Below are 71,599 nucleotides of genomic sequence, written 5' to 3'. Positions count from 1 at the left end.
ATGATCAAGTGGGATTCATGCCAGAGATGCAAGGATGGTTCAACATCAAAATTTGTGGTTTGTATCACAAATCAACAAATGTGATACATCACACTGACAGAAAAAGGATAAAAACCGTATGATATCAACAGATGCTAAAAAAAATATTCAATAGAGTTTAACACCCCTTTATGATGAAAACCTTCAACATACTGGGTATGGAAGAAACATACCTCAAAATAATAAAGGCCATATATGACAAACCCGCAGTCAAAGTCATATTGAATGGGGAAAAATTGAAAACCTTTTCTCTAAGATCTGGAACATGACAAAAATGCCCACTTTTATCCAACACAATACTGGAAATTCTGACCAGAGCAATTAGACAAGAGAAAGAAATAAAGGGCATTCAGAATTGTAAAGGAAGAAGTCAAATTAGCTTCATACATAGACAACATGGTCTTATACTTAGGAAAACATAAAGACTCCACCAAAAAACTCTTAGAACTGATAAATGAATTCAGTAAAATGCAGGATACAAAATCAACAAATAAAAGTGGTAGCATTTATACACACCAACAGTGAACAATCTGAAAAAGAAATCAAGAAAGCAATCCCATACAAGAGCTACAAAGAATATAAAATACCTAGGAATCAGTTTAACAAAAGATGTGAAAGATCAATATAAGAAAAACTGTAAAACACTGATGAAAGAAGTTAAACAGGATATCAAAAATTGGCAGAATATTCCATGCTCATGGATTAGAAGAATTAATCATGTTAAAATGACAATTCTATCCAAAGAAATGTATGAATTTAGTGCAATCCCTATCAAGATAACAATTACATTTTTCATAGAAATAAAAATCAAATCCTAAAATTTATATGGGACCACAATAGACACCAAATAGCCAAAGCAATCCTGAGCAAAAAGAACAAAGCTAGAGGCATCATACTACCTGACTTCAAAATATACAACAAAGCTACAGTATCCAAATCAGCATGGTACTGGCATTAAAAACAGATACATAGACCAACCAATGAAATAGAATAGAGAACCAAGAAACAAATTCGCACGTTTGCAGCCAACTAATTTTTGACAAAGTCACCAAGAACATATAGTAGGGATAGGACACTTTCCTCAATAAATAGTGCTGAGAAAACTGGATATTCACATGCAGAAGACTAAAACTAGACCCCTATCTCTCACTATACACAAAACTCAAGTCAAAATGGATTAAACACTTAACTCTAAGACCAGAAACTTTAAAACTATTAGAAGAAGACATTGGGTAAATACTCCAGGACATTGGTCTGGTCAAACATTTTTTGTGTAAGACCTCAAAAGTACAAGCAAAATAAAGGGAAAATAGGCAAATGGGATTACGTCAAGCTAAAAACTTCTGCACAGCAAAGGAAACCATCAACAAAGTGAACAGACAATCCATAAAATGTGAGAAAATATTTACAAACTATTCATCTGACAAGGGATTAATAACCAGAATATACAAGGAGCTCAAACCATTTAATAACAAAAAAATGAAATAATCCAACTTAAAAATGGGCAAAATATCTGAACAGATATTTCCTAAAATATGGCCAATAGGTAAATGAAAACATATTCAACATCGCTAATCATCAGATAAATACAAATCAAAACCACAATGAGATATCAACTTACCCAGTTAGAATGACTTTTATCAAAAAGACAGGGAATAGCAGATCCTTGTGAGGATGTGGATAAAGGGGGACCCTTGAACAATGTTGGTGGAAATACAAACTAGTACAGCCACTATGGAAAATAGTATGGAGGTGCCTAAGAAAAAAAAAAACCAAACAACAAAAAAAACCCACTAAACTAAAAATAGAACTACCACATGATCCAGCAAATCCGCTACTGGGTATACATATGAAAGAAAGGAGATCAATATATCAGAGAAACAGCTGCACTCCCATGTTCATTTGCAGCACTATTCACAATAGCCAAGACAGAGAACCAATGTAAGTGTCCATCAATGGATGAATGGATAAAGAAAATGTACTATATATACAAAATGAAATATTATTCATCCATAAAAAAGAATGAAGTCCTGCTGTTTGCAGCAACAGGGGTAGAACTGAAGGTTATATTGGTAAGTGAAATAAGCCAAGCACAGAAAGACAAATATTGCATGTTCTCCCTCATATGTGGGAGCTAAAAAAAAAAGTAGATCTTATTTTTTTTTTTTTCTGCACAGGCTCATGTAATAGAGGGGACTTTTATTTTTTCAGAGAATTCAGACAGCCATTGATTATACAGAGCCATTTCTCAGCACTCTTTTCTTTCTACTTAAGAAATTAGAATACAACATGATGAGGATGATGATGCCAGAACAAGACTGCTGGTTCACATCACCTAGGATACAAATACACACTTAATCACTTGACACTTTATTGAATGCAAAGCAAGATTTAGCATCTTTGCCTTTGTTGTACATAGTTGAAGCAGGAGCCCAGGGAGGGGAGGACTGTATGATTTTTCTTGGCAGGGGAGGTGTGCACCCTGCAGTCCTTTGGTGTTGTGGGAAAATCAGCCCATGTCCTGTCGGTTGCCATAGCCCCTAGGATGGGTGTCCTTCCAGTCATCCCACTCCCGAGCTCTGTACAATGTTTGTTCATCATCGTCTTCCTCCTTTTTTTCTTGATTTTCCTGTTGCTGAGCTGCTTTTCTGAATTCTTCTGGTGTTTCCTTGGCTATTCCCTGATCTGGTAATGCTCCATATTTCCGATGTTGCTCATACCAGTCACTCACCGTCATAGTTGCCAGACTTGGATAACCAGCTCCAAATACTTTGGCTTGGGCCATGTTCCGAGTGAGAATGAAGGGTTTCATTGGAGGCCTCTCCAGGTGAGATGCCTTAGAAGTTGATGCCTCTCTTGAAGAGTCTCTTTCTCTCAGGATCGTTATTTCCTGGTCAATGCTCTCAATCTCTTCTAAGCTGATATCAATCCACCTCTGAAGGTGAAGAAGATAATATTCACGAACACGCTCATCATCTGCTTGACCACTTTCCACAGCAGATTTCATTGTAGACAACCTATGCTCCAACTCCTTCTTCTGCTTGTATCTCTCTATTTTAGCCTGTCTTTGAGATGCCATAGCAACGAGGCTAGGATAAGCCATGGAGGAATCAGCAGTGTGATTTTCAGCTGAGTTGTCCTTAGTTTTGGGCAGCTCAAACTCTGCCACATGATGGCAACGGCACTCAGTTAAGTAGTTTATAAAGTGTTCTCGAGCCCGCTGCAAATGATCTAGACGCTTGCTGGGGTTGACTTGTTTCATGGTGAGGGCTCCTTGAAATGCTGGCACCAACAGATACTTCAGGTCAGTGGAAGCAATCTCTTCCAAATCTTCATTTCGGCTGAACAAGTCGAGCTGCTTTAACATTTCGGCAGCCTTCTCAAGGAGGTCCAGGCCCTGGAACACCTTCTCCTGGACTATCCGGGAACCAGCGGGTTCAGTCGCTACTTCTACTTCATCTAGCAGCTGTTTGCTGGTTTTGAATAGCTCTGGGAGCCGCGGCAGCAGTAACTCGTCTTCAGCGGCCATCTTGAGGAGGGAGCAAAAGTAGATCTTATAAAGCTAGAGTAGCCTGGTGGTTACCAGAGGCTGGAAAGAGTACTGGGGGGAGGAGGATGAAGAGAGGTTGATTAATGGATACAAATATACACTTAGAAGAAATATAACTTGGCATTCTGTAAGTCAGTAAGATGACTATATTAACAATAACATTAATTGTTCATACATTTCAAAATAGCTAGAGGAGAATAAAAAAGTGTAAAGAAAAGATAAAGATATAAGGTGATGGATGTAAGGCTGGTTGCGTAGCGGAGACCTCGGACACACCCCCTTCCCTCACAGAGACCTCCGACGCACCCCCTTCCCTCTCGGGAGCTCAGACACTCCCCACTTCCTTTCGGAGAGCTGGGACACACCTCCTTCCCTTGCCGGGAGCTTGGACACACACCCCTCCACCCCCCCAGGAGCCCGGGGAAAAAAAGCCCCGCCAGGACTTACCTGATAGCATTTTGTCCGATCCAGGCCCCACTCCCCACCATTTGGTCCTATCTGGGCCCCACTCCCTGCCATTTTGTTCCATCCAGGCCCCACTCCCCGCCATTTTGCCCCACTCACCTTGGGCACAGCCAATCAAATGCCTCCACTTCCTATAAAACCCCACGTCTGCGAGGAGTCCGCGCGACTTCTCCGCCCCCTCCTGTCGGACCGCAGAAACTCGTCCGGGAGCCTGAATAAATTCCTTCGCATCAGATCTTCTTGTGCTGGCTTCAGTTTCTTCACTTTAAACTCGGCGAGTACAGACCTTACAATGGATATCCCAATTAAACAAAAAGAGAAGTCTAGCATATTTTTTCCTAAAACTCTGTGTACATGCCTTCTTATGGTTTAGACTTTCTCCCCTTGAAACCTGGAAGCATAAGTCTTTCCTGGAATGCTGAGTGGCTACTTTCTGGAAGTGTTTGAAAAGCTGCTACCAGTTTCTAGTATGTGTGCTGCTGAAGTGAGCACAATGCTACCAACTTCTAATTAAGTTGGATTTTTACATTTTGTGCAGATCCTGAGCAGGCATCGCATTGCAGCAAACATGACCCCGGCAAAAGGAGAGTGTGGGGCTTCATCAGAGGCCTCTGGAAGGAAGGCATGGGTGTCACCTAACAGTCACCAGCACCCTGTGACTCTAGTAGGTTTGGACATTATCCTTTGAACGCAATCCACTGAGTTACTTTCCTATTTTCCTCTATGTTTGAACCATTGCATCCACCCCGGAAAGAATGGGAAATAAGAGGGAAAAAAATGACTCAGGTGACACATGGACATAAGCAGCTTTCTCCTACATAGTGAGATGTGAGGGTTTTCAGGAGGCATTCCTGTGTCCACAACCATCACTGCAAACCAGAATTCCAGCAGCCAAGACTGTGGGAATATGTGCTCCTCCAATTAAAAATTTGTCTATGTAGGCTGGGCACGGTGGCTCATGCCTATAATCCCAGCACTTTGGGAAGCTGAGGTGGGAGGATCGCCTGAGGTTCAGGAGTTCAAGACCAGCCTGGCCATCATGGTGAAACCCTGTCTCTACTAAAAATACAAAAATTAGCCAGGTGTGGTGGCATGTGCCTGTAGTCCCAGCTGCTCAGGAGGCGGAGGCAGGAAAATTGCTTGAACCCAGGAAGGAGAGGTTGCAGTGAGCCAAGATCACACCACTGCACTCCAGCCTGGGCAACACGGTGAGACTCTATCTCAAAAAAATATTTTTTTCTCTATCTAGCGTGCACTAAAATGTAAGCTCCCCGAGTTTCATAAGTTTTGTGAGGGTGAGGGCTTTGTCTTAAACCTCCACGCTTACAACACTGTCTGGAACAAGTACATGTTAAATATTGAATGAATGATGCATGTCTTAAGAGTAAATCATTTCAAAAGTCTCTGTCAACAATCCTTACCACTAGGAAAAATAATGCACCCATCACTGAATCTCAGCATTAATAAGTTCATTCAAATGAAAATCTTTTTGTCCTAGTTTTGAGAAATACTTGGAGGAACATATAGTCAAGGCATCTGCCTCAAGGGACCTTACAACCTAGTACATCTATGTGGTGTCTGTTGGCTTCCTGCGTGAGCTGGCTGACAGCAGGGAAGAAAGGTGACAGAACACAAGCAGATTGGTTCAGTAAATATATGTTACTTAACATATTATATATATTAAGCAGCAGAGACATCTTGGCACCTGTCTCAACATAAAATACAAAGAAACAAACCCAATTCCTGCATTACCAACCATTGATAAACTTTATAGCTTCTTTCAATCCTTCTGTTCCATAGATATGATTGAAACACACCACCCCAAACCCTCCTGTTCCCATTTCTGTTGCTTTGTATGATCCTTTCCACAGTTGGAAGTAAGTATCTTCCTTGTCCCTGTTCATGGGACATGACCTGCATACTCAGCTCACTCTGAGAGTCAGGTGCAATCTGATGGGGGGAAGCTGTCCTATGCAGAGCTTGCCTGGCTGTCTTAAAAAGACAGCACCCGCCAGGTGTGGTGGCTCACGCCTGTAATCCCAGCACTTTGGGAGGCCAAGGTGGGCGGATCATCTGAGGTCAGGAGTTCAAGACCAGACTGGCCAACATGGTAAAACCTCGTCTCTACTAAAAATACAAAATTAGCTGGGTGTGGTGGTGCATGCCTGTAATCTCAGCTACTTGGGAGGCTGAGGCAGGAGCATCACTTGAACCCGGGAGGTGGAGATTGCAGTGAGCCAATACCACACCATTGCACTCCAGCCTGGGTGACGAGCGAAACTCCATCTCAAAAAAAAAAAAAAGGACAGTTCCTGGGACATACATGCAGTGGGGCCCTGGTGGCATGGGGTAGATGAAAGAAAGTGTTAAAAGACATGACGTGTGAAGGCCGGGTGCAGTGGCTCACACCTGTAATCCCAGCACTTTGGGAGGCCGAGGCAAGTAAATTGTTTGAGCCCAAAAGTTTGAGACCAATCTGGGCAACATGGTGAAATCCTGTCTCTAAAAAAAATGCATAAATTAGCCAGGCGTGGTGGTGCATGCCTGTAGTCCCAGCTACTCAGGAAGCTGAGGTAGGAGAATCACCTGAGTCCAGCGAGGTTGAGGCTGCAGTGAGCCATGATTGCACCACTGTACTTCAGCCTGGGTTTCAGAATGAGACCCATTCTGTCTGTCTGTCTGTCTATCTCTCTCTCTCTCTCTCTCTCTCTGTGTGTGTGTGTTGGGGGGGAGGCGGGCGCTGAATTTCACCAACTTAACTATGTGCCTGGAGGCAGTCCCATTTGCATAGAAAATGAAAATGTTCCTGCTCGCCAGCAGGGATATCCCCCTCCACAGGCTGCTTTCCTCCTAACAGAAATGGTATTTTTAGTCACTTATATAAGTGCAGCATCTAAACTTGGTAACTTCTTATTTATAAGGGGTGTATTTATAATATGCCAGGCGTGTACTAGGCATTTTATATGTCATTTCATCCTCACAATTGTCACATTATTCTTCCATTCTTGAAAGATAGAATTTGAGGTTCAGAGTGGTCAAGAAACCTGATTCAAGTCACACAGAGAGTAACTACAGATATGGGATGTTAGTCCAGGCCTGGTTGGCCCCAGAATGCCAGAGTCTTCATCTTTCTGTCACATGGCCTGTGCAGAATTACAAGGCCAGACATGGTCACTTTCCAAAGAAAGTGGCAACAAGCTCCATCATCCCCAGGGAAACCTCAGTTCTCATGATTTCTGAATGACACCATCCCAAAACCCATGTCCTGGTTCTGGAGTTCAAAGCCTCTTTCTATGTCTGGAGCTCTGGGTGGCCTGAAACACACTCTTGAGAAATTCCAGCCCCTCTTTGGAGAATTTTAAATGGTAAGAGAGCAAAGAGGCTAGGTGCGGTGTCTCATGCCTGTAGTCCCAGCACTTTGGGAGGCTCAAGCGGGCGGATCACCGGGTCAAGAGATGGAGACCACCCTGGCCAACATGGTGAAACCCCATCTCTACTAAAAATACAAAAATTAGCTGGCGTGGTGGCACGCACATGTAATCCCCGCTACTCAGGAGGCTGAGGCAGGAAAATTGCTTGAACCCGGGAGGCGGAGGTTTCAGTGAGCCAAGATTGTGCCACTGCACTCCAGCCTGGGCAACAGAGCAAGACTCCATCTCAAAAAAAAAAAAAGAGAGAGAGAGCAAAGAGGGGAGGGAACTGGTTGCTTGAGCTGATGAAACTGTCTCCAGAGAGGCTGAAATCTTTGGTAGAGGTGCATGTGGCTGTTTGTGGAGGGGTGGGGGGCTCCCTCATTCTTCCTCTGGGATGTCCATATTCAGGTGTACTCCCATTCCACAGTCCATTGATAACCTGGCTGTGTCTCTTCCCTGACACTTCACTGGAAGAAGTGTGTTCCAGGAACTGCATACAGAACCACCCTCCCTTCCAGTGCCTTTCCCTGCTGGACAAGCTCAAGCTGTCATTAAAAGGCTCAAATCTACTCTTCGGGCATAGCTGGGATATACAAGGTGAATAGGGAGAGCTCATGCAGAATCCTTGTATTAAAAAGACAACCATTGTCCATAAACATTTGTGCAGCAAGATATGCAAGGGGGCTGGGCGTGATGGCTCACTCCTGTAATCCCAGCACTTTGGGAGGCCAAGGCGGGCGGATCACTTCAGGTCAGGAATTTTGAAACCAGCCTGGCCAACCGGGTGAGACCTGTCTCTACTAAAAATACAAAAATTCACTGGGCATGGTGGTATGCGTCTGTAATCCCAGCTACTCAAGAGGCTGAGGCAGGAGAATCGCTTGAACCCAGGAGGCAGAGGTTGCAGTGAGCCAAGATTGTGACACTGCACTCCAACCTGCAAGACAGAGTGAAACTCCATCTAAAAAAAAAAAAAAAAAACATATGCATGGGGAGTTTGCTGACATCAACCCACCAAAGAAAGGCTGAAAAGACATCTTCCTTTAAACTCTTCCTTTCATGAGAGCTTGTAATTGTCTTGCTTACTTCCTGGTTGTAAAAATTCATTTTACCAAATGTTTACAGTTAGAACTTTTCTTTCTCTCCTTCAAAAGATCTTTAAGTATCTTCGGTGGGACAGGCCCTTTGGGAGATGCTGAAGTGTAGAGCTGAGCCAACATGGTCCTTGACCTCATGAGTGAGTGAATGTAACAACATGAGCTTAGCACTGTGAGGCTAGCACACAAATGAGCTCTCCGAGGACAGAAGAGTGGCCCAGGGCATCCTCGGGGTGTGGATTGAAAGGTTCCAGCAAAGGGTGAGGCAGTTCTATCTCCAAAGTGCTTAAGAGGGCCAAGCACGGTGGCTCACACCTATAATCCCAGCACTTTGAGTGGCCGAGGTGGGCTGATCACCTGAGGCCAGGAGTTTGAGACCCTCTCTACTAGAAGTACAAAAAATTAGCCGGGCGTAGTGGTGGGTGCCTGTAATCCCAACTACTCAGGACGTTGAGGCAGAAGAATTGCTTAAACCTGGTAGGTAGAGGTTGCAGTGAGATGAGACCGTGCCATTGCACTCTAGCCTGGGCGACAGAGCGAGGGGCAACCAAGCTCTCAAGCTGAAGAAATAATAAATATTTTATTCAGTGTTACTGTGAGATAGAAAATGCTGGTTAATTAGAGGTTTTGATGAATAGAGATTTTTATGATCCATCTAGTACGTGGTTTATCCATTTTGGAAGGGTTAATACACACTCAACATTAAAACTCCATCTGACACACCATTATTTGACCTTGGTAATGATCAGGGCATTTCAGTTTGGTTGAGGGAATGTGGTAGATGTGGCAGGAAAGATACAGTGGAAAGCCCTAATGAAAAGCCATGAATTTAGACAGGCACAGCAGCTCACACCTGTAATTCCAGCACTTCCAGAGGCTGAGGTGGGTGGATCACCTGAGGTCAGGAGTTCAAGCCCAGCCTGGCCAACATGGTGAAACCCCACCTCTACAAAAATTAGGTGTGGTGGTACATGCCTGTAATCCCAGCTACTTGGGAGACTGAGGCAGGAGAATTGCTCAAACCCAAGAGGCGGAGGTTGCAGTGAGCCGAGATCTCTCTACTGCACTCCAGCCTGGGTGACAAAGTGAGACTCCATCTCAAAAAAAAAAAAAGAAAGAAAGAAAAGAAAAGCCATGAATTTGAAACAGGGCTCTGGCTTCAATGAGCCTCTACAGTGTTCATGTGTGGACATACGGGATGAATGCTGTGCTGAAAGATTAATTCGGTGGTAGTGTTCAGGGAAGTTGGGAGAGGTGGAGGGGCTAGACAAGAAGAGAAGCTACAAGGTAATTACAGTAACCAAGGCATGGAGTGATTGTGGTGGTGGCAGGGGTGAGGGAAAACCCATTTTAAGTTGTTTTGGGGTCTAAGTATAGGATACAAAGAAAAGACATGGGGGGAGCAGTAGTTCAGGAGTTTGAGGCTTGCTTCCTAGGAGCACCACTCTTAGGCCCAGGTGAAAAAGCTTTAGAGGTTCTCACTCCAGCCCTGCTCTAGCCATGCTCTTTCCTACAGGTAAGACGTTCTTGAGTTCAAGGAGCTATGGCCACCTGGAGACTGTCACCCTCCCACTTTCTAGGCTATGCTAGAGGGAGCCAGAATTCACTGTCCAAAGATCAAAGCCTATTTCCTGGCCCTGTGCAAGATTCCTCCCTGGGCCCACGTCCCAAGGGTCAATGGTGCTGCTGGTGTGTGCACCCCTAGGCCTGGGCAGTGTCCAAAGGGCAACTGTTTGTGGGGGGTGATGGATGGTTGTAGCTTGGACTTCCTGGCTGTGGTGACCCCATGCATGCATGCACAACCGCTGTGGTGCAGGCTGGAGTCAGGGATGGGAAGAAATAGGGGTGAACTATGGTCAGGGGCCAGGGTCATCTCTTCCAGTATTACCAGACTTTGGCATGGAACGCCTATGAGTCTGAGGATTCTAAAAATCCTGGCCTTGCAGGTCAGCCTTATACAAGTATGATTGTAAAACAGGAAGAGAGACAATTTTATTTAGCAGCTTATTGGCTTGGTCTATAACTTTTAAATACTCAGACATATGGTAGACACTAAGACATGTGGCTTCCACGTGTATACAACTATTAGACGTGGGCCTGATTTTTAGCCAAACATATCCCTTATTGACTTTCTCAGTATGACTTCTCCAAATCTCTTTGCACAAGGCTTACCTCTTAGGTTGTCCCTTATGAATATTAAACTCAGTTCTTTTGTTCATTGGCTTGCTAGTTTTTAATTATTAATTTGTTATCCCTTTTAAATCCCAGGTATGAGTCCTTTGTCATACATATATGTACATATATACACACACACATATATACTATTCTATGGCTTTCCTGTTCATTCTCTTGATGGTGTCTTTCGATGAATGAAAGTTATTAATTTTAAGGCTGATAATTCATAATTTTTTCCTTTATTCATAGAGATTTTTGTGTCCTCTTTAAGAAATATTTACCTAGTGTAAGATTATAAAGATTTTTCTCCTGTTTTCTTCTAAAAGTCCTTTCTTTTTTTTAAGATAGGGTCTTGCTCTGTTGCCCAGGCTGGAGTGCAGTGGCGCGATCAGAGCTCATTGCAGCCTTGAATTCTTGGGTTTAAGCGATCTAACACCTCACCTCCCAAAGAGCTGGGATTACAGGCATGAGTCACTGTGCTCACCCAACAAGCTTTATTGCTTTACTTTTCATATTTACACGTATTTGATCATAACACATTTGCAACTGATTTTTGAGTATAGCATGTGATAGAGGTCAAGGTTAATTTCGTTTTCCATATGGATATCCTCGACTCAGCAACATGTGTAAGCCCATCTCTGCCCCCACTAATCTGCAACGTCACCTTTGTTATAAACCAAGTTGTTTATAACATACATAAATGCAATTGTGGGTCCCAGGGGCACCTTTTTGGGGAACTCAAGCCAGGACACTGTGTCTGTTGCTCTTCACAGCTGACATCCATTCCTCCCCAACCACAAACAGCTGCCCCTTGGCCACTGCCCAGGCCTATGGGCACGCACACCAGCAGTGCCACTGACCCTTGGTACGTAGGCCCAGGGAGGAACTCTGCATATGGCCAAGAAATAGGCTTTGTTCTTTGGACAGTGAATTCTAGTTCCCTGGTATGTGGCATAGCCTAGAAAGTGAAGGGGTGACAGTCTCCAGGTAGCCATAGCTCCTTGACCTCAAGAACATCTCATCTGTAGGGAAGAACGTGGCTAGAGCCTGGCCAGAGTGAGAGCCTCTAAAGCTTTCTTACATGGGCCTAAGAGTGGTGCTTCTAGGAAACAAGCCTCAAAATCCTGAACTACTGCTCTCCCCATGTCTTTTCTTTGTGTCCTATACTTAGACCCCAAAACAACTTAAAATGAATTTTCCCTACATAGGTTACGTTGATCTGTTTGTTACATTGGTTAATTTGTCTATTCTTAGGCCAAAATCATGCTTCCTTAAGCTTTGTACTTACATACTATACAGCATTGTGCTTACATACTATAACTTTGATAGTCAGGTTTTGATACCTGGCAGTATTAAGTCGCTCCAACTTTCTTCAAGATCACCTTTGCTATTCTTGGTCCTTTGCGTTTCTATATAAATTTTAGAATTACCTTATCAATTTCCACAAATAGCTCTGCAGAGATTTTGTTTGGGATTATATTGAATCTACAGATCAATTTGACACCTTAACAATTTTGAGTCTCAATCATGAACATGGTACATTCTTTCATTATTTTGTGCTTTTAAAATTTCTCTCAATTTTGCTATGTAGTTTTCAGTGCAGAGGTTATGCACAGCTTTCATTAGATAGTCCTACTTATTTCACATTTACATTGATGCTACTGTAAATTGTATCTTTCTAAAATTTCTTTTCCTATTTTTTTGTTGTTGACATATAGAAATACAATTTATATCTGTACATTTATCTTGTATCTAGTGACTTTCCTGTGTTGAGTTATTCATTCAAATTGTTTATAAATTCTTCAGGATCCACTATATATTATACAAGCATGCTATATGTGAAAATGACAGTTTTTAAAAAATCTTTCCCTTACTAAATAAGTTATTTGATAGTACTATAAATGGAATTGTTTTCTTAATTTTTTTCTTGGATTGTTTTGGACTGTTCCAAAAGTTTGCTGAATTTGTTTATTAATTCTAACATTTTGTGTGTATGTATGTGTCGTAGTCCTTGGGGTTTTTTTTGGTAGGATTTTCTACTTACATGTTATCTGTGAATAGACTGAATCTCTTTAATAGGTGTGAAATTATTCAAATTTTGTATTTCCGTGTCACTTTTGGTAAACTGAATTTTTCAAGGAAGTAGTCTACTTTGTCCACATGTCCAATTCATTTGCGAAAATTGTTTATATGATCTTATTATTTTAAAATCTTCAGGATCTCTAGTGATGTTTCTTTTTTCATTCAAAAATTTGTTTAAAATATTTTTAAATCTTCTTGCATCTGACTTTTTCATTTTAATTTTGATTGTTCTTCCTTTCGTTTGTTGGTCTTGAATGCTTAACAATTTAAAATGTTTTTCTTAATATACCTCCCTTGCCTTTGTTGATTTCTTTATTGTACATTTATTTTTTACTTCCTTGATTTCTTCCCTTATGATTTATTTCCTTCTACTTATTTTGGGTTTTACTTATTATTCTTTTTCTAGTTTCATGAGATGGAAACTTAGATAATTGATTTCCAGTCTTTTTTTTTTTTTTTGAGACGGAATTTCGCTCGTTACCCAGGCTGGAGTGCAATGGCACGATCTCGGCTCACCGCAACCTCCGCCTCCTGGGTTCAAGCAATTCTCCTGCCTCAGCCTCCTGAGTAGCTGGGACTACAGGCACGCACCACCATGTCCAGCTAATTTTTGTATTTTTTAGTAGAGACGGGGTTTCACCTTGTTGACCAGGATGGTCTCGATCTCTTGACCTCATGATCCACCCGCCTTGGCCTCCCAAAGTGCTGAGACTATAGGCGTGAGCCACCGCACCCGGCCCAGTCTTTTTTAAAACACATACGCACTTTAGACTGTAAATTTTTATTAAAAACAGCTTTAGCTTTATCCTACCAGTTTTGGGATGCCATATCTTCATTGTCATTCAGTTAAAAAATATTTCCTCATACTGTTGTGCTTTCTTCACTGACTCATGGGTTATTTAGCATTGTACAATATCACTTAATCTCCATGCAACTTAATTCCACTATTGTCAGAAAAGTGTTTAGAATTATTTCAATCTTTTGAAATTGCTGGAATCTACTTTATAATCCAGGATATAGCCAGTTGTTAAGATGCACACTCTGAATGAAGAGGGCCCTAAACAGGCTTTGTATGAGCAACATGACTGTTTATTTACCTGCGTGCAGGCAGGCTGAGGCTGAAAAGGGCGTCAGCGGAGGGCATTGGGATAGGAGTTGGTTTTATAGGTTTGGAATGGGCAGTGGAAAGTTACAGAAGTTACAGTTGGTGGTTTCTTGCAAGCTGGGAGGGGGTCATAGGTTTGCAAGCTGGGAGGGGGTCGTAGGGTGCAGAGTCATGAGGTTGGCTAAAGTCCAATGGCCTTGTCAATTGAGGCCGGAATAAGAAACAATAGAAGAATGTCTCAGGTTAGTTAGGCCCCACAGGGGCTGATCTTTCTTCCAGAATCTCATCTGGGGTGTACATGCAGGTCACCGAAATTACCGTGCCATTCATGGAGCAATCAGACCTTACACCAGTTTGGGCAAATTCCTTACATTCTTTTTTCAGTATTGCTGCTGACTGTATGTCCTGTCTCCAGGACACACCCAATTCTAAGAAGAAGGCACACCCATACTCTAAGGTCTAAACTAGAAAGTGATACATATCACTCGCTCACATTCTATTGGCAAGAATACATTCACATATCCACGTGGCTTAATGCTAGGAGCTTAATGCTTAATACTAGGGACTTAATGCTAGGGTAGAGGGAAAGCTGAAATTTTGGAACAGATTCTCTCCCTATAAGACAGCAAGAGAGTGGCAAGCTGTCCCACAGATAGTGTTCCATCAGACTGGTCTGATTTGGATCACTTTCCTATGTTTTACCTGTTGCTGTGGCAAAAGGGAGGGAAAGTAATGCTGTTGGACCAAGTCCAGATATTCATTTCCTTTATCAATAACAGACACTGTTAATCCCACAAGAGCCACAAAAAAACAGGTTCCAAGGAGGTCAGGTGCTGCGGCTCATGTCTGTAATCCCAGCACTTCGGGAGATCAAGGTGGGCAGATCACTTGAGGTTAGGCATTTGCGATCAGCCTGGCCAATATGGTGAAACCCCGACTCTGCTAAAAATATAAAAATTAGCCGGGTATGGTAGCATGTGCCTGTAGTCCTAGCTACTCTGGAGGCTGAGGCAAAGAATCTCTTGAAACCCAGAGGTGGAAGTTGCAGTGAGTGGAGATTGCACCACTGCGCTCCAGCTTGGGTGACAGAGCAAGGCTCCCTCTCATACAAAAACAAAAACAAAACAAAAAGGTTCCAAAGAGGAAAGAGGAGTTACTTTACAAAGAAAAGGGAATAAACTGGGCGTGGTGGCTCACGCCTGTACTCTCAATACTTTGGGAGGTTGAAGTAGGAGGATGGCTTGAGTTTAGGAGTTCGAGACCAACCTGGGCAATATGGTGAGACTGTCTAAAAAAAAAAAAAAAAAAAATGGGGGTAGGGGATAAGTAGTACCATACAAAACCTAAAACTAAAACAAACAAAAATGGTGCTCACTACAAAAAGTGAGAAAAAGGAAAAAGGTAGCTTCTGGATTTGGAAATTCAAAGGTCACTGGTGTTCCTAATGAGAGCCACAGTTGTGGAGTGACAGAGAGAAGCCACCTGTGGCGCAGGAGTCGTCAGCGGGTGGGGAGGAATGGATGCAGCATGGTGAAAGTGGACGTCACTTTCAATGTGATCAACTGTGAAGAGCGGAAGATACAGCGTCCTGGCTGAGTTCCCCAAAAAGAGAACAAGAATTTGAGCTCAAGTTCAGTTTCTTGGGAGGTGATCCCAAGAAACATCGGTAGAAGATTGGGGTAGTGAGTCCGGGAAAGGAAGGAAGCCAACAGAAGGTGCCTTGAGGCGCAAATTACAGCTGTGGACAACTGCAGCTCAAGCCTACAAAGGATGACCGCAATACGCCTAGGACACGTGCCTCCCCGCAGGGCATGTGCGGAAGGCAAGGGAGCCAGGGCATTCTCGACCAACTTTGTCCCTTGTGGAGGGAGAGCAGCTGGGAGGGAATCCAAGCAGCCAGCGCCTCTAAGCCTGCCCATTTCTGCTCCAAGCAAGCTCTCTACAGCCAGCGAATGCCTCTAGGGTGGAGGCGGTGCGCAAGACCGGCAAGTGCGTGCCTGGAGGCCCTGTGGAATTTGGGCAATGATGGGAGAGAGAAGGGCGCTTTTACAATATGCTCGGTAGATACCGTGAGCACCGGGAAACAGGAAGGGGAGAGGACCTAGGGGTTCTTTCTCTAAAAAAGAGTAAAAGATGCGAGGCGCAGGGCTGATACAGGTAATTTATGAGGAAGTGTAGGAAGTTTGTGGGAACTCTAATGATCATTGTCCTCTTTGTCCCTCAAATGCGGCAACATGGTCTAAAAGGAAGTTAGAGTGGCAACCAGAATCGAAGGAACTTTTAAGAGCCACTCCCCGCCGCTCACAGAGGGAAATCGAGGTCCAGAAAAGGGAAAGCAAGTGGCCGAATGCCGGTAAAGGGCAGGAAGAGAGCGGAGCCCAGGGGTCCAGGGGGCCGGTTCGGGACCTGCTTCTACCAGCGGAGTCTAAGGTCATCCCCTTGGCCATGCGCCACCCAGGTCTCGGCGGAAGGAAGGAGCACTCGACCCAACAAAACGGACGCCCGAGTCTCCGTAGTCGTTAAGCAAAGAAGGGGAAGCGCACCTTCACTAGGCCACAGGACCAGGCCTTAGAACTTTTGGGTTTTATTCATAAAAGGTCCTTAGGAAACATTAGAAAAACCCAGATCGAGCCCTGCAAACAGGGATCTTCCGCCGGCACCGCCTCCCGGCTGCGACCTAGGCTCGGGAGGAACCGCCCCAGACCCCGGCACCGGCACCGGCTCCACCGCACAGTCCGCGCGCGGCGGTAAAGCCGCGCCCACGCAGCGAGCCCCTAACCCTGCTCCCCTGCCGCCGCCGCCCCGGGGAGGGTGCGGAGAGGGCGCGCCGCGACGGGCCCCTGCAGAGCGCGGCGGAGTCGGGCCGCGCGGAATCACGGGCCGGAGGCGGGGCCGCGCCGGGGTGGGCGGGCGGGCGTGCGGGCGGCCCTCTCCACTCCGGCAGACGCGCGGGCGCCCGGGCGCGGCGCCGCCGGCACCGGAGAGGCGCGGCTGCCGGAGCGGGCAGCGGAAGCCGGGCCGCGGCGGGCGCCCGGGCGGGGTCACGGGCTCTGCCGCCTCGGCCGGCTGGTCCCTGCGGCGGCTGCCCGGAGGCCCGGGCGCGCGGCCCTTAGCCATGTACACCTTCGTGGTGCGCGACGAGAACAGCAGCGTCTACGCCGAGGTCTCCCGGCTGCTCCTCGCCACCGGCTACTGGAAGAGGCTGCGGCGAAACAACCCCAGGTTCAGCTTGATGTTGGGAGAGAGGAACCGGCTGCCCTTCGGGAGACTGGGTGAGCCCTTCCCCATTTCCCGCCTGCCCTCCCCGGAGCGGCCCTGTGCGTCCCCCGCGGCCCGTTAGAACCAGCGCTTTTGTTTTTAAAGGTCACAGATATTCCCTTCTGTCGCTTCTCGGGCATATGAAAACAGATCCAGAATGATCGAAACCTGTCGTTTTTAATGCTTTCTTGCCTCCTAACTTCGATTTAGAATCGGAGTCGTGGTGCGACCACTCAGGGCTACAGCTGCTTCCTGACAATGACCGGTCCCTGCAGCCCAGGAGACGTCGGCCGCTGGGGCTGGGACCTGAGGTGCGCGTATCGCGGCTCCCCGGATCTGACGCCCCCAAATCTGGCAGGTCCGCCTGGGCGGGGCGCGGCTCCGCAGAGCCGGAGGCTGGCGTCGGCTGGAGTCATTTTGCAGCTTTTCTGCACTGAGGATTTCTGCCTGCTTGACGTGGGCGCAGGAGGGAGAGCTGTGGGTGTTGAAACCCCTAAGGCTTCTGTCACCCAAAGGCGCGGAGGAACGGTCAGGGGGTTTGGAAAAGACCTCTGGATATCAAAAGCAGGAGCTGCAGAAGAGACCCTAGCCCAGGGGAAAGATGTCTGATTTTAAACCTTTTCTTAGTTTCACCAAAGAACATGTTTTCGCGGTTCTACATTGGATTAAGGTCTTACACGAGACTGGGTTCACCCTCCCTCTCTTCCCTGCTGTCTCCGAGGGAATTACCTTCATCCACAGGGTAGGAAGGTGCAGGAGATAGGAGGGGACTAGATGCTCCTTTGTAAATGATGTCATCCAGAAGTTGCCCAGGTCGGTTCAACTCACATCCCATTGACCTGAGCATAGTCTCATGGCCTCCCCTCACTGCACAGTCATCTGGGAAGTACAGCTTCTCTGGGGAGCCATGTTCCCTGCCAGAATTCACCAGAGGTGGGGGCCAGTTGTATTCCAAAGACAAGGAGAGAATTGATACGGAGGAAGAGTCACTTCTGCCTTCGAGGGCAACCCAGAGAGAGCAGTGTTCTATGTCCAGAAGAGGAAACAGTTTTTAGAAATAGGTGTGGTCAGAGTTCGAATGGGTAAAAACTGAATATAGGCCATTTGGAATTGACTGGTCATTGGTGAGCTTCCACAGACAGAGCCTTTGAAAAGGGGTTGTGTAAAACTCTAATCATTGGAGGAATGAAGAGCTGCAGTGTAAAGTTACTAAATTTTTTTATTTTGAATAGTACCTGGGACAGCTTTTCATTTGTATACAAGTTTATGATGTAGAATGGTGACTCCATGGAAGGGCCAGTTTGAATACCCAGAAATCTCAGAATATGGAGACTGTGCCTGGAGAGTCCCTTTTGTTAACCGGTCTCGGGAAGACCTTAGCAAAGAGAATATATGACCTGAGAGGTGGGGAAGAATTGCTTATAGTTCAGAACAATTATTTCTTCCTTGCATTGTCCACTTCCCTTCCAGACTTCCCTCTGTATTCTTGGCAGTACCTGGCTGTGAAAGCTTAGGTGGAATCCTAATATTAAAAACAAACATGGCTCCGCCCAGGTGGAGACAGGAGTGACTGGCATTATTATCCAGGTGCTTAAGCCTAGGAATGAGAAGCAGAAGCCTACAGAATTTGAATCCTAAACAGGTACCGCAAATTCAGCAGATGATTAGTAAACATATGTTTTGTTTTTGTTTTTAAGACAGACTCACTCTCTGTCACCCAGACTGGAGTGCAGTGGCGCTATCTTAGCTCACTGCAACCTCCACCTCCTGTGTTCAAGCAATTCTCCTGCCTCAGCCTCCCAAGTAGCTGGGATTACAGGCACACACCACTATGCCCAGCTAATTTTTTTATTTTTAGTAGAGATATGGTTTCGCCATGTTGGTCAGGCTGGTCTCAAACTCCTGACCTCAGGTGACCTGCCCACCTCAGCTTCCCAAAGTGCTGGGATTACAGATGTGAGTCACCATGCCCAGCATACATTTGGTTTTTATGGGAAAGAAAACAGCATGCTACAACGAAGTTGGTTATATGTCATCACTGTTAAGGGATAGTTACCGTTTGCTTAAAGTGCACTATGTGAAAGCCAAGGAGAAGATTTATAGAGCTAGGTAAAGGCTTAGGAAGGCTGGTGCCCTGTGGATAAGAAGGTAGGCAGTTCAGGTGGGAATCAGGCCTGTCTGTGCAAGGGGACCAGTGAGAGCCAGCTAATGCCTACCTGAAACTTTTGATTTGACTATATGCCATTCTCAGATAAATTATTCTTACTTTTGGCATTTTCAACTGAAAATTCCTTTGTTTGGGCTTACTTTGATTTCTGTTACTGGAAATGCAATGCATTTTATTAAAATTTGAAACAAAATGCTTTTTATTTTATTATTATTTTTTGAGATGAAGTCTCATTCTACTGCCCAGACTGGAGTGCAGTGGTGTGATCTCGGCTCACTGCAACCTCTGCCTCCCGGGTTCAAGCGATCTTGTGCCTCAGCCTCCCAAGTAGCTAGAGTTGCAGGCGTGTGCCACCATGCCCAGCTAATTTTTATGTTTTTAGTGAAGATGGGGTTTTGCCCTGTTGGCCTGGCTGGTCTTGAACTCCTGACCTCAGGTGATCCAGCCGCCCAGAGTGCTGAAATTACAGGCATGAGCCACCATACCGGGCTGAAAACACTTTTCATTTTAAATAAAAATTTGTTTTTCTTCGTACCTTTTCTGCTCTAATTTTATTTAAAAAGGCCACATGTAATAAGAGCTGTTGAAAATGAGTTTTCCCGTGGAATGAGGCACAGAAGAAAGCTCTCACGGCTTCTGATTTTATAGACATGGCCTCTCCACTACCTTCATTCACCTCCTAGAAGCTTGCAGAGATAGACTTGCTTGAGAGCAGCATCATTCTAGTTCTCCTTCCTTCCTTGGTGTAGAAAGCCAGGTTACGGATGTGGAAAGCATGACTATTAAAGTAGCCTTACTGTACAGAGTGACAAGTCTATATGTGTTAAGCCAGGAGGGGAATGCAGTGTGCAGTCAGGGAGAGGTGAAATGAAAATTACCCTCAATACCCTCCACCCTAACAAGAAAAAACAAAGGTAGCAGCAGTTTTGGCAGACCTACGATGCTGATATTATGATATCCACTATGGGGAGACTGAAGGTTGCCAGCAGGATACCAAGAGAAAGAGGGTCCTTGGGGACCGAGAAGCAAAACTGTTCCATTTTATAACAGCCAATCCTGAGATGAGAGAAAGAAAAGCTGGGCATAACACAGCTGTCCTCTCTCCTGCTAGCTGGTGCTGACATTGTCATTCCCCAGTTGTCCTGTGTCCCTTCTGACCCTCCTCTTTCCTTCCTAGGTCACGAGCCCGGGCTGGTACAGTTGGTGAATTACTACAGGGGTGCTGACAAACTGTGTCGCAAAGCTTCTTTAGTGAAGTAAGTGTTAAGACCGCCGTTTTCCAGTTTTTACCTAAATAAAAAACTTAGGCAAAAATGTGGGGTTATTTAAAAGGCAAACATGTATTTATTTTAAAAGCCAACAAATATCAGTTGAGAAGCTTCCTCTAAGCCACTTGGGTTGCAGTCCAAAACTTGTTGCTTGATAAAGCCTGTGTGTCTCTGAGGTGAGCCTCCTAGAAGCAGAGCCGGACTCAGGGTTTCCTGTGTAAGTGATTTCCTGAGGTAGGGTTCTTAAGAGACACCCATCAGGAAGTGGCTGGGCATGGTGGCTCACACCTCTAATCCCAGCACTTTGGGAGGCCGAGGCGGGCAGATCACCTGAGGTCAGGAGTTCAAGACCAGCCTGGCCAACATGGAGAAACACCGTCTCTAGTAAAAAATACAAAATGAACTGGGTGTGGGGGCGGATGCCTGTAATCCCAGCTACTCAGGAGGCTAAGACAGGAGAATTGCTTGAGCCCAGGAGGCGGAGGTTGCAGTGAGCCGAGATTGTGCCATTGCACTCCAGCCTGGGCAATAAGAGCAAAACTCTATCTCAAAAAAAAAGAAAAAAATAAAAAGGAAGCAAGGGCACAGCAGGGCAGGGGGAGAACCAAGTAAAGAGGTGGTTTCAGCCAAAGTCTTTCCTCTCCTGACTCCAAGGAGCACTGAAGCGAATGGCACATCAGAGTTGTCACATTTTGAGCAAGGGGACCAGGACTCTGTGCCCCAGTATCAGTCAGCCATCAGCTGTGGGAAGAGATGCAGGGCGTAGTTTCGCATGCATTTCTGGGCATGGGCTGGTCCCTGGAGAAGGGCATATGTAGCCCTTAGCAGCCATCTCTCATATTAGCAAGGGGTCCCTCAGAAAGAATATCTGGGCAGGGTATAAGAGCATTCACTCTACTGCCCATCTCTGAACAGTTGGATTATGGCCAGGTATGACCACAGTATCACAAAGTGGAAGGTGATTATGTTATACAACGATTAAGATCTAGGGTCAAAAGTGTACGTTTTCATCCCAGCTCTTCCTCTCACTAGCTTGGGCAGATCCCCTCATCCCTCTAAGCCTCAGTGCCCCTCTCATAAGACTATTATGAGAATTAAATAAGATGATGCATGTAAAGTTTGTATAGCACAGTGGCCTGGTACATAATGAGTATTTGACACTGTCTTAATTTTCCTGGCTGTAAATTGAGGAAATAGTAACTACCTTAGGTTATTATGAGGATTAATTGAGCTAATTTAGCTAAGGGCTTTGAATAGTGCCTGTCTTGTCGTTCACACTGTATTAAGTGAAAGCACACCTTAGTATCATTATTGCTATTAGTATAGTTGTCATTGCTATTATTGTTATTTCAGTAGGGAAACACTGGGTCGGGCCGCTAAAATCAGGGCTGTCACAGGTCTCCAGTATTCTTTCCATGATGACTGTTGAACACGTATGTGTAGCCAGGTACTGGGAGATATGACTCAATGCAAAATGCTCTTTTCCCACTAACATTTCTTTCTGGACGCTAGATATTTACTAGATTCGGTGCTCACTGGAACATTTCTGCTTTGTTTACTCATTGGCCTTGGTAACTTATGTACCCACTCCTCTCTGTGATGGGTTTTCATGATTCATCCCATTCCTGAAGGAGAGTGAGGCTTCCTGAAGTCATCTTGTGACATATTTATATATTTAGAATGCAAATAACTGTTTCACTAGAATCGGGAATAGAAGTGGAACATGCTTGTTTATTCAGATTATTCACTTAGAAATTCATTTTTTTTTAAATTTTTTTTCTTTTTTGTAGTAACTCCTCTGAGCTAATCACTTAGAAATTCTTATTAAATATTTATTAAACCTTTTCTGCTATGATTTTTTCCCTAAAGACAAAGGTAAAAGTTTGCTTTTGTAAGTAGGAAGCAGAGGATGCTACAAAAAAAAAAAAAGGTCTCCGTATTTGCATGTTTTGCAGTTCTAGGGAAGCAGAGTGAGTACATGGCTGGAGTCATGACCAAGTGTGATAAATATCTGTGACTTTGGAGAGCACCACTCAGAATCCCAGTGTTTCATCTTTAAAATGGGGATGGATGATGGTGACAATACCTGCTCGTTGCCTGTCGGAGGCATGCAGTGTAATCCGTGATAGCACCTTGTAACACTGACATGACCTATGCAGGCTGGAGGTTGCATCATCCTCATCAGCTTCCATCTTTGTCTCAGGTGTCCTGTGAGGGGCTTATAGTAATTCCGGATATGATGGTTCCCTTTATCCATTTGTCTCTCTCCCATGATTTTGTATGGCTTGAAAGGACTCCAGAGAGTTAGAAATGTAGTCTCCTTAAAAAAAAAAAAAAAAAAAAAAAACAGAGGGGCCAGGCGTGGTGGCTCACACCTGTAATCCCAGCACTTTGGGAGGCCAAGGCGGGTGGATCACGAGGTCAAGAGATCGAGACCATCCTGGTCAACATGGTGAAACCCCGTCTCTACTAAAAATACAAAAAATTAGCTGGGCACGGTGGCGCGTGCCTGTAATCCCAGCTACTTAGGAGGCTGAGGCAGGAGAATCGCCTGAACCCAGGAGACGGAGGTTGCGGTGAGCCGAGATCGCGCCATTGCACTCCAGCCTGGGTAACGAGCGAAACTCCGTCTCAAAAAAAAAAAAAGAAATATAGTCTCCTTCATTTTATAGGACACAATGGCAGCTTAGAGAGGACAGCCAGGTTGCCCATGGCCACAGTAGCTCCTGTTAAGCCAGGACAGTTTTAATCTGCACAAATGGGACCCCTGGCCATTGTGACTGTGCACCCTCCGGGGGCTTCCCAGAGCCTTGGTGGTGTTCAGTGCAGGACCCTGTCCAGCCCAATCCTTCCTCCTGTCACTTCAGGGAGTTTCAGAAATTCATTAAGTCCTCAAGGCTGTAGTCTTAGAACCCTGAGGGGCTTTTATTCTCCTGGTACAGATCAGAGGCTTTCTTTTCCTCTCCTGAACATTAGTGTTTTATAGATGTAAATAAATCTTCATTTCTAATTACTTCCCAAATGGGCCCATGAGGAAATTGGACAAAAGCAAAGGACTTCCTGCAGAGCCTAGTCTTGGTTCTGTACAGGAAATGAGGGCTTCCAAACCAATCTACAGACCAGCACTGTCCAACAGAAATAGGATGCTAGCCACACAAGTAATTTTAAACTGCCTAGCAGCCACATTAAAATAAGTGCAAAAAAACAGCTGCAAGCCAGGCATGGTGGCTCACGCATGTAATCTCAGCACTTTGGGAGAGGTGGGTGGATCACCTGAGGTCACAAGTTCAAGACCAGCCTGGCCAACATAGTGAAACCCCAACTCTACTAAAAATTCAAAAATTAGCCGGGTATGGTGGTGGGTGCCTGTAATCCTAGCTACTTGGGAGGCTGAGGCAGTAGAATCAGTTGAACCTGGGAGGTGGAGGTTGCAGTGAGCCAAGATTATACCACTACACTCCAGCCTGGGAGAAAGAAAAAAGAAACAACTGCAATTAAATTAATTTATTATATTTAACTGAATAAATCCAAAATGTTATTTTGACGTGTAATTAATACAAAAAGCTATTATATTTTACATTCTTTTTTATTCAGTCTTCAAAATGTGATGTGAATTTTACATTTGTAGCACATCTTAATTCAAACAGTAAATTTTCATTGGTAATCTTTGATCTGAATTTAGCTTACGTAAAAAAATAAGGTTGAAGAAGTAGACTTATGTACCCAAGTTGTACATAAAAGTTTTTCAATAACTTTCAATGCCAAAAGATCTATTTCCTTTAATATTACACACACATTTTCAAAACTAGTTCATTTTTTTCCAGAAGAATTGATTGGATTATGAAGCAAAAGCTTATCATTTTCAAAATAATGTCCAAATTAAGTAAATTCACCAACTCTTCTGTCAGTTCAATATTGTAAATATCAAATTTAAAGATGTATTGAATATATTGAAAAGTAACTCTAAACTTATCAATATCAACAAAGCATTCTTCAGATTTCTGTTAGTTTTTACAGCCAATTTTCATAATGCTATTACAATTAACATTTTTTGCATACTGAGTCATGTTATAAAACTATGTGAAATCATTGTTATCAACTTGTATTATGAAGTTGGAACTTAAATTCTCACACCTGTCTGGCTAAATCACAAATAAGGTCTTCTTTTCCCTTCCTTGGAGCTTTAAATTTAGCTTATTCATATGCAGTATGAAGATAGATGAGAAGATGCAAATGGCAGTATTTTTTTTTTTTTTTTTGAGGCAGAGTTTCGCTCTTGTTGCCTAGGCTGGAGTGCAGTGGTGCGATCTTGGCTTACTGCAACCTCCACCTCCCAGGTTCAAGCGATTCTCCTGCCTCAGCCTCCTGAGTAGTTAGGATTACAGGCATGAGCCAGCATGCCTGGCTAATTTTGTATTTTTAGTGGAGACAGGGTTTCTCCATGTTTGTCAGGCTGGTCTCGAACTCCTGACCTAAGGTGATCCACTCACCTCAGCCTCCCAAAGTGCTAGGATTACAGATGTGACCTAACGTTCTTTTTTTTGTGACAGAGTCTCGCTGTCTCCCAGGCTGGAGTGCAGTGGTATGATCTTGATTATTCAATAATAATCACAATTATTGAAATAATGAATTATTGAGTGAAAATAGTGATTTGACAAACGTTCCTTTTATTTTCAAGAAAATCTGAATTGGATTTGAAAAGCAAATCTTTATTTAAAAAAAAAAACCCGTCCCTCTCTCAATGAGTGAACATTGGCAGAGAACACAGTATCATTAAATTCATTGTCTTCTGTTTCCACAACTGAGGAATCATCATGTATATACAGAACCATTTCAACAACTGTATCCATGACACTTAGAGTCTGCTTCAGAAAACCTAACACAAGGCTGGGTGCCAGGGCTCATGTCAATAATCCCAGCACTTTGGGAGGCTGAGGCAGGTGGATCATTTGAGGTCAGGACTTTGAGACCAGCCTGGCCAACATGGCAAAATCCCATCTCTACCATAAATACAAAAAATAAATTAGCTGGGCATGGTGATGCACGCCTGTAGTCCCATCTACTTGGGAGGCTGAGGCATGAAAATCACTTGATCCCAGGAGGCAGAGTTTGCAGGGAGCTGAGATTGCGCCACTGCACTCCATCCTGGGCGACACAGTTAGACCCTGCCTCAGAAAAACAAACAAACAAACAAACAAAAAGAAAACCTAACACAAATGTTTTCGATATGTATCACATAATGCAATGAAGCAAAAGTTTCCAATATGTAGCATACAATAAAATGAAGTAGTAAAGGAAACATTAGTCTACTAAAATCTTAGTAAATCCATATTTTAATAAACCTAACTGAAGTCTTATCTGTCATGATAGAAAGTAATTTTTTGCATGTAGCTAAAATTCTTTGACAGATGTAAAAGATTATAAAAAATCTATACTATGAGTTTGATATTTTTTAAGCTGCAATTTGCTGGCATTTTTTCATATATTTGGAAATTTTTTGAGGTAAAACACCCAAAGTATTAATTGGACAGTATCTCTTATGTCATACAGTTCACCTAAAGCTAAAGAAGAATACTTAATATTTTTCAAATTTTGAGTCAGTCTTTGATATTGTTAGAAAGGTTTTATAGTTTATGGGCAATTGTGACTCAACTGAAGATTGTTCCTTTTTGCAAATTATATTTTTAAATGTTTTCCTTAAAATAGTTTTTTAGAACCACATTTGCATCTAAAATAGTTTTCTTTTTGTATAAGTTTACAGGCCATTTTGTAGTCTCCCAAAGTTATTAAACTCAGACCCTGTTAAACATTTGCTTAAGGCCGGGCGCGGTGGCTCACGCCTATAATCCCAGCACTTTGGGAGGCCGAGGCGGGTGGATCACGAGGTCAAGAGATCGAGACCATCCTGGTCAACAAGGTGAAACCCTGTCTCTACTAAAAATACAAAAATTAGCTGGGCATGGTGGCGCGCGCCTGTAGTCCCAGCTACTTGGGAGGCTGAGGCAGGAGAATTGCTTGAACCCAGGAGGCAGAGGTTGTGGTGAACCGAGATCGCGCCATTGCACTCTAGCCTGGGTAACAAGAGCGAAACTCAGTCTCAAAAAAAAAAAAAAAAAAATTTGCTTAAAAATGTGTTGGATATTGTGATTTCAGCCACTAGTTTTATTAATTTTTTTTGAGTATTGAGAGGAAAATACTTATCGAGTTTATTATATATTTGCTAAGAATATCTCCTTTACACAATTGTTTTTTCAGTTTACTTTGACCATAGCCTATTGCAGTCACCACTTGTGAGTCTGTGGCATACTTCCTTTCAGATGGAGTCTCGCTCTGTCACCCAGGCTGGACTACAGTAGCATGATCTCGGCTCACTGCAACCTCCACCTCCTGGGTTCAAACATTTCTCTGCCTCAGCCTCCCGAGTAGCTGGGATTACAGGTGCCCACCACCATGCCCCGATAATTTTTTTTGTGTGTGTATTTTTAGTAGAGATGGGGTTTCACCATCTTGGCCAGGCTAGTCTTGAACTCCTGATTTAATGATCCACCCACCTTGGCCTCCCAAAGTGCTGGGATTACAGGCATGAGCCGCCACACCCAGCCATTTTTTTTTTTTTAATCTGTTACTGTCCTTGTCGTAGTTCTAGTTTCTGTGTTCCTGCTCAATTCCACATCAGTAGTATGCCTTTATTTTAAATTTAAAATGTTGTCCAAATATTTTTTTCACTAGAAAAAAATTCGGTTTCACCTTTGTTACCAATTGTGGTATACGTAGCTAACACTGTAACTCATGCTCTCTGCATAGTAAACATATCATAATGTTTCATCAGTGCACAGAAAGAAATCACTTGAACTGAATCAATCTATTGTCCTTCAGTAGAATAGCAATTTTTTTGTGTATGATACTATTTGAAATGACACATGGCCCTGATGTGCATGCTGCAATACAACAACCAAGTGAAGTGTTACCCTACCACATCAGTAAAGCTGTGCTTCATGGAAAAATATTTTATAATGCATCCATTTTTAAATTAAAGGCAAATTAAACTTTAGGCTAGGCATAGTGCTCACACCTGTAATCCCAGCACTTTGGGAGGCCAAGGCCAGTGGATCACCTGAGATCAGGAGTTCGAGACCAGCTTGGTCAACGTGGTGAAACCTATCTCTACTACAAATACAAAAATTAGCTGGGCATGGTGGTGGGCACCTGTAATCCAGCTACTTGGAAGGCTGAGGTGGGAGAATCACTTGAACCCAGGAGGTGGAGGTTGCAGTAAGCTGAGATCATGCCACTGCATTCCAGCCTGGGTGACACAGTGAGACTGCATCTCAAAAAAAAATAAAGTTAAACTTTAAATTCAGTTCCTGAGTCACAGTGACCACATTTCAAATGATCAGTAGCCACATGTGGCTGGCCAGTGGCCACTGGGTGTGACTATACAGATACGGAATTGAACTTGCAGTGAGTTAAAAATTTATTTTGTTCCTTCAAGTTCAAGTAGCTTTTCAGTTCTTCCCCTAACACTTTAAAATAGCTTTATTTTTACTCTCAATCTAAAATGTCATTATTTCCACCATTTGTTCACAGACTGGGTTTTGTGGGTGAATCTTAATACGGAAGTGGCATTAACAGTTCTATTCTAAACAGAAGAAGGAGCACAGCTCATGGAAGGCCAGCGGGTGTCTGTGGGCAGGTTCCTCCCTGGCTCTGATTCCTGGGGAGTAAGAGCAGGTTTCCATTTAAGACTAGGGGTTTTGGAGTAGCTTGAGCTGTTAAAAAAAAAAAAAAAAAAACTTGGGATTTTGGGGCTTGCATCTTGGGTGGTTCACACTACCTTTATGATCTGAGGAAGTTTACTTCTCTGTGACCCAGTGCCTAATTTGTGAAATGTGATGCCAGTGCCTCTAGCTTTAGTGGTCTGATTGCAGAGTAGATGCTGTGGGAAGCCCCTGTGTGCTAGGTGCCTTGCCTCACTTTATCTTCTGTGGTGTTATGGTATTTGGGAGCAAGAGGTATATTTCACTATGACCACTGGTGTTCTGTGTCCCATTAGAAAGATACCTTTTTTATTCTGTCACCGAAGCCAGCCTGAGCTAAAAGCAAGAAAAGAAGGGCTTTAAAAAGTCTTTAGATAATTCAGGTTCCTACATAAGCTTCTCTCCCATAGGGAGTTGGGCCAGGATAGTCTTTTTGCTACTTAAATTTTCCTCTCTTCCCCATTTCATTTTTTAGTATGGGTCTGGCTCAACAACCTATTTGTTGAAAAGGTATTGGCTCAGAATTATGTCCAGTTAAGTTTCCTTAGAGATGCATTTTAAAAAGAGCAGAAGTGTTGGACATTAAGCCTTTTGAATTAACTGGGGTATGCCTTTAAAGTTGCATCTAACAGCTGTATGCTGCCCAGTAATGCATTTGGGCTTTGTCCAGAGAGACCAAGAGCAAACAGAGGTGTTAGGAGATTGGGTCATGCTTTGCCTCCCTGAAAATCTCTGGGGGAAAGCAGTGGGCTTTCTGAAGGGAGTGACGAAGTGCCCTAAGAAGGGAGGCTGACATTTTTATGTCATCTGCCAGGCTAATCAAGACAAGCCCAGAACTGGCTGAGTCCTGCACATGGTTCCCTGAGTCCTATGTGATTTATCCAACCAATCTCAAGACCCCAGTTGCTCCAGCACAGAATGGAATTCAGCCACCGATCAATAACTCAAGGACGGATGAAAGAGAATTCTTCCTCGCTTCTTATAACAGAAAGAAAGAGGATGGGGAGGGCAATGTTTGGATTGCAAAGTCATCAGCTGGTGCCAAAGGTGAGTTGACACTGCTGTCCCCTTCTCTACTCCTGGTAAGTTCCTATTGTGATGTATTTAGATGAATGACCCTATTGTAATCTGAATCATCGAAGATAGAGACCATGTCTAGTTACATAGTTATAAACGTATTTAGATGAATGACCCTATTCTAATCTGAAATATCGAAGGTAGAGACCACATGTAGTTACATAGTTATAAACACCCACCTATCTACTGATGCCTTCTAAACGTATATCTCCAGTATAGGTCTTTTCCTTTAAGCTCTAGATGCATTGACACCCTCACCATCTCTAAAAGGCATTTGCAACTGAATACATCTGATACAGAACTTTTTATTTCCTTCCCGACTTTGCCCACGCCAGCCTGCTCCTCCTTCACGCTTTCCCCTTAGTATATGATCCCACTATTCATTCAGTCTCTGAAGCTTAAAACCTAGGATTCATCCTTGACTACTCTACTCTTTATTATCTACTCCTAATGCATTAGCAATTCTTGCTAGCTCTACCTTCAAAGTACATTCTGAATAGGCTATTTCTTGCTATTTCCACTGCTCCCCGTCTAAATCAAAGCCCCCATTCTGTTTAGTGTGTAACTGCAGAGCCTGTTCTCAATCAGTTCTTCTTCCAGACAATGTTTTAAAAACATAAATCGAATCATGTTACTTCCTAGTTGAGACTTACCAGCTGGCTTCCTAATGCAATTAGAATGAACTCCAGATTCCTAAAGGTAGCCTGCACCATTTGACATTTGCCCATGTCTCTGATCTCATCTCCGTCTGTCCTCAGCTTTGTTCTCTGCACCGTAGACACAAAGACTGCCTAGTATCTCTCAAATACTCCAAACTTGTCTCTGTACCTAGAATGTGCTTACATGGATTGTTTTCTGTTTTTTTCAGCTCAGATGTTGGCTCCTCAGGGAAGGCTTTTCTAATCTAAAATAGCCTCTGTTTCCATTGTTTTCTTTCCTTCTCCCTGCTTCATTTACCTCCTGGCATTAACATCTTCCTGGCACTATCCTACTTACCTGTCCATCTCTCACATTATACTGTAGGCTTCACACAAACACAGACTTTCTGTCTTATTCATACTTGTACGTTCCTCATAGGCACTCAACAAATATACGTTGAACAAATGTGTAGAAGGGGTGAGGTTTATAATACTAACTCAGGCTGAAAATAGAGGCAGTTCATTAACTCAGTTTATGTGTAATGAACACATAAACTATCTTGGTCTATGACTGCCCTCCTATGCTCTTTATAAAACCATTCCCTTTTGAACTCACTTCTTCTTGTATTGCCTTGGAAGACATCTGGCCATTGGTACTCCTATCTATTCCGAGTCAAAGGGACATCACCGTCTTTTCTACCAACCATAAGACAGGAGGCCTCACCTGGTATCCCTGAAAGGGGGAAAGTTGGACTTTGGCCACAAGCCAGGTACCTCACCTACTTTTCTCTCCCTTCTTGTGACCTTTTCTCAAGTACTGCCTCCCAGTGTGGTTCCAATGATAAATGGCAGATTTGGAGGGGGAAATACATATCATAGTACTCCAGAATCCTGTGGGTTTGGGATTGGAGTCAGAAAGGCCATTCTGAGGACACCTGGGTGATCCCTGGACCCTCACCAGGATAAGACTCAGAGGGACACCAAGCAGCAGGAGGAAGTCAAGAGAATAAAATGCCAAACAAAGACTTTTTGCTTTAGGAGTTGAGGAGATTAAGTTTTTGTTTTCTTATTTTGTAGGTGTTATGTTTGGGAACTATAAAATGAAACCAATAGGATGAATGAATGGCTTTTATTCTTGTTAAACAAGTGTTTATTTGGTACCTACTACATGCTTTGTATAGTTGGCTCAACCTTCAAGCTCTATCCGTTATGAAGCCACTGTTCAGCATGTCCACTACCCATCATCTCTAAACTGAGCCACCTTTACCTCTCACCTGGAGCACAGGAACACACTACATCGGTAACAGCAAATTATTGTTTAGAAACAACCCCATTGTCCCACTGCTATTACAGATATCAGTAGTAAATGTTTTTGCTATAGATCATGCTTGTTTCTTTTTCAATTTTAATTTTTATTTTGTGTGTGTGTGTGTGTGTGTGTGTGTGTGTGTATTTTTTTTTTTTGAACAACGTCTTGCTTTGTTGCCCAGGCTGGAGTGTGGTGGCATGATCTCAGTTCACTACAGCCTCGACTTCCCCGGCTTAAGCGATCCTCCTACGTCAACCTCTTGAGTAGCTGGGACTATAGCCATGCACCACCACACCCTGTTAATTTTTTGATTTTTAGTAGAGATGAGGTCTCACTATGTTACCCAGGCTGGTCTTGAACTCATGAGCTCAAGAGATCTTCCCACCTCTGCATCCTGAAGTGCTGGGATTACAAGCATGAGCCATCACACCCGGCCTCAACTTTTCTTTCTTCTTAAATATTTCTTTAGAGTAAGTTTGAAAAATGAGATGACTTGCTCAAATGACATGAAGTCTTTATGGCTTTCGCTTTGTGTTATCCTATTGCTTTTTCAAAGGCCTGTGAGCTAACAGGGAGCAGTTCATGACAAACTTTCACTAATAGTGTCCTCATTTTTGTTTTCTCATTTTGTAGATATAAAATGATACATAAAATTTAAATTGATTGTATAATTTTGGATACTGGTGTATCAAAAAATCTGAGTATGATTCCTGAGGGAGATGAAATAGCATGAGTCGTGTGTGTAGGAAAAGAGAGAAAGGGAGCTTTTCCAGGTTGATTTTCAGTTTCGTGTTCAAGAAGCTGATCAGATGGTAGAAGAAGTGACAGGAACAGGGTAGTTGAGAAGGGGGTTAACTTTTGGGAAGATAGATCATTGAATTAATGAACTGAATTAAATTCATTTACACTGAAAGCATGAGACCCAGGTAGAAATCAGCTATAAATCTAAAGCATAGATCAGAAGATTCTAGCAACTTAAAACCACAATGAGCTGTTGCTACACTTTTATTAAAATGGTTAAAATAAGGAATGGTGACAACTCACTAAAGAGTGAGTTCAGCAATGTTATAGGATATGAGAGCAACACACAAAACTTAATATACCAGCAATGAACATGTGGAAACCAAAGTTAAAAACACAATACTACTTACCTGGGTGCGGTGGCTCACGCCTGTAGTCCCAACACTTTGAGAGGCCGAGGCGGGTGAATCACCTGGGGTCAGGAGTTTGAGACCAGTCTGGCCAACTTGGTGAAACCCTGTCTCTATAAAAAATACACATATTGGCCAGGTGCGGTGGCTCATGCCTATAATCCCAGCACTTTGGGAGGCCGAGGCGGGTGGATCACGAGGTCAAGAGATTGAGACCATACTGGTCAACATGGTGAAACCCCGTCTCTACTAAAAAAAAAAAAAATATTAGCTGGGCATGGTGGTGCATGCTTTATCATTTGGGATTTGGCCAAAAAGAGTAAAAAGAAAAAGATAGAGCCATTCACTGAAAACTCCATTTACTTTTCCTGGGTAGGGATAGAGAAGAGAATAGTAAACTCAAAATCCAACTTGATTTTACTATATATAAGCTCCTTATCTCCCATTGGCCCATAAAGACATTCTGAACTTGAGAGTACAGTTTAGATGCTTATCTAGGTGGCTGTTTCTGCCAGAATTGAATAATGTCCATTATTTATGTGTTCTTCTCTTTGCTGAACTGTGTCCCACTTCATCCCCACTATTCACTGCCAATCTGGTTTCCTCAGAGTCCTACCAAAATTGATCCATAGGCAGTTTTACAACTTACAAACTCTTTCCCAAAGTAAGAAACTTGTCTAAACATATAAATTGAAAACAACACACAAAAAACCTCTTCTCAGTATTTTCCCTCATCACCTAATTTCCAAATTAGCTTGTGTATTTCTGATTGCTCTCCTTTTCATTTTTCCCTCTTAAGCTGCCTTTCCACAGGGGAATCACTTTTTTTTTTTTTTTTTTTTTTGAGACGGAGTCTTGCTCTGTCACCCAGGCTGGAGTGCAGTAGCGTGATCTTGGCTCATTACAACCTCTGCCTCCTGGGTTCAAGTGATTCTCCTGCCTCAGCCTCCTGAGTAGCTGGGATTACAGGCATGCAGCACCACGCCCAGCTAATTTTTCTTTTTAGTAGAGATGGGGTTTCACCATGTTGGTCAGGCTGGTCTCGAACTCCTGACCTCGTGATCTGCCCACCTTGGCCCCTCAAAGTGCACTTTCAAATGAAATCACCTTCACATACCTTACTTGTCAACAGCAGCAAGATTTACATTTATTGTGAAATGCTTTAATTTTCTTTGAAATTTAAAATAAAGCATATTTACAAGGGTAAATTTTACTTTCCTGTGTCACTTTACACTAATCAGAAAAAAAGAGTAATTTAGTGGAAAAAAACTTAACTATTACCTTTCCCAAATTCAGTTACCATGAATTACAAATTTATTGCCATTCATTTTTTGTTATAAGTATTTACCATAAGTGCATGAAAGAAAGCTGTACCCTGTAATGCTTCTTTAAAAGTTCCAATATTTAAAGTAAAATCTTAGACAGTTAAGGCATTTAAAAATATTTTCATTCAAGGAATATTTGAGATTCCAAATATGAAAAAATGACCCTTATATGCTAAAATAAATGCATTTCAGGTAGTCTGAAAATAACATTGGTTGATCTATACCTTGCTGCTTCTTTCAATATCTGTACCATGTGAAAGTAGTCTTTCTATCATGTCTGTATCTTCATTGTACACAGCGTAGTGTAGAGCAGTCGTGCCATAGTAATCTGTAATATTTGGATTTGCGCCTTTTTCCAGCAGAATAGTTGCACAAAACACCTGCTTAAGTTGTATAGCCTGTCAATATTAGACCAAGAAAATGATTGTAAATACTGGAAAATAAAAATAAACACTCCACAGGATTTACCAACTAGTTACATAGTGGTATTACAATGAGACAAATTCATTTTATTCTATGTACTTAAACCAAATCCATCTCATGCTCAGAGTTGGCTTCTATATACCTTGATCAGAGGTGTCCTGCATTCACTGTCGAGGAGGTTAAGCTGGCAATTGTTGGTCACCAGGAGTTCTACCACTTCATATTGGCCAGTGGCACAGGCCAAATGTAGAGCAGTCCTGTGAGAATGAAAGGACTTTTTAAAACATGTAATTGACAGGGTGATGGATGCAGCCAACCACCATTGCATGTGTATACCTATGTAACAAGCCTGCATGTCCTGCACATGTATCCCAGAACTTAATTCACGTGTTATTTCTCTGTCTTCAAAAAAATATATTTAATTTTCTTGTAAAGAAAGTACAGTCTTTGTTAGCCCTTAATACTCACCATATTAATAAAAGAGCAGGCTATTTAACACAAAAAGCTTGGCCTTTGGATTCAGTTTAATTGGGGGCCTGAATTTTACTTTAAGCTCTTTTTAATAAATTTTACTTTATTTTAGCTAAAATTTAGCCTTTCTTTGCTTCAATTTCCTCATCAAGAAAATATATAAGAGAATAGTAGTTATCCCACAGAACAACACTGTGATGCTTACATGAGAATCTATGTATGGCATTTAGAACAGTTCCTCACACAAATGACAGCTCAATAATTTTTAGATATTACTACTTACAAAGACATTTTATTTAGGTAAGATGATACAATCATAACTACATTGAGGTACGTATTAAAGATTAGAAGTATCACTGCATTTCAATCATTTTCAGATGTTCATGTTCTCATTATTCTCTTATATAAGCTACTATTCTCTTATATATTAACATCTCCTGAAACTGGAATACCATTTACAATTCATTATTTATTACAATTATAACTGGCAACATTTTAAACATTCTCTTAATGATATATAAAATAATGTGGTATCACCCAATCCATAGTGCCTTACATTAAATGGGATACAGTACACAGAACAGGCAGTTCTACTCATGTAATTAGCACCTAAATAAAGTACTATGAAAAAAGAAGACCAAAATAAAAACAACAAATTAACACATCTTAGATATGTAATCAAAACAACAAATTCTTAAAACGAAGTAATTCTTACTTCAATTTTCAAAAAAAAAAATTAACCCAAAGAAAACTCAGGATTCAAATGAATAGGTGTGGCTCATTTTTTTCAATACTTAGATTTATAGACTGTTACGTAAATTAGGTATTTGCAATGATTAATAGTTGAGACTGTCATAGTTTTTGAAAAGGCAGTTAGTTACCTTTTACTATTTTCTAACTTCAGAAGTGCTTTTGTTTCAAAAAAAAAAAAGGAATAAAAGATTCAGCTGGGATTCAGTCCTAATACTTCCATTTTAAATCTCTCAGCTTGCTCAGGCTGGGAAGGTAAACATGAAGTTGTTCAACAAGAAGTTGAACAGTCCTGAGAGACAGTAGAATGAGTCTGCTACACAATAGGTATCAGATTATGTTTGATGAATAACTGGATTGAAAGAATGCACACATCAGTTGGGGAGTTTATTATGAAAGAAAACTATAAATTAAAGCAGTGGTTATGGAATAGTAATAATCACTTATATTTGCTCATTTTCATGAGGACACTGGTAAATGAACTTAAAATTGTTTGCATATATGTAATAAAACTATAATAAAAAACATTTATATACTAAAATCTATGCATAATAAATGAGCACAAATAAAAATATTCTCTCTACCTCTGAAGAGGCTAAAAGTTCACAAAAGATACCAATAAACAAAAATAAAAATGAGGCCAGGCACGGTGGCTCACCCCTGTAATCCCAGCCCTCTGGGAGGCCAAGGCGGGGGGAATCACTTGAGGTCAGGAGTTTGAGACCAGCCTGACCAACATGGTGAAACCCCGTCTCTACTAAAATATACAAAAATTAGCCAGGCATGGTGGTGCAAACCTATAATCCCAACTACTCAGGAGGCAGAGCTGGGAAAATTGCTTGAACGTGGGAGGTGGAGGTTGTAGTGAGCTGAGATCATGCCACTGCACTCCAGGCTGGGTGACAGGGCAAGACTCCACCTCAAAGTAAGTAAATAAACAAATAAATAAATAAAAATAAAATAAAATAGAAAGTGAGAATTATTTTTCTTCTGTGCAAGATTTATATTTCTTCTCTTCCCAAGGATAATTTCCTTAATAAAAAAACATTTACTAGAAGTTTTATACATGGTCATCATTTATACATCATAACAAGAAAAAATCACAATATACCTGCCAGAAAAGAAAAAATGTTATATTTTGTACACATACTTGGCTTACAAACACCATAGACTGTGTATATGTATAATCAAACCAATTTTTTTTGATTATACATATACACAGTCTTTGAGCCTGGGTGCTCACCCCTGCCGAGGTTTCCACATCCCAGGTGCAGCTGAGCCGGCCAGGGAAGAAAGTCCAGCCCCTTTGGTGAGAGGACTCGCCACCACCCTCACCCCTACACCCCCCCAACCCATCCACCCCCACCCTTCACCCCCAGCCCCAGTCCTCTACCCCAATGAACCCTCACCCCATCTCCCCACCCCACACCGTCCTTGCCCCTACCCCCAAGCCTTCATTCCATCCATCTAAGTCCATTCAACCCCCCATCTCATCCCCTACTCCCCACTCTCATTCCCCAACTCACTCCCCACCCCGCCACCCAATTTACCCCCACTCCCCAGGTCCCACTCCACTCATTCCCACCCCTGTCAGGCACCCCCTCTCCCCCAAATCCATACCTCGAGCCCCAGACCATCCATCCCGCAGCCCTCAGCCTGGAAGGGGCACTTGGCCCACATCCAAAGGCCTCCTCCCGCAGCCCCAGCTCCCAGCCCCCTTACCTGTTCTTCTTATCTTTTATATCTATGCAATCCTCCGTGATCAGAAGGGTATCCAGTTTCTCTAGCTTACCGTAGACGGCAGCTCTGTGGATCCTTTTCAGATCACGTCGTTTAATATTGTTTTCAGCACATGAGAAGCCGTCGCCCCACAAGTGCCGCAAGGGATGGTTCTTCCGCTGCCAGATCGAACAGTCATTACTAGTCTGTAGGCGGTTCCTCGGCAGCAAGTTGTGGATGATGAAACCGCCTATGTTAAAGTGTCTGTCTTTAGCCATGTCTTCGATCGCCGCCTCCAAAGTGCAACAACAACGCTCTCGGGCCACGGACCTTCGCACAGACGCTCAGCGACTTCCGCGTCTCCACTGAAACGGCCCAACAGAACCGTTAGGACCAGCGTGCGCGCGCACCTCAGCCGTCTCGGCAGAGAAACGGTGAAAACGGCTCTCTAGCGGGCCACGTGCAGGCGGCAGTTGCTGCCGAGGCGCCTCAGGCTGGCTGGGCTCCTTGGAGCGCGAGGCTCCTCGCTGCCCCAGGGCCCGTCTGACTGTCGCCCGCGCCCCCTTACCTTCCTCCACCGGCTCCCGACACGCGGACCCCCCTGCGCTGGGCCCTCTGCAGCCCAGAGATGGGGCTGAGTGGCTTTTGCGTGGTGCAGCCGCCCAGGCCACAGCCCGACTTTGTGCTGCGTCGTCCCGGGGTCCGTGCTGATGGGCGCTCGGCTGGAGGGCGGGATCCGGGGTTGCCACCGCTGCAGCCTGCACCCCACTTGCAGGTGGCGGCTGCAGCTCCGGCTCCGTCGCGGGCCGGCGGGGCTCCTGGTCGCTGAGCGTGCGGCCCACCCGGCGGAGGGTGTTTGCCTCCTGCACCAGGGGCTGAAGTCCAGGCCCTGCGCTCCTGCCGCTGACTGCCTGACGTGCCGCTCGCTGCCCAGCTGGCTCCGGGGTCCACGCAGTCCTGGTGGGGGATTCCCAATCCGCGGCGACCGCTGGTCCATGTGCTGGTGGCGGCTGGGCACTCTGCAGGCTCTGGCGGCGGCGCCGGTCCTGCAAGTCTGACTCCGACTGCCCCGTGGACCCCGGGACCTACAGCCCCACGGCTCTCCCCTGCCCTCAGGTACCTCCCAGGAACTTCAGGATGGAGCTCAGTCCCCAGGGCCCTAAGAGGCTGGGAGCAACCCCAGATTTGAGGCTGGAGCTCAGCATTTCAACTGTGGACATCAGGCCAGTCCTCAGTGCCTTGAGGGAGGGACTCCAACGCCCCCAACCCCCATTCCCCATCCTTTCCCGACTGCCCCACTGTACCTCCAGGCCACCTGCCCCTCGGTTCCCCAAGACCTGAACCAGCAGAAAGGAAGGATGCTGCATTGACCCTCCCAGCGGCTAGGCACCCTGACCATACCCATCTTGGACCTCAGAGATGCCACTTTGTGTCCAATGCTTAGGGTCACTTCTGCCAGCCAGGGGCTGCTTGGCCTGCCCTGTGCCACCGAGGGCACTACCAGCCCTCCCTGGGCTCGGATGCCTGCCTCCCACGTCCACCAGGCTTTTACTGCCTACATCCCGGCACCAGCACGCCCAGACTCTGCCCAGCACATGCCTATTGCCCAGCTGGTATGTCAGGAGCCCTCAACTCCACACATGTCCCAGGCCCTCTTCCTCCTCCCAACACCCCTGCCTGCCTGCCTTTCATTCATTTACTTACACCCTATGGACTGCCTACTGTGTGTCAGACACTGAGCTCACACCAGGACTATCAGAGGTAAAGCACACCAGCCTCCAGCCTCCCCTCACCTTGGCCCAAGTCTCCCACTCCCCCCAACCCTGTTTCTCTTCTTCTCTTCGTCTGACTTTGAGTCCAAGTGCCCTGCATGGACTTGGACACTGTGCATGAGCCACACTCACACACATGCTCACACACACATGCTCAGACACACACGCTCACACACACACACGCACATGTGCACCCACACACATTTTTATGCACATGCACACATTCATGCACACAGATGCTGTCCCCAGGCAGCGGAACAGACAAATAGGTGTCCACAAGAGTTCATAATGCTTGTCACATCTTAGGTAAACCTAGGAGGAAATCCTCCTGCTGGTTGTACATAGCCTTTGTGAGCATTTGATCTGTGGGAGATGTACATGCGTGCTCCCCCCATGACCATGGTGTTAGAGGTGTGTGTGCCCCTTTCAAGGGAGTGGGCTTTTACCCCAGAATGCTTAGAACATCCCAAGTTCAAGGAAGCTGGTTCATTGTCCCCAGGAGTCCCTGTTTTACTAGTTGGCCCCACTACTGACACCATGAACAGCTGGGAAAAGAGGGTGGCCCTGTTGAAGAAGTGGGGACTCCTCATTCTCAGCCTCCCCTAACCCCACATTCCCCTTCCAGTTTCTTACCTCCTTTCCTGGTCAGACTTTTTTTTTTAGTAGATTGAGCTGTGCCCTTTAAAACTTTTTCCCTGTCAGGGGCTTTCTTTTCCTGGCAATGTGTAGTTAGTGTGCATAGCCAGCCACAGGCACCGAGACAATGCTGAGGCTGTCAAAGCCCCACTCCCAGGGAGCAGAGCCACAGATGTGACAGGAGGAGCAGGGGCAGCACAGGCACATCCCTCCCTCCAAGTCCCTTGGCAGGCCCGAAGGAGGAGGGAGGAGGGCTAAAGGCAGCTCCCAAGTGAGACCCACTTACTTGAGGACCTACCAGCAAGGCTCCACCCTGTCCCAGAGAGCCCGCAGGGGTCCAGTGCACAGTGAGCTCCTCACTGAGCCTGGCTAGATACAGGGCCCCTCACCCCAAACCAGTTTTGCTGCTGTTTAAAAATCCTCCACTAGAGTTACCTCTCTGTGACAGGCACAGTTTTGTCCTCTTCCACTTGTAAAGGACAGTCATCCTAGGGGGAGAGATCGAAGTCCCCTGGCAGTGATTTCATTCATATCATTTGCCCTGAGAAAGCAGCACAAAAACCTAGCACCTCCTGGTGCAGTGAGATGCTGGGGACGGTGGGGGCCCGTCGTGGGTCAGACTGTGCGTGGAGGTGGCCAGTCCACACACGCTGATGTGACCTGAACCCCTGGAGGCCATCTTCACTCAATGTCCCCCCTCTTCTCCAGGGACGTGGTCTCCACCACAGTGTCCTCCAGGGACCTTCACTCTCCAGGATGCATCAGGTCTCCGGGAAGAGGGTGACTGTTCCATCTGTCCCCAGGGTCACTACTGCAGGTTAGTCACTGCCCAGAGCCATTCACCTCCTGCCACCGGGTCAGACTAGAGTGTGGGTGGGAGAGCAGGCTCGATGCTCTAGTTCAGGTGTAGGGGGTGGGGGTTGAGACCACTGCCCTGCCTGGCCACCCAGGCCTGAGTGGGGAGAGAAAACCTGACCATTAGGTAAAGGAGAGACAGGACAATTAGCACAGGACAAGTTTGAAAAAAAAAAACCACAGGAAAAAAAAAAAGACAAATGCATTCAAACTGAGAAAGGATCCGCATAAGGTGGAAAAGCTCTGCCCAGTTTCTGCCTTAACATGGGGAAGCTCCTTGCAGGCAGAAGTCTGGGCCTCCAGGGGACACCAGTGTACTGTATGCACATTCAGGGGACAGATGGACAGTTCTTCCTTCTCCTACTTCCAAATTTTCTTCCATATGCAAAGCACTTGTGGTTACTTGGCCAGGGAGAAACAATAAATGGTACCTTTAAACAGGATGATCAGACATTAGGCCTGAGGGCACCCAAATTCCACCTGAACACCCTATGCCCACTCAGTGTGGCCTGGCTTCTGCATCTGGATGGTAGGGACATTCTCATGGAGTAGAAGTCACTGGAGAACTCTAGACCTGGGTCAGAAACTGACAGCCTCTAGGGCTGGATGGATGGGGCAGGGCAGTTCCCTGACTCTCAAAATGACACTGGGCTCACACCCAGAGGGAGCCACAGCACGGGGGTCTTGGTCTAGGAAAGTCCCCAGCACTGGCTGAAGGCAAACACCTGCAACTCCATAGATGGTGTAGGGCTCATCCACAGAAGAGTTGCTTGATATTTCATGCAGAAGTGGACCTGCTGCAAAGCATATTTTTTTCTGCTTAAAAGCTGATCGCAGAGGATTCCTCAGGCTCTGTCTGGAGGTTGGTCTCCCTCGGCTCAGGAAGTCTGTCCCTAGGTCTAGCCTGCTCTCTCCTGCTGCAGAGCTGGAGATCAGACTCAGGTTGCCTTGAAGCCTAGGATTAAGCCCTTGGGGACCCAGCAGACCCCAGACATTCCAGGAACAATGCAGGATGCAGGTGCAATGCCTGCCAGTGCCCTCTGTCCCCATTTTTACCGCAGGTCTAGCAAGGCCACTGAGCTCTCCAGGAGCTGTCCGCTGCTGGCAGCCCTGAGTCCTGCTCCTGGTCCATGGAGCTCCATATACTCCAAAGAGGAAAAATGCGCAGGAAGCTACTGCTTGCTGGTGGAAGCACACAGTGGGGCTGTGAGCCTCGTGCTGGGCCTGGCCAGGGGTCAGCCTCCCGCCCCACTGTGCTGCGCACACATTCAAGGAATATTTGAGATTCCAAATATGAAAAAATGACCCTTATATGCTAAAATAAATGCATTTCAGGTAGTCTGAAAATAACATTGGTTGATCTATACCTTGCTGCTTCTTTCAATATCTGTACCATGTGAAAGTAGTCTTTCTATCATGTCTGTATCTTCATTGTACACAGCGTAGTGTAGAGCAGTCGTGCCATAGTAATCTGTAATATTTGGATTGGCGCCTTTTTCCAGCAGAATAGTTGCACAAAACACCTGCTTAAGTTGTATAGCCTGTCAATATTAGACCAAGAAAATGATTGTAAATACTGGAAAATAAAAATAAACACTCCACAGGATTTACCAACTAGTTACATAGTGGTATTACAATGAGACAAATTCATTTTATTCTATGTACTTAAACCAAATCCATCTCATGCTCAGAGTTGGCTTCTATATACCTTGATCAGAGGTGTCCTGCATTCACTGTCGAGGAGGTTAAGCTGGCAATTGTTGGTCACCAGGAGTTCTACCACTTCATATTGGCCAGTGGCACAGGCCAAATGTAGAGCAGTCCTGTGAGAATGAAAGGACTTTTTAAAACATGTAATTGACAGGGTGATGGATGCAGCCAACCACCATTGCATGTGTATACCTATGTAACAAGCCTGCATGTCCTGCACATGTATCCCAGAACTTAATTCACGTGTTATTTCTCTGTCTTCAAAAAAATATATTTAATTTTCTTGTAAAGAAAGTACAGTCTTTGTTAGCCCTTAATACTCACCATATTAATAAAAGAGCAGGCTATTTAACACAAAAAGCTTGGCCTTTGGATTCAGTTTAATTGGGGGCCTGAATTTTACTTTAAGCTCTTTTTAATAAATTTTACTTTATTTTAGCTAAAATTTAGCCTTTCTTTGCTTCAATTTCCTCATCAAGAAAATATATAAGAGAATAGTAGTTATCCCACAGAACAACACTGTGATGCTTACATGAGAATCTATGTATGGCATTTAGAACAGTTCCTCACACAAATGACAGCTCAATAATTTTTAGATATTACTACTTACAAAGACATTTTATTTAGGTAAGATGATACAATCATAACTACATTGAGGTACGTATTAAAGATTAGAAGTATCACTGCATTTCAATCATTTTCAGATGTTCATGTTCTCATTATTCTCTTATATAAGCTACTATTCTCTTATATATTAACATCTCCTGAAACTGGAATACCATTTACAATTCATTATTTATTACAATTATAACTGGCAACATTTTAAACATTCTCTTAATGATATATAAAATAATGTGGTATCACCCAATCCATAGTGCCTTACATTAAATGGGATACAGTACACAGAACAGGCAGTTCTACTCATGTAATTAGCACCTAAATAAAGTACTATGAAAAAAGAAGACCAAAATAAAAACAACAAATTAACACATCTTAGATATGTAATCAAAACAACAAATTCTTAAAACGAAGTAATTCTTACTTCAATTTTCAAAAAAAAAAATTAACCCAAAGAAAACTCAGGATTCAAATGAATAGGTGTGGCTCATTTTTTTCAATACTTAGATTTATAGACTGTTACGTAAATTAGGTATTTGCAATGATTAATAGTTGAGACTGTCATAGTTTTTGAAAAGGCAGTTAGTTACCTTTTACTATTTTCTAACTTCAGAAGTGCTTTTGTTTCAAAAAAAAAAAAGGAATAAAAGATTCAGCTGGGATTCAGTCCTAATACTTCCATTTTAAATCTCTCAGCTTGCTCAGGCTGGGAAGGTAAACATGAAGTTGTTCAACAAGAAGTTGAACAGTCCTGAGAGACAGTAGAATGAGTCTGCTACACAATAGGTATCAGATTATGTTTGATGAATAACTGGATTGAAAGAATGCACACATCAGTTGGGGAGTTTATTATGAAAGAAAACTATAAATTAAAGCAGTGGTTATGGAATAGTAATAATCACTTATATTTGCTCATTTTCATGAGGACACTGGTAAATGAACTTAAAATTGTTTGCATATATGTAATAAAACTATAATAAAAAACATTTATATACTAAAATCTATGCATAATAAATGAGCACAAATAAAAATATTCTCTCTACCTCTGAAGAGGCTAAAAGTTCACAAAAGATACCAATAAACAAAAATAAAAATGAGGCCAGGCACGGTGGCTCACCCCTGTAATCCCAGCCCTCTGGGAGGCCAAGGCGGGGGGAATCACTTGAGGTCAGGAGTTTGAGACCAGCCTGACCAACATGGTGAAACCCCGTCTCTACTAAAATATACAAAAATTAGCCAGGCATGGTGGTGCAAACCTATAATCCCAACTACTCAGGAGGCAGAGCTGGGAAAATTGCTTGAACGTGGGAGGTGGAGGTTGTAGTGAGCTGAGATCATGCCACTGCACTCCAGGCTGGGTGACAGGGCAAGACTCCACCTCAAAGTAAGTAAATAAACAAATAAATAAATAAAAATAAAATAAAATAGAAAGTGAGAATTATTTTTCTTCTGTGCAAGATTTATATTTCTTCTCTTCCCAAGGATAATTTCCTTAATAAAAAAACATTTACTAGAAGTTTTATACATGGTCATCATTTATACATCATAACAAGAAAAAATCACAATATACCTGCCAGAAAAGAAAAAATGTTATATTTTGTACACATACTTGGCTTACAAACACCATAGACTGTGTATATGTATAATCAAACCAATTTTTTTTGATTATACATATACACAGTCTTTGAGCCTGGGTGCTCACCCCTGCCGAGGTTTCCACATCCCAGGTGCAGCTGAGCCGGCCAGGGAAGAAAGTCCAGCCCCTTTGGTGAGAGGACTCGCCACCACCCTCACCCCTACACCCCCCCAACCCATCCACCCCCACCCTTCACCCCCAGCCCCAGTCCTCTACCCCAATGAACCCTCACCCCATCTCCCCACCCCACACCGTCCTTGCCCCTACCCCCAAGCCTTCATTCCATCCATCTAAGTCCATTCAACCCCCCATCTCATCCCCTACTCCCCACTCTCATTCCCCAACTCACTCCCCACCCCGCCACCCAATTTACCCCCACTCCCCAGGTCCCACTCCACTCATTCCCACCCCTGTCAGGCACCCCCTCTCCCCCAAATCCATACCTCGAGCCCCAGACCATCCATCCCGCAGCCCTCAGCCTGGAAGGGGCACTTGGCCCACATCCAAAGGCCTCCTCCCGCAGCCCCAGCTCCCAGCCCCCTTACCTGTTCTTCTTATCTTTTATATCTATGCAATCCTCCGTGATCAGAAGGGTATCCAGTTTCTCTAGCTTACCGTAGACGGCAGCTCTGTGGATCCTTTTCAGATCACGTCGTTTAATATTGTTTTCAGCACATGAGAAGCCGTCGCCCCACAAGTGCCGCAAGGGATGGTTCTTCCGCTGCCAGATCGAACAGTCATTACTAGTCTGTAGGCGGTTCCTCGGCAGCAAGTTGTGGATGATGAAACCGCCTATGTTAAAGTGTCTGTCTTTAGCCATGTCTTCGATCGCCGCCTCCAAAGTGCAACAACAACGCTCTCGGGCCACGGACCTTCGCACAGACGCTCAGCGACTTCCGCGTCTCCACTGAAACGGCCCAACAGAACCGTTAGGACCAGTGTGCGCGCGCACCTCAGCCGTCTCGGCAGAGAAACGGTGAAAACGGCTCTCTAGCGGGCCACGTGCAGGCGGCAGTTGCTGCCGAGGCGCCTCAGGCTGGCTGGGCTCCTTGGAGCGCGAGGCTCCTCGCTGCCCCAGGGCCCGTCTGACTGTCGCCCGCGCCCCCTTACCTTCCTCCACCGGCTCCCGACACGCGGACCCCCCTGCGCTGGGCCCTCTGCAGCCCAGAGATGGGGCTGAGTGGCTTTTGCGTGGTGCAGCCGCCCAGGCCACAGCCCGACTTTGTGCTGCGTCGTCCCGGGGTCCGTGCTGATGGGCGCTCGGCTGGAGGGCGGGATCCGGGGTTGCCACCGCTGCAGCCTGCACCCCACTTGCAGGTGGCGGCTGCAGCTCCGGCTCCGTCGCGGGCCGGCGGGGCTCCTGGTCGCTGAGCGTGCGGCCCACCCGGCCGAGGGTGTTTGCCTCCTGCACCAGGGGCTGAAGTCCAGGCCCTGCGCTCCTGCCGCTGACTGCCTGACGTGCCGCTCGCTGCCCAGCTGGCTCCGGGGTCCACGCAGTCCTGGTGGGGGATTCCCAATCCGCGGCGACCGCTGGTCCATGTGCTGGTGGCGGCTGGGCACTCTGCAGGCTCTGGCGGCGGCGCCGGTCCTGCAAGTCTGACTCCGACTGCCCCGTGGACCCCGGGACCTACAGCCCCACGGCTCTCCCCTGCCCTCAGGTACCTCCCAGGAACTTCAGGATGGAGCTCAGTCCCCAGGGCCCTAAGAGGCTGGGAGCAACCCCAGATTTGAGGCTGGAGCTCAGCATTTCAACTGTGGACATCAGGCCAGTCCTCAGTGCCTTGAGGGAGGGACTCCAACGCCCCCAACCCCCATTCCCCATCCTTTCCCGACTGCCCCACTGTACCTCCAGGCCACCTGCCCCTCGGTTCCCCAAGACCTGAACCAGCAGAAAGGAAGGATGCTGCATTGACCCTCCCAGCGGCTAGGCACCCTGACCATACCCATCTTGGACCTCAGAGATGCCACTTTGTGTCCAATGCTTAGGGTCACTTCTGCCAGCCAGGGGCTGCTTGGCCTGCCCTGTGCCACCGAGGGCACTACCAGCCCTCCCTGGGCTCGGATGCCTGCCTCCCACGTCCACCAGGCTTTTACTGCCTACATCCCGGCACCAGCACGCCCAGACTCTGCCCAGCACATGCCTATTGCCCAGCTGGTATGTCAGGAGCCCTCAACTCCACACATGTCCCAGGCCCTCTTCCTCCTCCCAACACCCCTGCCTGCCTGCCTTTCATTCATTTACTTACACCCTATGGACTGCCTACTGTGTGTCAGACACTGAGCTCACACCAGGACTATCAGAGGTAAAGCACACCAGCCTCCAGCCTCCCCTCACCTTGGCCCAAGTCTCCCACTCCCCCCAACCCTGTTTCTCTTCTTCTCTTCGTCTGACTTTGAGTCCAAGTGCCCTGCATGGACTTGGACACTGTGCATGAGCCACACTCACACACATGCTCACACACACATGCTCAGACACACACGCTCACACACACACACGCACATGTGCACCCACACACATTTTTATGCACATGCACACATTCATGCACACAGATGCTGTCCCCAGGCAGCGGAACAGACAAATAGGTGTCCACAAGAGTTCATAATGCTTGTCACATCTTAGGTAAACCTAGGAGGAAATCCTCCTGCTGGTTGTACATAGCCTTTGTGAGCATTTGATCTGTGGGAGATGTACATGCGTGCTCCCCCCATGACCATGGTGTTAGAGGTGTGTGTGCCCCTTTCAAGGGAGTGGGCTTTTACCCCAGAATGCTTAGAACATCCCAAGTTCAAGGAAGCTGGTTCATTGTCCCCAGGAGTCCCTGTTTTACTAGTTGGCCCCACTACTGACACCATGAACAGCTGGGAAAAGAGGGTGGCCCTGTTGAAGAAGTGGGGACTCCTCATTCTCAGCCTCCCCTAACCCCACATTCCCCTTCCAGTTTCTTACCTCCTTTCCTGGTCAGACTTTTTTTTTTAGTAGATTGAGCTGTGCCCTTTAAAACTTTTTCCCTGTCAGGGGCTTTCTTTTCCTGGCAATGTGTAGTTAGTGTGCATAGCCAGCCACAGGCACCGAGACAATGCTGAGGCTGTCAAAGCCCCACTCCCAGGGAGCAGAGCCACAGATGTGACAGGAGGAGCAGGGGCAGCACAGGCACATCCCTCCCTCCAAGTCCCTTGGCAGGCCCGAAGGAGGAGGGAGGAGGGCTAAAGGCAGCTCCCAAGTGAGACCCACTTACTTGAGGACCTACCAGCAAGGCTCCACCCTGTCCCAGAGAGCCCGCAGGGGTCCAGTGCACAGTGAGCTCCTCACTGAGCCTGGCTAGATACAGGGCCCCTCACCCCAAACCAGTTTTGCTGCTGTTTAAAAATCCTCCACTAGAGTTACCTCTCTGTGACAGGCACAGTTTTGTCCTCTTCCACTTGTAAAGGACAGTCATCCTAGGGGGAGAGATCGAAGTCCCCTGGCAGTGATTTCATTCATATCATTTGCCCTGAGAAAGCAGCACAAAAACCTAGCACCTCCTGGTGCAGTGAGATGCTGGGGATGGTGGGGGCCCGTCGTGGGTCAGACTGTGCGTGGAGGTGGCCAGTCCACACACGCTGATGTGACCTGAACCCCTGGAGGCCATCTTCACTCAATGTCCCCCCTCTTCTCCAGGGACGTGGTCTCCACCACAGTGTCCTCCAGGGACCTTCACTCTCCAGGATGCATCAGGTCTCCGGGAAGAGGGTGACTGTTCCATCTGTCCCCAGGGTCACTACTGCAGGTTAGTCACTGCCCAGAGCCATTCACCTCCTGCCACCGGGTCAGACTAGAGTGTGGGTGGGAGAGCAGGCTCGATGCTCTAGTTCAGGTGTAGGGGGTGGGGGTTGAGACCACTGCCCTGCCTGGCCACCCAGGCCTGAGTGGGGAGAGAAAACCTGACCATTAGGTAAAGGAGAGACAGGACAATTAGCACAGGACAAGTTTGAAAAAAAAAAACCACAGGAAAAAAAAAAAGACAAATGCATTCAAACTGAGAAAGGATCCGCATAAGGTGGAAAAGCTCTGCCCAGTTTCTGCCTTAACATGGGGAAGCTCCTTGCAGGCAGAAGTCTGGGCCTCCAGGGGACACCAGTGTACTGTATGCACATTCAGGGGACAGATGGACAGTTCTTCCTTCTCCTACTTCCAAATTTTCTTCCATATGCAAAGCACTTGTGGTTACTTGGCCAGGGAGAAACAATAAATGGTACCTTTAAACAGGATGATCAGACATTAGGCCTGAGGGCACCCAAATTCCACCTGAACACCCTATGCCCACTCAGTGTGGCCTGGCTTCTGCATCTGGATGGTAGGGACATTCTCATGGAGTAGAAGTCACTGGAGAACTCTAGACCTGGGTCAGAAACTGACAGCCTCTAGGGCTGGATGGATGGGGCAGGGCAGTTCCCTGACTCTCAAAATGACACTGGGCTCACACCCAGAGGGAGCCACAGCACGGGGGTCTTGGTCTAGGAAAGTCCCCAGCACTGGCTGAAGGCAAACACCTGCAACTCCATAGATGGTGTAGGGCTCATCCACAGAAGAGTTGCTTGATATTTCATGCAGAAGTGGACCTGCTGCAAAGCATATTTTTTTCTGCTTAAAAGCTGATCGCAGAGGATTCCTCAGGCTCTGTCTGGAGGTTGGTCTCCCTCGGCTCAGGAAGTCTGTCCCTAGGTCTAGCCTGCTCTCTCCTGCTGCAGAGCTGGAGATCAGACTCAGGTTGCCTTGAAGCCTAGGATTAAGCCCTTGGGGACCCAGCAGACCCCAGACATTCCAGGAACAATGCAGGATGCAGGTGCAATGCCTGCCAGTGCCCTCTGTCCCCATTTTTACCGCAGGTCTAGCAAGGCCACTGAGCTCTCCAGGAGCTGTCCGCTGCTGGCAGCCCTGAGTCCTGCTCCTGGTCCATGGAGCTCCATATACTCCAAAGAGGAAAAATGCGCAGGAAGCTACTGCTTGCTGGTGGAAGCACACAGTGGGGCTGTGAGCCTCGTGCTGGGCCTGGCCAGGGGTCAGCCTCCCGCCCCACTGTGCTGCGCACACATTCAAGGAATATTTGAGATTCCAAATATGAAAAAATGACCCTTATATGCTAAAATAAATGCATTTCAGGTAGTCTGAAAATAACATTGGTTGATCTATACCTTGCTGCTTCTTTCAATATCTGTACCATGTGAAAGTAGTCTTTCTATCATGTCTGTATCTTCATTGTACACAGCGTAGTGTAGAGCAGTCGTGCCATAGTAATCTGTAATATTTGGATTGGCGCCTTTTTCCAGCAGAATAGTTGCACAAAACACCTGCTTAAGTTGTATAGCCTGTCAATATTAGACCAAGAAAATGATTGTAAATACTGGAAAATAAAAATAAACACTCCACAGGATTTACCAACTAGTTACATAGTGGTATTACAATGAGACAAATTCATTTTATTCTATGTACTTAAACCAAATCCATCTCATGCTCAGAGTTGGCTTCTATATACCTTGATCAGAGGTGTCCTGCATTCACTGTCGAGGAGGTTAAGCTGGCAATTGTTGGTCACCAGGAGTTCTACCACTTCATATTGGCCAGTGGCACAGGCCAAATGTAGAGCAGTCCTGTGAGAATGAAAGGACTTTTTAAAACATGTAATTGACAGGGTGATGGATGCAGCCAACCACCATTGCATGTGTATACCTATGTAACAAGCCTGCATGTCCTGCACATGTATCCCAGAACTTAATTCACGTGTTATTTCTCTGTCTTCAAAAAAATATATTTAATTTTCTTGTAAAGAAAGTACAGTCTTTGTTAGCCCTTAATACTCACCATATTAATAAAAGAGCAGGCTATTTAACACAAAAAGCTTGGCCTTTGGATTCAGTTTAATTGGGGGCCTGAATTTTACTTTAAGCTCTTTTTAATAAATTTTACTTTATTTTAGCTAAAATTTAGCCTTTCTTTGCTTCAATTTCCTCATCAAGAAAATATATAAGAGAATAGTAGTTATCCCACAGAACAACACTGTGATGCTTACATGAGAATCTATGTATGGCATTTAGAACAGTTCCTCACACAAATGACAGCTCAATAATTTTTAGATATTACTACTTACAAAGACATTTTATTTAGGTAAGATGATACAATCATAACTACATTGAGGTACGTATTAAAGATTAGAAGTATCACTGCATTTCAATCATTTTCAGATGTTCATGTTCTCATTATTCTCTTATATAAGCTACTATTCTCTTATATATTAACATCTCCTGAAACTGGAATACCATTTACAATTCATTATTTATTACAATTATAACTGGCAACATTTTAAACATTCTCTTAATGATATATAAAATAATGTGGTATCACCCAATCCATAGTGCCTTACATTAAATGGGATACAGTACACAGAACAGGCAGTTCTACTCATGTAATTAGCACCTAAATAAAGTACTATGAAAAAAGAAGACCAAAATAAAAACAACAAATTAACACATCTTAGATATGTAATCAAAACAACAAATTCTTAAAACGAAGTAATTCTTACTTCAATTTTCAAAAAAAAAAATTAACCCAAAGAAAACTCAGGATTCAAATGAATAGGTGTGGCTCATTTTTTTCAATACTTAGATTTATAGACTGTTACGTAAATTAGGTATTTGCAATGATTAATAGTTGAGACTGTCATAGTTTTTGAAAAGGCAGTTAGTTACCTTTTACTATTTTCTAACTTCAGAAGTGCTTTTGTTTCAAAAAAAAAAAAGGAATAAAAGATTCAGCTGGGATTCAGTCCTAATACTTCCATTTTAAATCTCTCAGCTTGCTCAGGCTGGGAAGGTAAACATGAAGTTGTTCAACAAGAAGTTGAACAGTCCTGAGAGACAGTAGAATGAGTCTGCTACACAATAGGTATCAGATTATGTTTGATGAATAACTGGATTGAAAGAATGCACACATCAGTTGGGGAGTTTATTATGAAAGAAAACTATAAATTAAAGCAGTGGTTATGGAATAGTAATAATCACTTATATTTGCTCATTTTCATGAGGACACTGGTAAATGAACTTAAAATTGTTTGCATATATGTAATAAAACTATAATAAAAAACATTTATATACTAAAATCTATGCATAATAAATGAGCACAAATAAAAATATTCTCTCTACCTCTGAAGAGGCTAAAAGTTCACAAAAGATACCAATAAACAAAAATAAAAATGAGGCCAGGCACGGTGGCTCACCCCTGTAATCCCAGCCCTCTGGGAGGCCAAGGCGGGGGGAATCACTTGAGGTCAGGAGTTTGAGACCAGCCTGACCAACATGGTGAAACCCCGTCTCTACTAAAATATACAAAAATTAGCCAGGCATGGTGGTGCAAACCTATAATCCCAACTACTCAGGAGGCAGAGCTGGGAAAATTGCTTGAACGTGGGAGGTGGAGGTTGTAGTGAGCTGAGATCATGCCACTGCACTCCAGGCTGGGTGACAGGGCAAGACTCCACCTCAAAGTAAGTAAATAAACAAATAAATAAATAAAAATAAAATAAAATAGAAAGTGAGAATTATTTTTCTTCTGTGCAAGATTTATATTTCTTCTCTTCCCAAGGATAATTTCCTTAATAAAAAAACATTTACTAGAAGTTTTATACATGGTCATCATTTATACATCATAACAAGAAAAAATCACAATATACCTGCCAGAAAAGAAAAAATGTTATATTTTGTACACATACTTGGCTTACAAACACCATAGACTGTGTATATGTATAATCAAACCAATTTTTTTTGATTATACATATACACAGTCTTTGAGCCTGGGTGCTCACCCCTGCCGAGGTTTCCACATCCCAGGTGCAGCTGAGCCGGCCAGGGAAGAAAGTCCAGCCCCTTTGGTGAGAGGACTCGCCACCACCCTCACCCCTACACCCCCCCAACCCATCCACCCCCACCCTTCACCCCCAGCCCCAGTCCTCTACCCCAATGAACCCTCACCCCATCTCCCCACCCCACACCGTCCTTGCCCCTACCCCCAAGCCTTCATTCCATCCATCTAAGTCCATTCAACCCCCCATCTCATCCCCTACTCCCCACTCTCATTCCCCAACTCACTCCCCACCCCGCCACCCAATTTACCCCCACTCCCCAGGTCCCACTCCACTCATTCCCACCCCTGTCAGGCACCCCCTCTCCCCCAAATCCATACCTCGAGCCCCAGACCATCCATCCCGCAGCCCTCAGCCTGGAAGGGGCACTTGGCCCACATCCAAAGGCCTCCTCCCGCAGCCCCAGCTCCCAGCCCCCTTACCTGTTCTTCTTATCTTTTATATCTATGCAATCCTCCGTGATCAGAAGGGTATCCAGTTTCTCTAGCTTACCGTAGACGGCAGCTCTGTGGATCCTTTTCAGATCACGTCGTTTAATATTGTTTTCAGCACATGAGAAGCCGTCGCCCCACAAGTGCCGCAAGGGATGGTTCTTCCGCTGCCAGATCGAACAGTCATTACTAGTCTGTAGGCGGTTCCTCGGCAGCAAGTTGTGGATGATGAAACCGCCTATGTTAAAGTGTCTGTCTTTAGCCATGTCTTCGATCGCCGCCTCCAAAGTGCAACAACAACGCTCTCGGGCCACGGACCTTCGCACAGACGCTCAGCGACTTCCGCGTCTCCACTGAAACGGCCCAACAGAACCGTTAGGACCAGCGTGCGCGCGCACCTCAGCCGTCTCGGCAGAGAAACGGTGAAAACGGCTCTCTAGCGGGCCACGTGCAGGCGGCAGTTGCTGCCGAGGCGCCTCAGGCTGGCTGGGCTCCTTGGAGCGCGAGGCTCCTCGCTGCCCCAGGGCCCGTCTGACTGTCGCCCGCGCCCCCTTACCTTCCTCCACCGGCTCCCGACACGCGGACCCCCCTGCGCTGGGCCCTCTGCAGCCCAGAGATGGGGCTGAGTGGCTTTTGCGTGGTGCAGCCGCCCAGGCCACAGCCCGACTTTGTGCTGCGTCGTCCCGGGGTCCGTGCTGATGGGCGCTCGGCTGGAGGGCGGGATCCGGGGTTGCCACCGCTGCAGCCTGCACCCCACTTGCAGGTGGCGGCTGCAGCTCCGGCTCCGTCGCGGGCCGGCGGGGCTCCTGGTCGCTGAGCGTGCGGCCCACCCGGCCGAGGGTGTTTGCCTCCTGCACCAGGGGCTGAAGTCCAGGCCCTGCGCTCCTGCCGCTGACTGCCTGACGTGCCGCTCGCTGCCCAGCTGGCTCCGGGGTCCACGCAGTCCTGGTGGGGGATTCCCAATCCGCGGCGACCGCTGGTCCATGCGCTGGTGGCGGCTGGGCACTCTGCAGGCTCTGGCGGCGGCGCCGGTCCTGCAAGTCTGACTCCGACTGCCCCGTGGACCCCGGGACCTACAGCCCCACGGCTCTCCCCTGCCCTCAGGTACCTCCCAGGAACTTCAGGATGGAGCTCAGTCCCCAGGGCCCTAAGAGGCTGGGAGCAACCCCAGATTTGAGGCTGGAGCTCAGCATTTCAACTGTGGACATCAGGCCAGTCCTCAGTGCCTTGAGGGAGGGACTCCAACGCCCCCAACCCCCATTCCCCATCCTTTCCCGACTGCCCCACTGTACCTCCAGGCCACCTGCCCCTCGGTTCCCCAAGACCTGAACCAGCAGAAAGGAAGGATGCTGCATTGACCCTCCCAGCGGCTAGGCACCCTGACCATACCCATCTTGGACCTCAGAGATGCCACTTTGTGTCCAATGCTTAGGGTCACTTCTGCCAGCCAGGGGCTGCTTGGCCTGCCCTGTGCCACCGAGGGCACTACCAGCCCTCCCTGGGCTCGGATGCCTGCCTCCCACGTCCACCAGGCTTTTACTGCCTACATCCCGGCACCAGCACGCCCAGACTCTGCCCAGCACATGCCTATTGCCCAGCTGGTATGTCAGGAGCCCTCAACTCCACACATGTCCCAGGCCCTCTTCCTCCTCCCAACACCCCTGCCTGCCTGCCTTTCATTCATTTACTTACACCCTATGGACTGCCTACTGTGTGTCAGACACTGAGCTCACACCAGGACTATCAGAGGTAAAGCACACCAGCCTCCAGCCTCCCCTCACCTTGGCCCAAGTCTCCCACTCCCCCCAACCCTGTTTCTCTTCTTCTCTTCGTCTGACTTTGAGTCCAAGTGCCCTGCATGGACTTGGACACTGTGCATGAGCCACACTCACACACATGCTCACACACACATGCTCAGACACACACGCTCACACACACACACGCACATGTGCACCCACACACATTTTTATGCACATGCACACATTCATGCACACAGATGCTGTCCCCAGGCAGCGGAACAGACAAATAGGTGTCCACAAGAGTTCATAATGCTTGTCACATCTTAGGTAAACCTAGGAGGAAATCCTCCTGCTGGTTGTACATAGCCTTTGTGAGCATTTGATCTGTGGGAGATGTACATGCGTGCTCCCCCCATGACCATGGTGTTAGAGGTGTGTGTGCCCCTTTCAAGGGAGTGGGCTTTTACCCCAGAATGCTTAGAACATCCCAAGTTCAAGGAAGCTGGTTCATTGTCCCCAGGAGTCCCTGTTTTACTAGTTGGCCCCACTACTGACACCATGAACAGCTGGGAAAAGAGGGTGGCCCTGTTGAAGAAGTGGGGACTCCTCATTCTCAGCCTCCCCTAACCCCACATTCCCCTTCCAGTTTCTTACCTCCTTTCCTGGTCAGACTTTTTTTTTTAGTAGATTGAGCTGTGCCCTTTAAAACTTTTTCCCTGTCAGGGGCTTTCTTTTCCTGGCAATGTGTAGTTAGTGTGCATAGCCAGCCACAGGCACCGAGACAATGCTGAGGCTGTCAAAGCCCCACTCCCAGGGAGCAGAGCCACAGATGTGACAGGAGGAGCAGGGGCAGCACAGGCACATCCCTCCCTCCAAGTCCCTTGGCAGGCCCGAAGGAGGAGGGAGGAGGGCTAAAGGCAGCTCCCAAGTGAGACCCACTTACTTGAGGACCTACCAGCAAGGCTCCACCCTGTCCCAGAGAGCCCGCAGGGGTCCAGTGCACAGTGAGCTCCTCACTGAGCCTGGCTAGATACAGGGCCCCTCACCCCAAACCAGTTTTGCTGCTGTTTAAAAATCCTCCACTAGAGTTACCTCTCTGTGACAGGCACAGTTTTGTCCTCTTCCACTTGTAAAGGACAGTCATCCTAGGGGGAGAGATCGAAGTCCCCTGGCAGTGATTTCATTCATATCATTTGCCCTGAGAAAGCAGCACAAAAACCTAGCACCTCCTGGTGCAGTGAGATGCTGGGGACGGTGGGGGCCCGTCGTGGGTCAGACTGTGCGTGGAGGTGGCCAGTCCACACACGCTGATGTGACCTGAACCCCTGGAGGCCATCTTCACTCAATGTCCCCCCTCTTCTCCAGGGACGTGGTCTCCACCACAGTGTCCTCCAGGGACCTTCACTCTCCAGGATGCATCAGGTCTCCGGGAAGAGGGTGACTGTTCCATCTGTCCCCAGGGTCACTACTGCAGGTTAGTCACTGCCCAGAGCCATTCACCTCCTGCCACCGGGTCAGACTAGAGTGTGGGTGGGAGAGCAGGCTCGATGCTCTAGTTCAGGTGTAGGGGGTGGGGGTTGAGACCACTGCCCTGCCTGGCCACCCAGGCCTGAGTGGGGAGAGAAAACCTGACCATTAGGTAAAGGAGAGACAGGACAATTAGCACAGGACAAGTTTGAAAAAAAAAAACCACAGGAAAAAAAAAAAGACAAATGCATTCAAACTGAGAAAGGATCCGCATAAGGTGGAAAAGCTCTGCCCAGTTTCTGCCTTAACATGGGGAAGCTCCTTGCAGGCAGAAGTCTGGGCCTCCAGGGGACACCAGTGTACTGTATGCACATTCAGGGGACAGATGGACAGTTCTTCCTTCTCCTACTTCCAAATTTTCTTCCATATGCAAAGCACTTGTGGTTACTTGGCCAGGGAGAAACAATAAATGGTACCTTTAAACAGGATGATCAGACATTAGGCCTGAGGGCACCCAAATTCCACCTGAACACCCTATGCCCACTCAGTGTGGCCTGGCTTCTGCATCTGGATGGTAGGGACATTCTCATGGAGTAGAAGTCACTGGAGAACTCTAGACCTGGGTCAGAAACTGACAGCCTCTAGGGCTGGATGGATGGGGCAGGGCAGTTCCCTGACTCTCAAAATGACACTGGGCTCACACCCAGAGGGAGCCACAGCATGGGGGTCTTGGTCTAGGAAAGTCCCCAGCACTGGCTGAAGGCAAACACCTGCAACTCCATAGATGGTGTAGGGCTCATCCACAGAAGAGTTGCTTGATATTTCATGCAGAAGTGGACCTGCTGCAAAGCATATTTTTTTCTGCTTAAAAGCTGATCGCAGAGGATTCCTCAGGCTCTGTCTGGAGGTTGGTCTCCCTCGGCTCAGGAAGTCTGTCCCTAGGTCTAGCCTGCTCTCTCCTGCTGCAGAGCTGGAGATCAGACTCAGGTTGCCTTGAAGCCTAGGATTAAGCCCTTGGGGACCCAGCAGACCCCAGACATTCCAGGAACAATGCAGGATGCAGGTGCAATGCCTGCCAGTGCCCTCTGTCCCCATTTTTACCGCAGGTCTAGCAAGGCCACTGAGCTCTCCAGGAGCTGTCCGCTGCTGGCAGCCCTGAGTCCTGCTCCTGGTCCATGGAGCTCCATATACTCCAAAGAGGAAAAATGCGCAGGAAGCTACTGCTTGCTGGTGGAAGCACACAGTGGGGCTGTGAGCCTCGTGCTGGGCCTGGCCAGGGGTCAGCCTCCCGCCCCACTGTGCTGCGCACACATTCAAGGAATATTTGAGATTCCAAATATGAAAAAATGACCCTTATATGCTAAAATAAATGCATTTCAGGTAGTCTGAAAATAACATTGGTTGATCTATACCTTGCTGCTTCTTTCAATATCTGTACCATGTGAAAGTAGTCTTTCTATCATGTCTGTATCTTCATTGTACACAGCGTAGTGTAGAGCAGTCGTGCCATAGTAATCTGTAATATTTGGATTGGCGCCTTTTTCCAGCAGAATAGTTGCACAAAACACCTGCTTAAGTTGTATAGCCTGTCAATATTAGACCAAGAAAATGATTGTAAATACTGGAAAATAAAAATAAACACTCCACAGGATTTACCAACTAGTTACATAGTGGTATTACAATGAGACAAATTCATTTTATTCTATGTACTTAAACCAAATCCATCTCATGCTCAGAGTTGGCTTCTATATACCTTGATCAGAGGTGTCCTGCATTCACTGTCGAGGAGGTTAAGCTGGCAATTGTTGGTCACCAGGAGTTCTACCACTTCATATTGGCCAGTGGCACAGGCCAAATGTAGAGCAGTCCTGTGAGAATGAAAGGACTTTTTAAAACATGTAATTGACAGGGTGATGGATGCAGCCAACCACCATTGCATGTGTATACCTATGTAACAAGCCTGCATGTCCTGCACATGTATCCCAGAACTTAATTCACGTGTTATTTCTCTGTCTTCAAAAAAATATATTTAATTTTCTTGTAAAGAAAGTACAGTCTTTGTTAGCCCTTAATACTCACCATATTAATAAAAGAGCAGGCTATTTAACACAAAAAGCTTGGCCTTTGGATTCAGTTTAATTGGGGGCCTGAATTTTACTTTAAGCTCTTTTTAATAAATTTTACTTTATTTTAGCTAAAATTTAGCCTTTCTTTGCTTCAATTTCCTCATCAAGAAAATATATAAGAGAATAGTAGTTATCCCACAGAACAACACTGTGATGCTTACATGAGAATCTATGTATGGCATTTAGAACAGTTCCTCACACAAATGACAGCTCAATAATTTTTAGATATTACTACTTACAAAGACATTTTATTTAGGTAAGATGATACAATCATAACTACATTGAGGTACGTATTAAAGATTAGAAGTATCACTGCATTTCAATCATTTTCAGATGTTCATGTTCTCATTATTCTCTTATATAAGCTACTATTCTCTTATATATTAACATCTCCTGAAACTGGAATACCATTTACAATTCATTATTTATTACAATTATAACTGGCAACATTTTAAACATTCTCTTAATGATATATAAAATAATGTGGTATCACCCAATCCATAGTGCCTTACATTAAATGGGATACAGTACACAGAACAGGCAGTTCTACTCATGTAATTAGCACCTAAATAAAGTACTATGAAAAAAGAAGACCAAAATAAAAACAACAAATTAACACATCTTAGATATGTAATCAAAACAACAAATTCTTAAAACGAAGTAATTCTTACTTCAATTTTCAAAAAAAAAAATTAACCCAAAGAAAACTCAGGATTCAAATGAATAGGTGTGGCTCATTTTTTTCAATACTTAGATTTATAGACTGTTACGTAAATTAGGTATTTGCAATGATTAATAGTTGAGACTGTCATAGTTTTTGAAAAGGCAGTTAGTTACCTTTTACTATTTTCTAACTTCAGAAGTGCTTTTGTTTCAAAAAAAAAAAAGGAATAAAAGATTCAGCTGGGATTCAGTCCTAATACTTCCATTTTAAATCTCTCAGCTTGCTCAGGCTGGGAAGGTAAACATGAAGTTGTTCAACAAGAAGTTGAACAGTCCTGAGAGACAGTAGAATGAGTCTGCTACACAATAGGTATCAGATTATGTTTGATGAATAACTGGATTGAAAGAATGCACACATCAGTTGGGGAGTTTATTATGAAAGAAAACTATAAATTAAAGCAGTGGTTATGGAATAGTAATAATCACTTATATTTGCTCATTTTCATGAGGACACTGGTAAATGAACTTAAAATTGTTTGCATATATGTAATAAAACTATAATAAAAAACATTTATATACTAAAATCTATGCATAATAAATGAGCACAAATAAAAATATTCTCTCTACCTCTGAAGAGGCTAAAAGTTCACAAAAGATACCAATAAACAAAAATAAAAATGAGGCCAGGCACGGTGGCTCACCCCTGTAATCCCAGCCCTCTGGGAGGCCAAGGCGGGGGGAATCACTTGAGGTCAGGAGTTTGAGACCAGCCTGACCAACATGGTGAAACCCCGTCTCTACTAAAATATACAAAAATTAGCCAGGCATGGTGGTGCAAACCTATAATCCCAACTACTCAGGAGGCAGAGCTGGGAAAATTGCTTGAACGTGGGAGGTGGAGGTTGTAGTGAGCTGAGATCATGCCACTGCACTCCAGGCTGGGTGACAGGGCAAGACTCCACCTCAAAGTAAGTAAATAAACAAATAAATAAATAAAAATAAAATAAAATAGAAAGTGAGAATTATTTTTCTTCTGTGCAAGATTTATATTTCTTCTCTTCCCAAGGATAATTTCCTTAATAAAAAAACATTTACTAGAAGTTTTATACATGGTCATCATTTATACATCATAACAAGAAAAAATCACAATATACCTGCCAGAAAAGAAAAAATGTTATATTTTGTACACATACTTGGCTTACAAACACCATAGACTGTGTATATGTATAATCAAACCAATTTTTTTTGATTATACATATACACAGTCTTTGAGCCTGGGTGCTCACCCCTGCCGAGGTTTCCACATCCCAGGTGCAGCTGAGCCGGCCAGGGAAGAAAGTCCAGCCCCTTTGGTGAGAGGACTCGCCACCACCCTCACCCCTACACCCCCCCAACCCATCCACCCCCACCCTTCACCCCCAGCCCCAGTCCTCTACCCCAATGAACCCTCACCCCATCTCCCCACCCCACACCGTCCTTGCCCCTACCCCCAAGCCTTCATTCCATCCATCTAAGTCCATTCAACCCCCCATCTCATCCCCTACTCCCCACTCTCATTCCCCAACTCACTCCCCACCCCGCCACCCAATTTACCCCCACTCCCCAGGTCCCACTCCACTCATTCCCACCCCTGTCAGGCACCCCCTCTCCCCCAAATCCATACCTCGAGCCCCAGACCATCCATCCCGCAGCCCTCAGCCTGGAAGGGGCACTTGGCCCACATCCAAAGGCCTCCTCCCGCAGCCCCAGCTCCCAGCCCCCTTACCTGTTCTTCTTATCTTTTATATCTATGCAATCCTCCGTGATCAGAAGGGTATCCAGTTTCTCTAGCTTACCGTAGACGGCAGCTCTGTGGATCCTTTTCAGATCACGTCGTTTAATATTGTTTTCAGCACATGAGAAGCCGTCGCCCCACAAGTGCCGCAAGGGATGGTTCTTCCGCTGCCAGATCGAACAGTCATTACTAGTCTGTAGGCGGTTCCTCGGCAGCAAGTTGTGGATGATGAAACCGCCTATGTTAAAGTGTCTGTCTTTAGCCATGTCTTCGATCGCCGCCTCCAAAGTGCAACAACAACGCTCTCGGGCCACGGACCTTCGCACAGACGCTCAGCGACTTCCGCGTCTCCACTGAAACGGCCCAACAGAACCGTTAGGACCAGCGTGCGCGCGCACCTCAGCCGTCTCGGCAGAGAAACGGTGAAAACGGCTCTCTAGCGGGCCACGTGCAGGCGGCAGTTGCTGCCGAGGCGCCTCAGGCTGGCTGGGCTCCTTGGAGCGCGAGGCTCCTCGCTGCCCCAGGGCCCGTCTGACTGTCGCCCGCGCCCCCTTACCTTCCTCCACCGGCTCCCGACACGCGGACCCCCCTGCGCTGGGCCCTCTGCAGCCCAGAGATGGGGCTGAGTGGCTTTTGCGTGGTGCAGCCGCCCAGGCCACAGCCCGACTTTGTGCTGCGTCGTCCCGGGGTCCGTGCTGATGGGCGCTCGGCTGGAGGGCGGGATCCGGGGTTGCCACCGCTGCAGCCTGCACCCCACTTGCAGGTGGCGGCTGCAGCTCCGGCTCCGTCGCGGGCCGGCGGGGCTCCTGGTCGCTGAGCGTGCGGCCCACCCGGCCGAGGGTGTTTGCCTCCTGCACCAGGGGCTGAAGTCCAGGCCCTGCGCTCCTGCCGCTGACTGCCTGACGTGCCGCTCGCTGCCCAGCTGGCTCCGGGGTCCACGCAGTCCTGGTGGGGGATTCCCAATCCGCGGCGACCGCTGGTCCATGTGCTGGTGGCGGCTGGGCACTCTGCAGGCTCTGGCGGCGGCGCCGGTCCCGCAAGTCTGACTCCGACTGCCCCGTGGACCCCGGGACCTACAGCCCCACGGCTCTCCCCTGCCCTCAGGTACCTCCCAGGAACTTCAGGATGGAGCTCAGTCCCCAGGGCCCTAAGAGGCTGGGAGCAACCCCAGATTTGAGGCTGGAGCTCAGCATTTCAACTGTGGACATCAGGCCAGTCCTCAGTGCCTTGAGGGAGGGACTCCAACGCCCCCAACCCCCATTCCCCATCCTTTCCCGACTGCCCCACTGTACCTCCAGGCCACCTGCCCCTCGGTTCCCCAAGACCTGAACCAGCAGAAAGGAAGGATGCTGCATTGACCCTCCCAGCGGCTAGGCACCCTGACCATACCCATCTTGGACCTCAGAGATGCCACTTTGTGTCCAATGCTTAGGGTCACTTCTGCCAGCCAGGGGCTGCTTGGCCTGCCCTGTGCCACCGAGGGCACTACCAGCCCTCCCTGGGCTCGGATGCCTGCCTCCCACGTCCACCAGGCTTTTACTGCCTACATCCCGGCACCAGCACGCCCAGACTCTGCCCAGCACATGCCTATTGCCCAGCTGGTATGTCAGGAGCCCTCAACTCCACACATGTCCCAGGCCCTCTTCCTCCTCCCAACACCCCTGCCTGCCTGCCTTTCATTCATTTACTTACACCCTATGGACTGCCTACTGTGTGTCAGACACTGAGCTCACACCAGGACTATCAGAGGTAAAGCACACCAGCCTCCAGCCTCCCCTCACCTTGGCCCAAGTCTCCCACTCCCCCCAACCCTGTTTCTCTTCTTCTCTTCGTCTGACTTTGAGTCCAAGTGCCCTGCATGGACTTGGACACTGTGCATGAGCCACACTCACACACATGCTCACACACACATGCTCAGACACACACGCTCACACACACACACGCACATGTGCACCCACACACATTTTTATGCACATGCACACATTCATGCACACAGATGCTGTCCCCAGGCAGCGGAACAGACAAATAGGTGTCCACAAGAGTTCATAATGCTTGTCACATCTTAGGTAAACCTAGGAGGAAATCCTCCTGCTGGTTGTACATAGCCTTTGTGAGCATTTGATCTGTGGGAGATGTACATGCGTGCTCCCCCCATGACCATGGTGTTAGAGGTGTGTGTGCCCCTTTCAAGGGAGTGGGCTTTTACCCCAGAATGCTTAGAACATCCCAAGTTCAAGGAAGCTGGTTCATTGTCCCCAGGAGTCCCTGTTTTACTAGTTGGCCCCACTACTGACACCATGAACAGCTGGGAAAAGAGGGTGGCCCTGTTGAAGAAGTGGGGACTCCTCATTCTCAGCCTCCCCTAACCCCACATTCCCCTTCCAGTTTCTTACCTCCTTTCCTGGTCAGACTTTTTTTTTTAGTAGATTGAGCTGTGCCCTTTAAAACTTTTTCCCTGTCAGGGGCTTTCTTTTCCTGGCAATGTGTAGTTAGTGTGCATAGCCAGCCACAGGCACCGAGACAATGCTGAGGCTGTCAAAGCCCCACTCCCAGGGAGCAGAGCCACAGATGTGACAGGAGGAGCAGGGGCAGCACAGGCACATCCCTCCCTCCAAGTCCCTTGGCAGGCCCGAAGGAGGAGGGAGGAGGGCTAAAGGCAGCTCCCAAGTGAGACCCACTTACTTGAGGACCTACCAGCAAGGCTCCACCCTGTCCCAGAGAGCCCGCAGGGGTCCAGTGCACAGTGAGCTCCTCACTGAGCCTGGCTAGATACAGGGCCCCTCACCCCAAACCAGTTTTGCTGCTGTTTAAAAATCCTCCACTAGAGTTACCTCTCTGTGACAGGCACAGTTTTGTCCTCTTCCACTTGTAAAGGACAGTCATCCTAGGGGGAGAGATCGAAGTCCCCTGGCAGTGATTTCATTCATATCATTTGCCCTGAGAAAGCAGCACAAAAACCTAGCACCTCCTGGTGCAGTGAGATGCTGGGGACGGTGGGGGCCCGTCGTGGGTCAGACTGTGCGTGGAGGTGGCCAGTCCACACACGCTGATGTGACCTGAACCCCTGGAGGCCATCTTCACTCAATGTCCCCCCTCTTCTCCAGGGACGTGGTCTCCACCACAGTGTCCTCCAGGGACCTTCACTCTCCAGGATGCATCAGGTCTCCGGGAAGAGGGTGACTGTTCCATCTGTCCCCAGGGTCACTACTGCAGGTTAGTCACTGCCCAGAGCCATTCACCTCCTGCCACCGGGTCAGACTAGAGTGTGGGTGGGAGAGCAGGCTCGATGCTCTAGTTCAGGTGTAGGGGGTGGGGGTTGAGACCACTGCCCTGCCTGGCCACCCAGGCCTGAGTGGGGAGAGAAAACCTGACCATTAGGTAAAGGAGAGACAGGACAATTAGCACAGGACAAGTTTGAAAAAAAAAAACCACAGGAAAAAAAAAAAGACAAATGCATTCAAACTGAGAAAGGATCCGCATAAGGTGGAAAAGCTCTGCCCAGTTTCTGCCTTAACATGGGGAAGCTCCTTGCAGGCAGAAGTCTGGGCCTCCAGGGGACACCAGTGTACTGTATGCACATTCAGGGGACAGATGGACAGTTCTTCCTTCTCCTACTTCCAAATTTTCTTCCATATGCAAAGCACTTGTGGTTACTTGGCCAGGGAGAAACAATAAATGGTACCTTTAAACAGGATGATCAGACATTAGGCCTGAGGGCACCCAAATTCCACCTGAACACCCTATGCCCACTCAGTGTGGCCTGGCTTCTGCATCTGGATGGTAGGGACATTCTCATGGAGTAGAAGTCACTGGAGAACTCTAGACCTGGGTCAGAAACTGACAGCCTCTAGGGCTGGATGGATGGGGCAGGGCAGTTCCCTGACTCTCAAAATGACACTGGGCTCACACCCAGAGGGAGCCACAGCACGGGGGTCTTGGTCTAGGAAAGTCCCCAGCACTGGCTGAAGGCAAACACCTGCAACTCCATAGATGGTGTAGGGCTCATCCACAGAAGAGTTGCTTGATATTTCATGCAGAAGTGGACCTGCTGCAAAGCATATTTTTTTCTGCTTAAAAGCTGATCGCAGAGGATTCCTCAGGCTCTGTCTGGAGGTTGGTCTCCCTCGGCTCAGGAAGTCTGTCCCTAGGTCTAGCCTGCTCTCTCCTGCTGCAGAGCTGGAGATCAGACTCAGGTTGCCTTGAAGCCTAGGATTAAGCCCTTGGGGACCCAGCAGACCCCAGACATTCCAGGAACAATGCAGGATGCAGGTGCAATGCCTGCCAGTGCCCTCTGTCCCCATTTTTACCGCAGGTCTAGCAAGGCCACTGAGCTCTCCAGGAGCTGTCCGCTGCTGGCAGCCCTGAGTCCTGCTCCTGGTCCATGGAGCTCCATATACTCCAAAGAGGAAAAATGCGCAGGAAGCTACTGCTTGCTGGTGGAAGCACACAGTGGGGCTGTGAGCCTCGTGCTGGGCCTGGCCAGGGGTCAGCCTCCCGCCCCACTGTGCTGCGCACACATTCAAGGAATATTTGAGATTCCAAATATGAAAAAATGACCCTTATATGCTAAAATAAATGCATTTCAGGTAGTCTGAAAATAACATTGGTTGATCTATACCTTGCTGCTTCTTTCAATATCTGTACCATGTGAAAGTAGTCTTTCTATCATGTCTGTATCTTCATTGTACACAGCGTAGTGTAGAGCAGTCGTGCCATAGTAATCTGTAATATTTGGATTGGCGCCTTTTTCCAGCAGAATAGTTGCACAAAACACCTGCTTAAGTTGTATAGCCTGTCAATATTAGACCAAGAAAATGATTGTAAATACTGGAAAATAAAAATAAACACTCCACAGGATTTACCAACTAGTTACATAGTGGTATTACAATGAGACAAATTCATTTTATTCTATGTACTTAAACCAAATCCATCTCATGCTCAGAGTTGGCTTCTATATACCTTGATCAGAGGTGTCCTGCATTCACTGTCGAGGAGGTTAAGCTGGCAATTGTTGGTCACCAGGAGTTCTACCACTTCATATTGGCCAGTGGCACAGGCCAAATGTAGAGCAGTCCTGTGAGAATGAAAGGACTTTTTAAAACATGTAATTGACAGGGTGATGGATGCAGCCAACCACCATTGCATGTGTATACCTATGTAACAAGCCTGCATGTCCTGCACATGTATCCCAGAACTTAATTCACGTGTTATTTCTCTGTCTTCAAAAAAATATATTTAATTTTCTTGTAAAGAAAGTACAGTCTTTGTTAGCCCTTAATACTCACCATATTAATAAAAGAGCAGGCTATTTAACACAAAAAGCTTGGCCTTTGGATTCAGTTTAATTGGGGGCCTGAATTTTACTTTAAGCTCTTTTTAATAAATTTTACTTTATTTTAGCTAAAATTTAGCCTTTCTTTGCTTCAATTTCCTCATCAAGAAAATATATAAGAGAATAGTAGTTATCCCACAGAACAACACTGTGATGCTTACATGAGAATCTATGTATGGCATTTAGAACAGTTCCTCACACAAATGACAGCTCAATAATTTTTAGATATTACTACTTACAAAGACATTTTATTTAGGTAAGATGATACAATCATAACTACATTGAGGTACGTATTAAAGATTAGAAGTATCACTGCATTTCAATCATTTTCAGATGTTCATGTTCTCATTATTCTCTTATATAAGCTACTATTCTCTTATATATTAACATCTCCTGAAACTGGAATACCATTTACAATTCATTATTTATTACAATTATAACTGGCAACATTTTAAACATTCTCTTAATGATATATAAAATAATGTGGTATCACCCAATCCATAGTGCCTTACATTAAATGGGATACAGTACACAGAACAGGCAGTTCTACTCATGTAATTAGCACCTAAATAAAGTACTATGAAAAAAGAAGACCAAAATAAAAACAACAAATTAACACATCTTAGATATGTAATCAAAACAACAAATTCTTAAAACGAAGTAATTCTTACTTCAATTTTCAAAAAAAAAAATTAACCCAAAGAAAACTCAGGATTCAAATGAATAGGTGTGGCTCATTTTTTTCAATACTTAGATTTATAGACTGTTACGTAAATTAGGTATTTGCAATGATTAATAGTTGAGACTGTCATAGTTTTTGAAAAGGCAGTTAGTTACCTTTTACTATTTTCTAACTTCAGAAGTGCTTTTGTTTCAAAAAAAAAAAAGGAATAAAAGATTCAGCTGGGATTCAGTCCTAATACTTCCATTTTAAATCTCTCAGCTTGCTCAGGCTGGGAAGGTAAACATGAAGTTGTTCAACAAGAAGTTGAACAGTCCTGAGAGACAGTAGAATGAGTCTGCTACACAATAGGTATCAGATTATGTTTGATGAATAACTGGATTGAAAGAATGCACACATCAGTTGGGGAGTTTATTATGAAAGAAAACTATAAATTAAAGCAGTGGTTATGGAATAGTAATAATCACTTATATTTGCTCATTTTCATGAGGACACTGGTAAATGAACTTAAAATTGTTTGCATATATGTAATAAAACTATAATAAAAAACATTTATATACTAAAATCTATGCATAATAAATGAGCACAAATAAAAATATTCTCTCTACCTCTGAAGAGGCTAAAAGTTCACAAAAGATACCAATAAACAAAAATAAAAATGAGGCCAGGCACGGTGGCTCACCCCTGTAATCCCAGCCCTCTGGGAGGCCAAGGCGGGGGGAATCACTTGAGGTCAGGAGTTTGAGACCAGCCTGACCAACATGGTGAAACCCCGTCTCTACTAAAATATACAAAAATTAGCCAGGCATGGTGGTGCAAACCTATAATCCCAACTACTCAGGAGGCAGAGCTGGGAAAATTGCTTGAACCTGGGAGGTGGAGGTTGTAGTGAGCTGAGATCATGCCACTGCACTCCAGGCTGGGTGACAGGGCAAGACTCCACCTCAAAGTAAGTAAATAAACAAATAAATAAATAAAAATAAAATAAAATAGAAAGTGAGAATTATTTTTCTTCTGTGCAAGATTTATATTTCTTCTCTTCCCAAGGATAATTTCCTTAATAAAAAAACATTTACTAGAAGTTTTATACATGGTCATCATTTATACATCATAACAAGAAAAAATCACAATATACCTGCCAGAAAAGAAAAAATGTTATATTTTGTACACATACTTGGCTTACAAACACCATAGACTGTGTATATGTATAATCAAACCAATTTTTTTTGATTATACATATACACAGTCTTTGAGCCTGGGTGCTCACCCCTGCCGAGGTTTCCACATCCCAGGTGCAGCTGAGCCGGCCAGGGAAGAAAGTCCAGCCCCTTTGGTGAGAGGACTCGCCACCACCCTCACCCCTACACCCCCCCAACCCATCCACCCCCACCCTTCACCCCCAGCCCCAGTCCTCTACCCCAATGAACCCTCACCCCATCTCCCCACCCCACACCGTCCTTGCCCCTACCCCCAAGCCTTCATTCCATCCATCTAAGTCCATTCAACCCCCCATCTCATCCCCTACTCCCCACTCTCATTCCCCAACTCACTCCCCACCCCGCCACCCAATTTACCCCCACTCCCCAGGTCCCACTCCACTCATTCCCACCCCTGTCAGGCACCCCCTCTCCCCCAAATCCATACCTCGAGCCCCAGACCATCCATCCCGCAGCCCTCAGCCTGGAAGGGGCACTTGGCCCACATCCAAAGGCCTCCTCCCGCAGCCCCAGCTCCCAGCCCCCTTACCTGTTCTTCTTATCTTTTATATCTATGCAATCCTCCGTGATCAGAAGGGTATCCAGTTTCTCTAGCTTACCGTAGACGGCAGCTCTGTGGATCCTTTTCAGATCACGTCGTTTAATATTGTTTTCAGCACATGAGAAGCCGTCGCCCCACAAGTGCCGCAAGGGATGGTTCTTCCGCTGCCAGATCGAACAGTCATTACTAGTCTGTAGGCGGTTCCTCGGCAGCAAGTTGTGGATGATGAAACCGCCTATGTTAAAGTGTCTGTCTTTAGCCATGTCTTCGATCGCCGCCTCCAAAGTGCAACAACAACGCTCTCGGGCCACGGACCTTCGCACAGACGCTCAGCGACTTCCGCGTCTCCACTGAAACGGCCCAACAGAACCGTTAGGACCAGCGTGCGCGCGCACCTCAGCCGTCTCGGCAGAGAAACGGTGAAAACGGCTCTCTAGCGGGCCACGTGCAGGCGGCAGTTGCTGCCGAGGCGCCTCAGGCTGGCTGGGCTCCTTGGAGCGCGAGGCTCCTCGCTGCCCCAGGGCCCGTCTGACTGTCGCCCGCGCCCCCTTACCTTCCTCCACCGGCTCCCGACACGCGGACCCCCCTGCGCTGGGCCCTCTGCAGCCCAGAGATGGGGCTGAGTGGCTTTTGCGTGGTGCAGCCGCCCAGGCCACAGCCCGACTTTGTGCTGCGTCGTCCCGGGGTCCGTGCTGATGGGCGCTCGGCTGGAGGGCGGGATCCGGGGTTGCCACCGCTGCAGCCTGCACCCCACTTGCAGGTGGCGGCTGCAGCTCCGGCTCCGTCGCGGGCCGGCGGGGCTCCTGGTCGCTGAGCGTGCGGCCCACCCGGCCGAGGGTGTTTGCCTCCTGCACCAGGGGCTGAAGTCCAAGCCCTGCGCTCCTGCCGCTGACTGCCTGACGTGCCGCTCGCTGCCCAGCTGGCTCCGGGGTCCACGCAGTCCTGGTGGGGGATTCCCAATCCGCGGCGACCGCTGGTCCATGTGCTGGTGGCGGCTGGGCACTCTGCAGGCTCTGGCGGCGGCGCCGGTCCCGCAAGTCTGACTCCGACTGCCCCGTGGACCCCGGGACCTACAGCCCCACGGCTCTCCCCTGCCCTCAGGTACCTCCCAGGAACTTCAGGATGGAGCTCAGTCCCCAGGGCCCTAAGAGGCTGGGAGCAACCCCAGATTTGAGGCTGGAGCTCAGCATTTCAACTGTGGACATCAGGCCAGTCCTCAGTGCCTTGAGGGAGGGACTCCAACGCCCCCAACCCCCATTCCCCATCCTTTCCCGACTGCCCCACTGTACCTCCAGGCCACCTGCCCCTCGGTTCCCCAAGACCTGAACCAGCAGAAAGGAAGGATGCTGCATTGACCCTCCCAGCGGCTAGGCACCCTGACCATACCCATCTTGGACCTCAGAGATGCCACTTTGTGTCCAATGCTTAGGGTCACTTCTGCCAGCCAGGGGCTGCTTGGCCTGCCCTGTGCCACCGAGGGCACTACCAGCCCTCCCTGGGCTCGGATGCCTGCCTCCCACGTCCACCAGGCTTTTACTGCCTACATCCCGGCACCAGCACGCCCAGACTCTGCCCAGCACATGCCTATTGCCCAGCTGGTATGTCAGGAGCCCTCAACTCCACACATGTCCCAGGCCCTCTTCCTCCTCCCAACACCCCTGCCTGCCTGCCTTTCATTCATTTACTTACACCCTATGGACTGCCTACTGTGTGTCAGACACTGAGCTCACACCAGGACTATCAGAGGTAAAGCACACCAGCCTCCAGCCTCCCCTCACCTTGGCCCAAGTCTCCCACTCCCCCCAACCCTGTTTCTCTTCTTCTCTTCGTCTGACTTTGAGTCCAAGTGCCCTGCATGGACTTGGACACTGTGCATGAGCCACACTCACACACATGCTCACACACACATGCTCAGACACACACGCTCACACACACACACGCACATGTGCACCCACACACATTTTTATGCACATGCACACATTCATGCACACAGATGCTGTCCCCAGGCAGCGGAACAGACAAATAGGTGTCCACAAGAGTTCATAATGCTTGTCACATCTTAGGTAAACCTAGGAGGAAATCCTCCTGCTGGTTGTACATAGCCTTTGTGAGCATTTGATCTGTGGGAGATGTACATGCGTGCTCCCCCCATGACCATGGTGTTAGAGGTGTGTGTGCCCCTTTCAAGGGAGTGGGCTTTTACCCCAGAATGCTTAGAACATCCCAAGTTCAAGGAAGCTGGTTCATTGTCCCCAGGAGTCCCTGTTTTACTAGTTGGCCCCACTACTGACACCATGAACAGCTGGGAAAAGAGGGTGGCCCTGTTGAAGAAGTGGGGACTCCTCATTCTCAGCCTCCCCTAACCCCACATTCCCCTTCCAGTTTCTTACCTCCTTTCCTGGTCAGACTTTTTTTTTTAGTAGATTGAGCTGTGCCCTTTAAAACTTTTTCCCTGTCAGGGGCTTTCTTTTCCTGGCAATGTGTAGTTAGTGTGCATAGCCAGCCACAGGCACCGAGACAATGCTGAGGCTGTCAAAGCCCCACTCCCAGGGAGCAGAGCCACAGATGTGACAGGAGGAGCAGGGGCAGCACAGGCACATCCCTCCCTCCAAGTCCCTTGGCAGGCCCGAAGGAGGAGGGAGGAGGGCTAAAGGCAGCTCCCAAGTGAGACCCACTTACTTGAGGACCTACCAGCAAGGCTCCACCCTGTCCCAGAGAGCCCGCAGGGGTCCAGTGCACAGTGAGCTCCTCACTGAGCCTGGCTAGATACAGGGCCCCTCACCCCAAACCAGTTTTGCTGCTGTTTAAAAATCCTCCACTAGAGTTACCTCTCTGTGACAGGCACAGTTTTGTCCTCTTCCACTTGTAAAGGACAGTCATCCTAGGGGGAGAGATCGAAGTCCCCTGGCAGTGATTTCATTCATATCATTTGCCCTGAGAAAGCAGCACAAAAACCTAGCACCTCCTGGTGCAGTGAGATGCTGGGGACGGTGGGGGCCCGTCGTGGGTCAGACTGTGCGTGGAGGTGGCCAGTCCACACACGCTGATGTGACCTGAACCCCTGGAGGCCATCTTCACTCAATGTCCCCCCTCTTCTCCAGGGACGTGGTCTCCACCACAGTGTCCTCCAGGGACCTTCACTCTCCAGGATGCATCAGGTCTCCGGGAAGAGGGTGACTGTTCCATCTGTCCCCAGGGTCACTACTGCAGGTTAGTCACTGCCCAGAGCCATTCACCTCCTGCCACCGGGTCAGACTAGAGTGTGGGTG

The 71,599-nt window shown here is 46.4% G+C and overlaps 2 protein-coding genes and 1 long non-coding RNA gene across 5 annotated transcripts; 1 reads left to right on the top strand and 2 right to left on the bottom strand.

Moving 5' to 3' along the window:
• Positions 1 to 2,205: 2,205 nt before the first annotated feature.
• On the bottom strand, positions 2,206 to 3,572 carry LOC135272921 (immunoglobulin-binding protein 1-like). Of its 2 annotated transcripts, XM_064371642.1 has the most exons (2): positions 3,087 to 3,568; positions 2,549 to 2,810 (listed from the first exon to the last, which is right to left on the bottom strand). In XM_064371642.1, the coding sequence occupies exons 1-2, from the start codon at positions 3,566 to 3,568 to the stop codon at positions 2,549 to 2,551; spliced, it is 744 nt and encodes a 247-aa protein (XP_064227712.1). The 2 variants fall into 2 exon arrangements, with proteins under 2 accessions (XP_064227711.1, XP_064227712.1); XM_064371641.1 differs by having other exon boundaries at positions 2,206 to 3,572.
• Positions 3,573 to 17,034: 13,462 nt separating this feature from the next.
• LOC135272942 (tubulin--tyrosine ligase-like) lies at positions 17,035 to 31,238 on the top strand. The gene is made up of 4 exons (XM_064371683.1): positions 17,035 to 17,198; positions 20,529 to 20,607; positions 29,191 to 29,423; positions 31,169 to 31,238. Exons 1-4 carry the CDS (start codon positions 17,042 to 17,044, stop codon positions 31,207 to 31,209), a joined length of 510 nt encoding a protein of 169 aa, XP_064227753.1. The 5' UTR covers positions 17,035 to 17,041; the 3' UTR covers positions 31,210 to 31,238.
• On the bottom strand, positions 30,302 to 36,163 carry LOC135272943 (uncharacterized). Of its 2 annotated transcripts, XR_010340851.1 has the most exons (3): positions 34,442 to 36,163; positions 34,101 to 34,274; positions 30,302 to 32,664 (listed from the first exon to the last, which is right to left on the bottom strand). It is a non-coding gene; the product is annotated as an uncharacterized LOC135272943 (long non-coding RNA). The 2 variants fall into 2 exon arrangements; XR_010340850.1 differs by having other exon boundaries at positions 34,101 to 36,163.
• Positions 36,164 to 71,599: the final 35,436 nt, after the last annotated feature.

Source organism: Aotus nancymaae, unplaced genomic scaffold (assembly GCF_030222135.1).
Source record: "Aotus nancymaae isolate 86718 unplaced genomic scaffold, 86718_ANA_hifiasm-v0.15.2.pri h1tg000155l, whole genome shotgun sequence".
Lineage (NCBI taxonomy): Eukaryota > Metazoa > Chordata > Mammalia > Primates > Aotidae > Aotus > Aotus nancymaae.
This window is presented reverse-complemented; position numbering and strand designations above follow the sequence as displayed.

Coding starts and splice junctions, on each gene's coding strand:
- LOC135272921 (XM_064371641.1), bottom strand. CDS start 3,568: ATGGCCGCTGAAGACGAGTTACTGCTGCCGCGGCTCCCAGAGCTATTC.
- LOC135272942 (XM_064371683.1), top strand. CDS start 17,042: ATGTACACCTTCGTGGTGCGCGACGAGAACAGCAGCGTCTACGCCGAG. Junction 20,608..29,190: donor CGCAAAGCTTCTTTAGTGAA/GTAAGTGTTAAG, acceptor GTCATCTGCCAG/GCTAATCAAGACAAGCCCAG. Junction 29,424..31,168: donor GTCATCAGCTGGTGCCAAAG/GTGAGTTGACAC, acceptor CTTATTTTGTAG/GTGTTATGTTTGGGAACTAT.